The sequence below is a fragment of the Mytilus galloprovincialis genome, chromosome 13 (assembly GCF_965363235.1).
Source record: "Mytilus galloprovincialis chromosome 13, xbMytGall1.hap1.1, whole genome shotgun sequence".
In the NCBI taxonomy this organism is placed as follows: domain Eukaryota; kingdom Metazoa; phylum Mollusca; class Bivalvia; order Mytilida; family Mytilidae; genus Mytilus; species Mytilus galloprovincialis.
The window spans coordinates 16,381,417-16,453,505 of record NC_134850.1 but is presented as its reverse complement, the minus strand read 5'-3'; the positions used below and the strand labels follow the sequence as shown (position 1 = coordinate 16,453,505).

At 32.3% G+C, this 72,089-nt stretch overlaps 2 protein-coding genes across 3 annotated transcripts; one reads left to right on the top strand and one right to left on the bottom strand.

The window, feature by feature from the left end:
* Positions 1 to 46,270: 46,270 nt before the first annotated feature.
* Positions 46,271 to 71,773, bottom strand: LOC143057709 (GMP synthase [glutamine-hydrolyzing]-like). Of its 2 annotated transcripts, XM_076231077.1 has the most exons (17): positions 71,696 to 71,741; positions 66,614 to 66,703; positions 65,240 to 65,331; positions 63,824 to 63,938; positions 63,174 to 63,271; positions 58,306 to 58,409; positions 57,940 to 57,960; positions 57,416 to 57,609; positions 56,669 to 56,834; positions 55,666 to 55,817; positions 55,012 to 55,072; positions 54,271 to 54,489; positions 53,817 to 53,932; positions 49,422 to 49,547; positions 48,025 to 48,140; positions 47,029 to 47,332; positions 46,271 to 46,668 (listed from the first exon to the last, which is right to left on the bottom strand). In XM_076231077.1, the coding sequence occupies exons 2-17, from the start codon at positions 66,695 to 66,697 to the stop codon at positions 46,567 to 46,569; spliced, it is 2,070 nt and encodes a 689-aa protein (XP_076087192.1). In that variant the 5' UTR covers positions 66,698 to 66,703; positions 71,696 to 71,741; the 3' UTR covers positions 46,271 to 46,566. The 2 variants fall into 2 exon arrangements, with proteins under 2 accessions (XP_076087192.1, XP_076087191.1); XM_076231076.1 differs by lacking the exon at positions 57,940 to 57,960 and having other exon boundaries at positions 71,696 to 71,773.
* Positions 51,371 to 53,164, top strand: LOC143057344 (52 kDa repressor of the inhibitor of the protein kinase-like). Its single transcript, XM_076230646.1, has one exon. It carries the CDS (start codon positions 51,371 to 51,373, stop codon positions 53,162 to 53,164), a length of 1,794 nt encoding a protein of 597 aa, XP_076086761.1.
* Positions 71,774 to 72,089: the final 316 nt, after the last annotated feature.

The following is a 72,089-nucleotide window of genomic DNA, read 5'->3' as shown; positions in this document are numbered from 1 at the left end:
TGAATAGCCCAATTAAACAAACAAGTAAAAATAAAATAAGTAAAAAGAATGTGAACCTTTTACTTTATCTGTCATACAAAATAATTCAAAAGAAATAAAAAAAACAAAAGTAACAGAAGACTCGAAACCGATACCATTGTTCCTTATTTCCTCACTTATAATAAGTTAAAAGATCCAACCTACAGAACAAATATGTTGGCAAAACGTACGTGAGAAAAAATATTCATGTCTTAAATGTGACAAGACTTATGTAATATTATCAATTTTGGCATGCTAAACATTTTGTCAGTCCGAGAGAATATCAATGACATAGAAGGAATAATGTAAATTACGTATGAATTACGTGGTTGGAGTTTTATGCATTACTGAGATAATTCAATCATTACCTTGCATAAGGAATTTTTTCCCTTCGGTTTTCAAATTATGGATAAGTTTATTAGATAGTATTCTCATTTGTGTGAAGGGGTACTCTATACATGTTGTTTCACTTATAAACGAATAAGCTATACATTTGACGTGACATTTAAACACTTCTAAAAATGTTCACCTTTTGCAAAGTAATCAGTCTTTCTTTTCAAATATACATAAAGAGGGAAATGACGAGAACCATATACATATTATTTATTGTATTTTCCAATAATTGTCAGAAAAACAACGCTCGAATCACGTTTTCTCGAGTAACGAATGTATTGTCAGTGTGAACTTTCTATTTCAATTGGCTTGCACGTAATAATGCCATTTATCAAGCCTTATAATAAGGCAACATTGTTATGGCCTCTGTCTTATTATTGCTGGCTCTATGGTCTACAAGAAGCCAACATTGGTTTCGAGTATTAAAGGTCGTATCAACTGGTTCGCCATTTCATCTAAATCTCCGCTCCGATAAGTGTAGAAAATATGGGTCCAGTTTAGAGGTCATGTGTTCGATTACAGACTCAGTTAAACTAATTATAATGAGGAAATTACTTCTGTCTTATTATTGCTGACTTTGTGTTCTCATAGAAGCAAATATTGGTTTCGAGTCTTAAAGGTCGTGGAAACTGGTTCGCCATTTCCATCTAAATGTCCGCTCCGATAGTGTACACAATAAGGGTTGACTGTTACCATGTAATCTACAATGCAGTACGTTAAAATCCTCCTTGTAACAGGCAAGATTAACAGCAAATGTTATTAACATGTTCAGGTTCTGAGAATAGTATAAGGGTCTGGATGGAGTATTCAGTTTAGAGGTCGTGTGTTCGATCACAGACAGAGTTAAATCAAAGAATTGAAATTGTATCTTGGTTTCATAGATTTCAATATTGGATTCGAGTATGAGTAGTTGTTCGTTCGATCACAGGCTCAGTCAAAGGATAAACTTGAAAGTTTGTCTTATTATCATTGGCTTGGTGGTTTCTCATACGGACACTCGCTTCGAGATTGGGAGATTGTTGGCTCGATACCAAGTTGAGTTTAACCAAAGGCTTGAAATGTTGTTGTATTATTACTGACTTTGTGGTCTCGTTGTATTCAACTCGTTTTCCAAGTTGTTGATCATGGCTGAGTCTAATCAAAGAATTCAACATTTACATTTATTGCTGCTTTTACGATTGTCGCATGACATATATGGGTCTGAGAAAACTTTGGTTGGCTGTGAGAGTTCTATAGTTAGATCCCAGACTGAGTCAATACGAAAGCTTTTGCTGTGTGTTCTATTGTCAGATGATATTTAGGAGTTTGAGCAGACTGGTCAGAAATAGAGTACCATGTTTACATTCTGATTCTCATATATGAGGGTCTGGATGGGGTTCACAAAGTGCAAAAAGTACAGACAAAAGGGTAAAATAAAATCGTGGGGTGTTGGAATATAATTATGTTTGATTTGTTTTATGATTAACCGCTAGACATCCATATTGCATATTCATTTGTCTATTGTTACAGAATGGGTGTAGTCCGATTCATATACAAATTAGAAGATGTGGTGTGACTGCCAATAAGACAAATATCCATCAAATTTCAAAAGAAGTGGATGTAAGCAATCAAAGGCAAACATACGGCCTTCAACAATGAGAAAATCCATATGGTGGCTATTTGTGTCGTTGGATTGCTGTCTTATTTGCCTGTTTCTTCACATCCCCCTTTAAATGATTTATAAAAAGCCTTTGTAATACAAAGATTAACTACTGAAAGAAAACTTAAAAGCTTGTGTTTTCTTTTTATTAAAATCTACTAAACCTATATTTTTTCTTGGTGATCTAAGGAGATGTATATTTGTAAATGAGAAAACTATGCACAAAGGACTAAATGACGTAGATGTCAACAACTGAAAGGTCACCGTACGGCCATCAACAATTTTATTAACCAAAACATCAGTATTTACACCAGTGTGTAGGTTGAATTGATAAAATGATATTTATTTTGGAATCAAAAAAACGTTCTGGGAATAAAGCACATGAAAATATATGCATATAGATAAGGAAATCGGATTTGATACCAATAAAACATCTACTCAAAACAGTGCGAAACCTATTCCGTTCAGTAAGCTACAGATGATTGACAAAATTGCGAAACAATTTAAAAGAAAAACTTCCTTATATATGATTGCATATAAAAACAAAAGAAATGCTCTGACATATTGCTGCTCATACATATAATACAAACATTTTAAATATTTTGTTATTTCTGTTACAGAAAACTATGGATACAAATATCAGTAGTGCAACGAACGTCACGGATCCTTTTGAAGACCGACCATTGTTGGCCGTGATGGGAATGTTAGCATTCTTCAGTGTTCTTGGGACAGCTGGTAATGCTATGGTGCTGTATGTCTATGTCAGAAAACGTCACAAATTGGCGGCAACTGTATTCATAATTTCTTTAGCAGCGACAGACTTTATGACATGTCTGGTAATTGTTCCATACACGATTGCAGTGGAATACTTAGATTATTTTATCACGTATGACATAATTTGTAAATTATACATGTTTTTCATCACGTCAAATGTACCGTTCGCTGCATTCATCATGGTCGCCATTGCGGTAGACAGATATCTTTGCATTTGCCATCCGTTTTGTCATTTGATGAATGCTCAAAGAGCTAAAAACATAACACTCAGTCTTGCTGGTGTAGCATTTTTGCTTGGAGTCGTTACATCATTAAACTATAGTGTCTATATAATTACTGATATAAACGACTGCAACCCTGACAAGACTCCATTAGTGCAAAATTTATCGGAATCAATACTTCTTAATGCATCTTCATTAACGTCATCAAAAAGTACTAAAAAAATATTTCAAATGGAACAAATGTCTCATGTTTTGAAATCCGAAGCTTCGTATCCGTACAAAAAATGTCTTTATTCAAAAGTGGAGTATTCCGGAAAGTGTCAACCAAGCGAAACGATATTTTCTTCCAGTTTTGTAAACACGTACCAGAATCTATATGCTGCATTATTTCTCTTAGCTTTTATAGCAGTATTTATATTATACGGACTTGTATACAGGTCTGTTTTAATTCGGCGCGCAAAACGCAGACGACAACGACGCTCAACACAAACAGTATCAGTTCGAAAAGAATCATGGTTTTCAGAACATCATCGACCATCTCTCACAAATATTTTTTCAAAAAAATGTTCAGATGCTCACGAAAGGCATCCGGATGTAGAGATAGCAAGGCAATTAACAATACGAGAAAAAGGATTAGTGGCGAACATTAGGACGGCCGCCATGTTGTTTGTAGTAACTGCAGTATTTATAGTTGCATTTTTACCTGCGTGGCTCATGGCTCATACTGTTATACAATATCATATGGTTGTATTTTACACGTACTTTTCTTACAATGTTGCTAATCCGATTATTTATGCTTTTATGAACAAAGCTTTCAGACGTGATCTGAGAGAGGTATTTGATTGTAAGTCAGTATTGAGAGAATTGAACTAAAGTATTATAAATTATGTTAATTTATATATTGATTATATATTCCAATTAAATTTTGATAACATTATATGTTGACATATTTACCATATGCTTCAAAAAAGAAACTGTTTGCCGATTCGCGCCTTTCTAAATGGTGAATGGAAAGTTTAAAGATCATTGCCGAATACATAACATCTCTCAAAATACATGAGCGTTTAGATGTGGTCCTTCATGTTTTATTCTTGAATTTTGTATGGTATATTTCTTGTTATTATTCTTTTATTTTGCCAATTACAATCTTTTCTTTACAATTTAGCACCTACTATTTTCTGCTCTGTACATTTTAGCACTTCATCATTATCTTTTCTTTACATTTAAGCGCGTAACCCTTTATTTTCTATTCTTTAAAATTTAACACCCTATTATTCTCTATTCTTTACAATTTAAAACCTCATTATTCTCTTTTACTTCATTTTAACACCAACTTATTCTTAATTCTTTTATTTTGGTCTGTTTTCTAAGGCTTATTATTCTCTATTCTGTTAATCCCATCTTAAATTTCATAAATATTCGATTAAAATACTGTACATGCAATTCTGAAAGGGAGGTATTGTTTTCAAAACTGTGTATCAATTACGACAGTGAGTAGTTTATACAAATTTCTCTCAAATACTTAATATCGTACTTGTTTGAATAATATAGTTATGGAACCTGCTGTAAAAAGAAAATTTGACATTAGGGTAGTATTTTTGTCTTAACAAAGAAAAATAATGTTAAAATGTGTTTATACTTAACCAAAATTAGTTTATATCTTGCTATACCCCCCCCCTTCCCCCCAAACAAAATGTATTGTTAAACGAGCTTATTTTAAAGCTACATGTTCTGGAACAGATACACACTGTGCAACATGTGTAAGGAGTATACAAGGGGAATACAGTACAAATTTAATGTCTTCGTAAACATCAAAATCTTAAAAGTAAATTACATTCCTATCATATTAATATTGTTTATTTCATTAAAAACCTTGACCGATTGATTTCTGCTATTTAACGATCCAAGATGGCGGAATAACAACAAACAACCTTTCTGAAAAAAATATGTCCAACTGACTCGTCACGAAAACAAAGTCTGGATAAGGAAAACCAATGATTTGCATGTCACTATTATGTCCTTGCTGGATATAATGCTCTTCAAATGTTTTGTTTCTTAAACATTTTTGGCTTTCAAATATTTGACTTTTAACATTCCTGATTAAGGTAAGTCGGGCAAAGTGCTTCGGAAGTATTGTTTTCATTTTTTAAGATGCAAAACTTTTTGATTCTTAAAATTACACGAAATAAAAACCGTTAAATGGAGATCTTGTATATGAATATTAAAATATCACAAACAAACAGACAATAAATATAAATGATGTAGTTATCATGCATGGAATCCATCTACAATGAATAAAAAATACCATTATGTATTTGTTATCTCTGTAATGATGTCAATCAGATCAGATAATATAAACATCACATCATTAGTGAATTTCATATTTGTCATTAACCCATAAAAATCAATGATAATTGTTAAAAAGGAATGTAAATAGAGAAGTATTTTGTTTTTGTTTTTTTCCCGATGAAAAATAATATTGAATTAAAAACCAATTGTTCAGAGAACAATTGAAGGTCTTTCCATCAAAACAATGTATTTTGATATGAAAAGTTGTGAAACTAAGTTTAAAATGTCATTTCAATCGTCAAATGATAGCTCCTAGTAAGCTGATTCCAAAAATATATTGTTTCCATACATTTTTTTTAAATAAGGGAGATAATTTGTTACTTCCGGTTTGAAAAAATGTTACTTCCGATTATATTTGAATATTTACTTGACACTGATTCCAAAAATATCTGGTTCTATATACTTTTATATTAATAAAGTACAAAAAAATAGCTATTTCCGGTTTACAAAAGGTCACTTCCGGTTGTTTTTTACAAGGTTAAATGGTTTGATACCTTTTTCTAAAAGTTGTATATCTTTATCATGTATACATATAGAATAAAAGCAAAGGTCAAAATCTAGAACGTCAAATTAAGCTATGACCTTGAGATCAATTTCAAGGTCATAAACCAAGGACCTCAAATCAAAAGACCATAGGTCTTTATTATATTTAGTTAATGAGTTATATCACCAAACGCGTATTTTTAAATACAAGAGGGGAGAAAACTCCCTTTTACATTCAACGTACGCTTGCAATCAAAATTTACATCTTACGACATGTCGCAACTAACAATTTAGTAAAAATAATTTGTTGATATCTTATACAGTCTTTGGATATAAGTGAAAATAAGCCAAATTCAAATATTAGAATATGACCTTGACCTTTGACCTTGACCTAATTTTCATTTTTTGGGACCAAGGACCTCAAATCAAAAGATCCTAGGTCTCTATCACTTATGATTTATAAGATAGAAATTCATATCACTTATATCAGATGCATAAGGGGAAATAACTCTCATATGGAGCGGTCATATCGCTTCGGTCAAAATAGGACAAATCATGCGAAGGATATAACGAGCAATTTTGTAAAATAAATTTGTCATAATCTTTTACGGTTGCGAAGGAGATGCGCTAACAAGGAAAACAGTGTTTGGGGAGATAACTCCTACAAAGAAAAGTATTCGGTTACGCAGGGTAAATTTCAAAAGCGCATAAACTGTTCGATATCATATACCAAATATCTAAGCGACATATTGCGAAACAAATGTTTATCGCAAGAACAAAATTAGGCGGAAGAAAAAAAAAATAATCAGAAGAAAAACAATAGGTCTTTCCACAGAAAAGTGGAAAGACCTAATTAAATAAACCCATCATAGACACCAGGACTGAAATTTTATATTTACGACAGACGCGCATTTCAGCTACGCGCGAATAAAAAAATGTTAAAAGGCCAAATAAGGTACGAAGTTGAAGAATCTCATCAATGGGTTTTCTGTAATAAGAGACGAAAGCAGTTAATCGATGATTAATCTCATTTACCTATTTTGAATACACAAATTGAGAAGAAGAAAAAAAACCCTGAGAGAATTCATATGAACTACAAACGGATCGAAACCAGATGCTACAAAGGGGTACACGTTTTCTTGCTACATATTCATCACCCGTCATGCAAATCCAGACTCGCTCAAAATGTCATTATACGGAATTGAAACAGTAAAAGATTGGTAAATAAGAGTAATGGCTTCTATGGCTTAGGAATTTAATACTTTCAACTACTATGTCATTAGCTTGTCAGCATTATGGTGGTGAGTTCGAACCCCCTACCGTGGCAGATTCGTTGCAATTCAATCTAAATTGACTAGCAGTGTCAGTCTTCTTGCCGAAGCTTCTCCCATAAATTAAAAAGGGACCACGACAAAATAGCCTAACCAGTGATGGAAGTGGCGTTAAACACAAATTTTCAATACATTTATAGATCTGATTAAACACATTTTCTTATACCAACATCATAACAAAACATGTTTTAATCGTAAATCAAGACACAAACAAATCATTGTAAACACAGGGCCCCTTGTGTAGACTTCCCTGGGTTATACAAGGTAAATTATATTCAGGTGATTTTCAATAAATGTATTTCAAGTCTTAATAAAAAAAAAGAAGACACAAACAAATCGTTTCGGTTAAGGCAGTCATAATTCTGGCTGAACAATTTTGTGTAATCAAAATCAGCTGTGTTAATGAATTCCGTAAATTGAGAACATGCTCATACATCGTATAGTGTCGAGTTGAGGTAGATGAGGTGCATCTAAATCAAAATTCATAGATTTGTATGTGAGAGGTTTAGCTAGCTTTTAAGACAGGTGTTATCCACAATTTTCTACATCAGAAAATGCCTGTACCCAGTCAGTAATATGACAGTTGTTATCCATTCGTTTGATGTGTTTGAGCTTTTTGACTTTGCCATTTCATTAGGGACTTTCCGTGTTGAATTTCCCTCGGAGTTCAGTATTTTGTAATTTTACTTTATAAGACGTATAGTGTCGACTTATGTTTTTCCTCGTAACCTGGTGGAGGTTTTTTTCCCGTAATTATGGCTATGTTAAGGACAACATGCGCATGCGTACCCTAAAATTTGAGATATCTAAATACCATAAATTCTGGTAAATACTATGTATCAAAATAACACATTTGATGAAAGTGCAAACATCAAAGAGATACTTATACCATCTTTTAAAGCAATTTACCAGAAACATTACGTCATTAATCATTTCAACCTGATAAACAATTTTCAAATGAAGTTATTTACGTATTATTTTCGATGTTGCAGTCATTTTTAACTTTGAATCACATCAAGTTTGATGCCAGGCTTATCATTAGGTCTTCAAGTGTACGCTATAAAATAATTTACACAACTGCACCATAAAGGTGCTTTGTAGATTGTAGCGGGGAATCTCTACAGTTTTTGCTATTCAAAATCAATGTCGGCCAAAGCTGTTAACCCAATGTTACAAAACAATATAAATCGGTGAAGAATATTATTGGGATCATATGTCTACATGTAGTTACATGTCAACAAGCTGTAAACATGCATATGCAAACTTTGGAAAGGTCAGTTTGGGGTCATTTTTTTATCGGACTATCGGAGGAAAACAATTAATCCTTCATTAAAGAATACTATTCATTTTATAATGATTTGGTACGCAAAATCATATGAAGTATTGAAAGAGAGTGCAGTTGATCTATTGTTTCCAAACTCAACTTCATGAAATGCACACGGGGTCTCTTTTCCAGCAACCAACTTCTGATCAAGCCTCTACGTTGTTCATTTATTTCTTTTTCTGCTAGTTATATTCCTAATTTTTACCGTATCTGAATCTGTAAACATCAAGGGATATTAAAACATCCTGTATAATTCACCAATTTGCTCTGATGAGAGATATCGATATAGTAGTGATAAACTGTTGATGTCTTTTGTCGTTTAAATCTGTTTTCATTAATCATTTGTTTTTGTTATTTAGATATAAAAATAAGAGGATGGGGTATGGTTGCCTATCTGACGTAGATGTTATAGCTTGAATCCCTAAATAACTGCGTTTTTGTTTAATAGATACATATTATATAACACTCACAATCAGATATTTTCGACACTAATAGAAAATTATTTACCAAAATTTGTACCTTGATACTAATACGAGAATGGGGATGGGGGTTTACAGAATAGAGAAAAATGGGCAAAAATATAAAGAAAAGAGAAAAGTGGGACGAAAATTAAATAATCGAGAATATTGAGGTGTTGTTATATAGAGAATAAAGAATCATGGGTAACAAATAGAAAGATTAGAGGAAAATGGCCTAAAAATTCAAGAATTCAAAAATGAAGGAACTCCCATCTTGTTCTATATTTGCAACAACAAATACAACATGAGAATCTTTATATTGAATAAGACTAAAATTTTCTTTCATATAAATCACTTTATAATACTGTCTTAAAGTTTGAAAGTGCAAATGTCTAAAATAGAATAATATAATATTATTAATTTATGTATTTCTGTGTTCTGAGTGAGCTTGCATTTATTTGTACTGTATTCCTGTCACTAAATGTTGTCATTTTAGTGGTATCTTCAATGTTTCCATATCAGAGGGAGGGTTGGCTAGCCATCAAACCATGTTCAACCAACTTTTCTTATTCTTTAAACGTCCTGTACCAAGTCAGGAATATGGCAGTTGTTATCGAATAGTTTGTTTCTATGTATGTTGCATTGGCGTTTGTTTATTTTGCACTTCAGTATCTGTTGTAACGTTGTTTTCTCTTATAGTTTGTGTGTGTCCCTCGTTTCAATTTGTGACTCGGATTTGTTTTCTCTCAAGCGATCCTGTTGCTTTTATGTAACTTATGCAAATATTCAGTATGATTCAACTTATTGTTCGTTGAGTATGGTAGATATCTCATTATCAACAATGTACAATTGAAAAATATATTTTTTCTCAAACATCTTTTCAGCTTCCATTACGATTCAGCAACCTGCTTTATCTAGTGAATACGAGAGACGATAAATTGGTTTTGCCATCAGGAAATGAATGTCCCTCACTGTAGAATTTGACAAACGACGGTCTGGATGAGTGTACGCAAAATAAAACCATCCTGGACAAAACAGGACAACTGTTACAGAAAAATGGCAAATAACTTAAAAAAGTAAAGGGTTAAGGGGTGTATATATTTGTATAAAGAATAGAGTAAATGCCTTCTAAAACGAGCGCAAGAATGAAGACTACTTATCGACACCATCATGCAATTTTTTTTAAACAAATCTTCATTCTGACACTTTTTACACTGGACTTAATCCGTCAACAGAAAATCAATTAGTCAATCTCATCTATCAAAGATAATTACCTAATTTACAAAATACAAAATAGCAACTATTAAGAAATCATCAATGAAATTTCCAACTTGAGACTTGTAATTGATATGGCATTGAGGCGTTATCTTCTCACTTAACAGCTGCAAAAGGTATTTTCGTGGGTAACAGACAGTAAACAAAAGGATGGTGTTAAATGTATATTGCTCAAGGTCTATGTTGATAGCTAGATGTCTTTTCTTTTGTTATGATGTGTTTTGAGTTGCCATCTTCTTGACGCGAGTACATACATACATCTTATTTAATTCATGTATAACATTATAACTTACATCTATACAAGATATTTTAGTTGGTTGCAAAATTAGTAGATCTATTGACAGATATCAATTAGCCCGGTATAATCTTTCAGGCTAATGTTGACTGCTACATGTCTTTTTTATATCATTTTATTTTATACGCTACCGTCTATCTCATTAAGATGTTTCATAAATCTCATTTAGTTTAGATATGCATATAAACACGTTTTATTTTAAATTTATTTATCATGAATCGATTACATTATTACTAAACCTATATACAAAAAAAAACAAAAAAAACCAAACAGGATTGCATTAACTGCATATTGCTTAAAGTCCATGTTTCGTCCCCGAGGGTATCACCAGTCCAGTAGTCAGCATTTTGTTGTTGACATGAATATCAATTATATGGTAATTTTCATAAATTTACTGTTTGCAAAAGTATGAATTATCTAAAATAGTAAGGAATTCCTTATCCCAAGCATAAATTATCTTAGCCGCATTTAGGACATTTTTTTTGAATTTTGGATCCTCAATGCCCTTCAACTTTATACTTGTTAGGCTTTTTAACTATGCTGACCTGCGCGTCACTGATGAGTTTTATATAGACGAAACGCGCGTCTGGCGTATCAAATCATAAGCCTGGTACCTTGATGACTATTAACAGCTAGATGTCTGTTCTATTGTTAAAATGTGTTCAAAAGTTGACATGGACGCGGAAACATGCATACTTATTCAATCATGTGTTATATATATTCCCACTAACATTCTACATTGTTCTATAAAAGACATTTATATGGATTACTATTTTAAAAAATCAGAAATTAAACATATAAATAAACTATTTACCGGATTTGTAATAACATAAGCAACACAACGGATGACAATGTAGAGCAGAATCTGCTAACCCTATCGGAGCACCTGAGATCATCCCCAGTTTTGTTCGTATTGCTTTGTATTAGTTTTCTATGTTGTGTTTTGTCTACTTTTATTTGTCTGTGTGTCTTTTTCTGTTCTAGCCATGGCGTTGTCAGTTTATTATCGATCTATGAGTTTGACTGTCCCTTTGGTATCTTTCGCCCCTCCTTTAACGTTTACCGTCTATCCTTTAAAGTTGATGTTGACAACTGGATGACTTTTCTAGTGTCATTCTTTTAATAAGCTACAGTGTCATTGAGGTTTCCCATGCATCTTATTCAATATGCTTGGTCTGTACGACATTTTGTGTTTCTTAGTTACATTGTTTATTGTGGTTATTTAGATTATATGACAATGTTGACTGCTCACCCCTGTTTTTGACATTTTTTCCTATGGTGTCATTTTGTTTAGTTCACACATCGTTGTCAATATAATGGAAGTTAATGCGACTGTCATGCAAATTAAAGGTTTAATCCACCATTTTCTGCATACGAAAATACATGTACCAAGTCAGGAATATGACAGTTGTTATTAATTCGTTCGATATAATTTAGCTTTTGATTTTGTTATTTGATTAGGGACTTTATTTTTCTTTATTTTCCTTGGAGTTCAGTATTTTTGTGAATTGGCTTTTTAGTTCATATAAGCTACTATAAATGTGGGTAACATCAATACTAAATCTATAAACGAAAATCAAACAAACAGGATGGCGTTAACTGTATATTGATCAAGGTCTATGTTGAAAATTATATGTCTTTTTTATTGTTAAATTGTGTTAAAGAGTTGATGTCTTTTTGACGCGGGCACATGCATACATCTCATTAATTCATGTGTCATGTATATTTTTACTATTATATCAATATAATTTAACTCATCATAGATAATAAGATGTATCCATTAGTTACTAAGTTAAAAATTAGAAATTAAACGTTAACTGTTCATTCTTCCAGGTCTTATTGACAATTAGAGGTCGTTTTTTTTTTGCTTTAATGTGTGGATGAAAAAAGTAAAATCACAAAAATACTGAATTCAGAGGAAAATCAAATAGGAAAGTCCCTAATCATGGCAAAATCAAACGACAAAACACATCAAAAACGAATGGACAACAACTGCTATATTCCTGACTTGGTACAGGCATTTTCAAATGTAGAAAATGTTTATGAGTAACCGTCTTATGCACGAGGGTACAAGCATACATCTCATTTAATGCATGTGTTTTTTTCTTACTAAACAGCTATAAAAGATATCGTCGTGGTTTACATATTTATAAAAACTAATCACAAAAATTATACCAATAACGAATACTGTCTACGGCTTTATGTCGACAGCTAAATATCGTTTCTAGTGTCAATAAGTTACCGTTTCATTTAGGTGTTCCATATATACATTGTATTTAGTTTATATAGGCATAAACATATGTTTTATTCTTATTGTCATTTATTAAAGAAAGTTCCACCATCTTCTACACAAGAAAATGCCTGTACCAAGTCAGGAATATGACAATAACTGTTGTGTTCAGTTCGTTTAATGTGTTTTGATATTTTAATTTTGCAATTTGATCATGGACGTTCCGTTTCGTGTTTTCCTCGAAGTTCGGAATTTTTGTTTGTTTACTTTTTTCATAGGTTACTAAATTACAAAAAATATGTTTTTTATTTGTTTCGCCCAATATTCTCTATCGATTATCTTAATCAAGACCCTCGGTATATCTCAGTTTCCTCGTACATCATATATACATATTAAGCTTATTGTGTGCTTTAAAGGAAAGGTCAAAACGACTATTTAATTCAGCTTATCAAATTTATAGCGTTTTACTACAATTCGAAGGATTTTTTAATATTTTGCATAATCTGCCATTTAAGGATACAGATAAACCTGACGTAATTGCAAGTGTCACGTTAACTTAATCTTAAATCCTGTTTTAACTTTTTATATTAATGCTTTAATTTGATTAACATGTATATGTTATTGACCCAACATAGTAAATTAAGTAGAAGAAACATGAACCTCATCCCAAAAAACAGTGATGATATCAGGTGCTCCGGAAGGGTAAGCAAATTCAACTCTATATATGTGTGTTGCTTATGTAATACCAGATTTGATGATGTCACGTTGGCGGAAAAAAGGTCGGGTTTGCTGTATCGAAATGGGAAAATGTTCTTCGTCATCTATAAAATGATAGAAATTCTAAGGGTCTCGTGATAACATAGGTAAAATTTTCGAAGAGTGTTTTCAACTTCCTCACTTGAAACTTTTGGTTTTAAAAAGTTTTGATACTTATAGTCGACTCAAATGATTTATTTATGCTTGAGCCGCACAGAATAGAAAATATTTGCCTTAGCTACATTTAGTTCCAATATTAATTAATATAAAATTAAGTGTCTTTCCTCTTTATCAAGGGAGGGTACATGTTTTAATCCAGACACAATCAGTACAAAAATGTATGTGCCTGTCCCTAGTTAGGAGCATGTAGTTCATTGGTTGTCGTTGGTTCATGTCTGCGATATTTGTGTTTTTGTATATTGTTTTGGTATGCATTTAATTGTTTGTTTTATCAATAAAATTATGAAAAAAAATTGTATGTCGGGTCTTCCATAGACGAGTATACTGTTTGGATTCATCTCATTATTGAAGGCCTTATAGTTGCCTGTAGTTGCTGACATTAAATTTATTTGACCTTCATTGACCGATAATTGCTTATATATTTGTCAGTTGAACTCTTATGGATAGTTGTCTCATTGACAATCATACCACATCTCCTTTTTTTTGTAATGAAAGAATAATGACAGACAGTATCGAAAGACAACCACTGAACTACACGTTCCTGAGACCAGAGACAGCCAAAAAAATAATGTGTTGTTGTTAAACTTCTTATATTTTTGTATAGTTGCTAACATCTACGTCATTTGAGCTATGGTGGATAAGTGTCTCATGGGCAATGTTGATATTCATGTTCTAAGGTCTCAATCCGCCCCTTACCTGAATAAGTGTTGTAACAGTATAACATACAAAAACACTGTAAAAACAGTTGGGAATGGTTTGCATTTTCATATTGGCACAAAGCATACAAACAAGACAATATTAATCAAAACCAAGGAGTAAACAAAGACTAAAAAAAAACAAAGGACATTTACATCAACAGTTATAAAAAATAAATAAGAAACAACACGAACTCCACTAAAAACCGGGAGTGAAATCAGGTGCTCCTTAAGGGTAAGCATTTCCTGCACCGTATACGGCACCCGTCGTGTTATTTCTTTGTTCAATTCGGTAATGATGGAAGGTTATTATGACTGAGGAAGAATATCAGATATGATTGCTTACAGACTTTTGTCATAATGGCCGTCTTATATAAAGGCAAAAGGTTGGAAGATTAAATGTACCTATCTAAGAGTACTGGATATTACATAAGACTAGTTTTGGTATTTAACTTAATAAAATAAAATGTCGTTATTATCAAGTCTCTATAGTTCACAGCCATACCGTAAACAGATTTAACTATATTATCGACGAATCGAATTTTTGGTATCATAAACAGGAAATACGACCTATCGTTGACGACAAACGAATGATTTTTTCGGGGAAAAGTCGTGATAATTTCCATATAAATACAATAAGCATCGACAATAAATGATTTTAATGCTCGGTTTGTCAACGCAGCTTTTATGTAAAATCACAAAATCAATAATCAAAAGTAATCTGTCGGAAAATTTCTATTTTGTTGCCGTTTTATTTGTGACCGTTTTATTTTTTGTTGGTTAAGTTCTACGTTATTGAAAATCCATGTAGATTGGACTTGTACATAATCACTTGACCAATGTCAGTTATATATTTGTATAAGACTCTGTCTCCTTTCGTATATGTTTTGCAACAAGTCAACCAATTAGACTCCACCCTAAAAAACACAAAACAAAATGAAAAACCAAATTATGTCCCACAACAAACATATAACTTTAGTTTAAAATCTACACGAGTCACCTAATTTACCATCTCCATTCAGATGGGACATGACTTGGGAGATTACTGTGTTGTACTTTAAGCTAAGCATTCGTAAAACGTATATTGTTGCTGTTGCAAATCTATCAGTAGCAACGTATAATATCGAGGGATTACTTAACGGTGGGTTTATAGAAAGAGAACAAATACTGAACATTATAAATCTCTATCTTAAACTCACGTTGGATGCTAAAGGTTTCACTTATAACAAATCATTTAGGTATTTTTTTGCACAACATAGAAAATATACAAAAAATCTATCTTCACACCGAATGATAATATATAAATGTTTTACCCTTAAAATCCATCTTATTGACCATGAGAAACAAGCTATTTTTTTGTATAAACCTTTGCTCAATATCTTAAAATTTCTTTTGAATGAGCAACAAAATATTGCACCACCTATCAAAAAGGTTTCAATACATTCTTGGTTAACATTAATAAGACTCCATCTTTTGATGTGTTGCTCCATAAGTATTGATCGTTTCGATTTAATTGAAATGAGGGTGGTTTTAATTTGCACATTTTATACAATTTGGCAATTTCGACACTTTTTATGAAGTGACCCATATATTGATTATGTCGAACTGTATTTTTTTTTAAAGATTCAAAATATTTACATGATTGGAGGACGTACTGTTATTGCTAAACCGTTCTTTCGTTTGTTTTTTTATTTTTTTTTAAAGTGACCGTGGACTAATGACCCCAATACCAATGAGCGTCTGGTCTTTTTTTTTTTATCTTAGATCTGTAGAAAATGTGTTCTTATCAGGCAAAATATACTCAATTCATCATTTACTCCCCCTTGCAATAGATTATGCAAGAAAACCCCTATGGTGTGTGATACATAGAAATATACACCATAGAAATGTAAGATAAAATATGAAAATATAGCTCTAATAATATGCTTTCAGATATGAAAAACAAAAAAATGGGAAAATTGGACTCATTCTCTTGCTACATAATAAAAGAGGTAAATTCAAAACATATTCTATGATCAAATGATCTTGTCTGAGAAAGAGGGGCGAAAATATTCTATCAGTTTTTTTTTAATAAAATATAGCCGTAAATATCATAAAATAACTATATTAACACGAGAAGTATAACACATGAATTACATACAACTGTCGAAATATGCACATTTCATTATCTGCTATTTCAAAATCCAAGATGGAGGAAGACACTTCAGCTACTTTAAGTCGTTTTTCCTCATAACCGAGGTGGAACATTTGTTACGGAATAAAGAACTGTTATGTTAATGAAGTGAGTATAATAGGAACATTCACATACGTCGTGTAGTGTCGATTTATGTCGGTCAACCTCATACCCTGGTGGAACATTTCTTTACGGAATTACGTGTTAATGAAAACTGGCGCATTGGTACACTAACATTTGTGATGTCTAAATACCATTAATGCTGGTAAATGATATGTACCAAAATAAAACATTTTATGACAGTACAAACATCAAAGTGATACTATTAACATCTTTTAAAGTAATTTACCCTTCCGGAGCACCTGAGATCACCCCTAGTTTTTGGTGGGGTTCGTGTTGTTTATTCTTTAGTTTTCTATGTTGTGTCATGTGTGCTATTGTTTTTCTGTTTGTCTTTTTCATTTTTAGCCATGGCGTTGTCAGTTTGTGTTAGATTTATGAGTTTGACTGTCCCTTTGCTATCTTTCGTTCCTCTTCTTTTACCATAGACATTACGTCATAAATCTTTTGAACTTGATAAACAATTTTCAAATGAAGTTATTTACGTATTATGTTCGATGTTGCAGTCATCTTTTAACTCAGAATCACATCAAATTTGATGCAAAGCTTATCATTAACTCTTCAAGTTTACGCTATAACATAATTTACCCAACCGCACTATAAAAGTGCTTAGTGGATTGTAGCGGGAAATCTGTGCAGTTTTTACTAATCAAAATCAATTTTCGATGGTAGTCGACTTAGTCATTTTAGAATTGTTACCAAAAATGATAAATCCATGAGAAGTTTAATTTCGTGAAGCTATTTGTATACGCAATTTTTTTATAAGGTCAGATGAAATACACATTGATATACTGAGAATTTGTTTAATAAAACAATTGGTTATCTTTATGTTTTTGGTCTTACTACTTTTCATCTGAAGTAAACAGTTAATCCTTCATTAAAGAATACTATTAATTTCATATTGACTTGGTAAGCAAAAACCACATGAAGTATTGAAAGAACGTCAGTTTTGCAGCTGAATTGTTATGTTTCAATTCCAACCGAAAGTACAGGAAAAGTGCAAAGGATCTCTTATTCCGGCAAACAACTACTGATCAAGCCTCTGCAAATACCAAGAGATATTAAAACAGTTTCCTCCTTTATGATTCAGGAATTCGCTCTAATGAGAGATATCGATATAGTAGTGATAAACTGTTGATGTCTTTTGTCGTTTATATCTGTTTTCATTAATCATTTTTTTTATATTTATATATAAAAATAAGATGTGGTATGATTGCCTATGAAACAGCTCGAAGCCAAAGACAATATGACGTAGATGTTATAGCTTATATCCCTATAAATGGCTTCGTTTTTGTTTTAATGAAATGTATTTTATTTCGTTTGAAATAGGGTTTTTCCCGTTTGCTATTTGTAGTTAATATTTACAGATGGGAACTAGTATAACTAGTTCGGATACTGGTTTTGTAACAGTATGTACTATTTATAAGTTTGATGTTAGGTGCAGGAGGCACGAGGAAAGTTTTGGCGGTTTTTATGGGTGGTGTTTAAAGGTACTATATAACGTTTGGGATTTAAATGTATTAGTATCGAAGGTGCTCGCAGTTACGTCGGATTGAAGTTGGTCACATAGGTATATGTGCAGTTGCTGCTATGTTTATTGTACGTACAGGCGTTGGAGGCATTAGCCGGGGGAAAAGAAACGATGCGAAAGAGGAACAATGTCATATGTCATGTGTTTATATAATGTCACTGTGTCTAAACCACACCGGCAAAATTTGCTCGGACTCGATGGTATCTAACATCCGACACAATGACGGAACACCAATAGACAAAAGAAAGGTAGGTTTCTCCTTATTTTTTTATTTTTTTTATGATATCGAAGAATATATATACATATACAACTATTTTCTATTGTGAGATGCAATATTTTCTACAACCGTTCTTTATTAACGGAGAAATAAGTCAAAATGCATGTCAAAATGACGAATTGAGTGAACCTTGCCTCGAAATTGTTTAATATCTCGTTACATTGTTCACATTGTACGGAAAGAAAGGTACGGGAAGATAGATATTGACACGGAGATTGCAAATTTAGTTATTATGAGCATCTCCATAATTGTATCTCTGTGTATGGAACGAAAGAAATGGGTCATGTCAAAATGGAACTGGCCGGTTTCGTCAATGTATACAACCCGGTTTCGTCATAGATTTCAAAATGGATAACCCGGTTTGGTCAAATAAAAAAAATCATAATCGCATTACATTATAATTGATTATTTAACTTCAGCGTTCAAAAGGAGTTTTGTGGGTCGTTGGAAAACAAATTCGTTCACCGGACAACGGCTTATTATTTATATGAGTCTCAGATTCAAAAAAAATAATAAGCAAAAACTTGAATTACTACTCTTATAGAACACAAATATTTTAATTTACTTTGCATTCCGAAATTTTTTAACAGCATATTGAGATTAAAGCTCTCTAAATATGCGTTTTCTATATGAGTTATGGGAAAATATGTTGAACATGTTTAAACTTGAAATTAAAGTTTACGGTCTTAAAAATCGAAACACACAATTGATATGTGATTTTCTCGCACAATAGGATGGACACCTTTATAAGTAATCTAATCATTCTATGTGTGTAATCTTTTCTACAATCGTTAAAAATAAATCTTAGGATAAACGGTGATAATAAGACAACTGTATATGCATGCATAATCGACATAGAAAATGAATGTAGGATTACAACTACCATGCATTAAAATATGTTTTTTTATCCCTTATTGTAACTATACTGTTATATATGTACAAATTAGTATAATAGTATAATAGTCTCAGGTCATCGACAAAGTTCAATAATAATTATTTTGTTAACATTACTAAAAAAACGAGTCTGTATTGTCGCCGTTGTGTTATGATGATCATACACTGACGTTGGTCAATATATTTTGACAATATATACGGATAGACGGATTCAGTTTATTTCAAAGTGGACGTATTATTCAAAAATGTCTATCAACATGAAAAGTTCATACAAATTCCAAGCGACAACAACCCAACCATAGAGCAGAAAACAGCCGAAGGCAACAATGGGTCTTCAACGAAGCGAGAAACTCCCGCATCCGGTGGCGTCCTTTAGCTGGCCCCTTAATAAATGTTTATACTAGTTCAGTGATAGTCGGGACTTCATAGTAAACTGCGAATACATGTATATTTATTATATTTAAGGGATAATTTTAACTATGATACAAGTTTTGGTACACATCGCGCATTTACTATACAGGCTCTGTCATCGGACGAGTTAAGGTTTTTTCATCATTTTTTATTATTTGTACTTTTTGTTGTACTGTTTGTGTCAGCGACAACACTTTGACTCAGTCCATTCCCGAATCACACGCTTGTAATTCCATGGTTGTCTTTGGTTGCTTTATACCATATGCGTTTTGAACATAAAATAGGCAGGTAGTTTTCTTGTTTGAATTGTTTTACATTTATAATTTAGGGCCCTGTTATAGCTTGCTTTCATGCAGTTTGTGTGTTTTTCTCATTGTTTAAGGCATACGCTGACCTAAACTTGATTAATTCAACATAATTTTTGTGTCTAAAAGAAAGTTGTCTCATTGTCAATGCTTATGGGATAAGTGGTCACCGTCACTTCTTCTTAATAAGACCTAGATATAAATGACGGTCATGTTTTGCAAACCAACTTTTATTCACATTGAAAATACAAAACTTTCAGATATTGTTTTCGAAAGTTATCTTGAAGTTTCAATTGAATTTGAACTGTACAAAAAATGAATTTGAACTGTAAAAAAAAATGTGAAAAACATGCCTATGAAAATAAATGTGCCTACCAGAAATGGGGAGAAAGTTACAAATCTCACTGCTATGTTATGGATGCTTAAGTGTGAAAACTCGCTTTAGTGCGCAAGTAACACAGTATATATAGTACCAGAAAATCTGGCAGGACTGCATGCATGATTAATTTGTGCAGAACAGTATAGACTATAGTCGGTTTGGGACTGTTCGTCAATGATTGAATGCATAAATGTATTAATAATTGATAGTAAATATTGTAAACTAAGTGTATATAATATAGTATAGTAAATTAAAATTATGGCACAATCAAAACACATCCTTTTATTTTTCATCTTTACATACTACTATTATAAACAAAGAAAATATAATAATGTTACAAAATAATTAGATACCAGTGTTTGCTATTCAGTATTTATATTCCATTTAAAATTAGTTTGAAGTTAAGTGAAATAAGGGATACGCCTTTCATTAGGAAAATGTGTATTATCATAATTAACTATGTCCAAAAGTGCCCGTTTAAAATAGATTTTAACACGCCAAGTTTACTTTACAATAAATATATATTTAAATTCTCGAAAGACAATGTTCAGATCCGTGCCACAGTTTCTTTTCATAAATTGTTTGTTAAAAAAAAAAAAAAAAAACCCGGGTGATATATATAGACGAAACCGGGTGATTGTGTAGTAACAACATTGACGAAACCGGTTTATTTTAATTTGACAGGACCCTTTTCTTTCGTTCCATACACAGAAATACAATTATTGAGATGCTCATAATAACTAAATTTGCAATCTCCGTGTCAATATCTATCTTCCCGTACCTTTCTTTCCGTACAATGTGAACAGTTTAACGAGAAATTAAACAATTTCGAGGCAAGGTTCACTCAATTCGTCATTTTGACATGCATTTTGAGTTATTTCTCCGTTAATATAGAACGGTTGTAGAAAATATTGCATCTCACAATAGAAAAAAGTTGTATATGTATATATATTCTTCGATATCATAAAAAAAATAAAAAAATAAGGAGAAACCTACCTTTCTTTTGTCTATTGGTGTTCCGTCATTGTGCCGGATGTTAGATACCATCGAGTCCGAGCAAATTTTGCCGGTGTGGTTTAGACACAGTGAATGTTTCGATTGAAGAAATATGTACAATTCAGTAAAATAAAACATTGTATCACAAGAGAAAATAATATGTTACTGCGAGCAACTAATCCTATATCTGTGTTTGTCTTGTTTATAGCCTATTGAATTAGAGATTAAATACTTTAAATTCGGACGAGCAGGGCGAGGGAGAATTTAATACTTATTATATAACACTCACAACCAGATATGAAACTACTAGAAAATTCTTTGCCAAGATTCATAAATTGATACTAATATGAGGATGTGGATGGCGAAAATGGTCTAAAAAATTAAAGAATTCAGAAATGAAGGACCTTTAATCCAGACCCGCTTAGATGAGAGAAATCAACACTTTTTGCTACATTTGCTTAAACACACAACTTGGGAATCTTTATTTGATGTCATACTAAACTTGGTTTTCTTATAAACAACACGCTGATTATGATTTCACGTTAAGTCTAGTCGTAGATTTTATTAAAAATAACAAAGAAATCAGACTACCTGATTACTGCATTTTTTTTTTAAATTTATCTACTATCGACAGATTTTCAGAGTTTGGCTACCCCTATAGCTAAGATCAGGTTAAACCAACAATTTGTTTTTCTTAAAATGTCCTGTACTAGTTAGGAATGTGGCAGTTGTTATCAAATAGTTCGGTTCTATGTATGTTGCATTGGGGTAACGTTTTGTTGCACTGCAGTGTATCTGTTGTTCCGTTGTTTCTGTTACAGTTTGTGTGTTTCCCTTGTTTTAATTTGTTACTGAGATTTGTTTTCTCTCAAGCAATCGTTGTCTTTTGAACAGCGGTATATTCTACTGATGCTTTTATTTAAATTATTTAAATATTCAGTATGATTCAACTTATTGTTCGTTGAATCCTGTGGATATCTCATTATCAACAATGTACAATTATAGAATATTTTTCTCAAACATCTTTTCAACGTCCATTATGATTTAGCAAACCGCTTTATCTAGCGAATACGAGAGCCCATAAATTGGTTTTGCTATCAGCAAATGAATGTCCCGCAGTGTAAAACATGACAAACGAAGATCTGGATGGTTATACGCAAAAAAAAACAACATCTTGGACGAAACAACAGACTACTGTTACAGAAAAAAGGCAAAAAATAGAGAATTAAAAGGTGTATATATTTATATATAGAATAGAGTAAATGCCTTCTAAAACGAGCTCAAAAATTAAGACTACCTATGATCGACACTATCATGGAATATATTTTGAAACAAATCTTCATTCTGACACTACATGAAATATTTTACACTGGACTTAATCCGTCAACAGAAAACCAATGAGTCAATTTCACCGATCAAAGATAATTACCTAATTTACTAAATACAAAAATAGTAACTATTGAGAAATCATCAATGAAATTTCCAACTTGAGACTTGTACTTGATAAGGCATTGAGGCGGTATATTCTCACATAACAGCTATAAAAGGTATTTTCGTGGGTAGCAAAATTAATTAATCTATATACAGAAAGTAAACAAACAGGATGGTGTTAACTGTATATTGCTCAAGGTCTATGTTGATAGCTAGATGTCTTTATTTTTGTAATGATGTGCTGATGATTTGACGTTTTATTGACGCGGGTACATGCATACATCTAATTTAATTCATGTATTATATTCTTACTTAGGCTTTGTAACTATGCTGGTATGAGCGTCACTGATGAGTCTTATGCAGAGGAAAAGCTCGTCTAGCGTATTAAATTATAAGCCTGGTAACTTGAAAACTATTAACAGCTAGATGTCTTTTCTATTGTTAAAATGTGTTTATGAGTTGACGTCTTATTGACGCGGGAACATGCATACATCTCTTTTAATCCAGGTGTTATGTTCTCATTGACATTTTTACAAGAAATTTTCGTAGGTAACAAAATTACTAGATATTTAAACAAAAATATACAAACATAGTTCAATTGTATGATGACAGCTAGATATATTTTCTATTGTTAAAATGTGTTTAAGAGTGGACGTGGACGCGGGAACATTCATACTTATCAATTCATGTGTCATATATCTTCTCACTTATATCTATAAAAAACATTTCTGTGGATAACTAATTGTAAAAATCAGAAATTAAATTTATAGGTAAACTATTAACCGGATTTGTAATAACATAAGCAACACGACAGGTGCTATATGTGAAACAGTATCTGCTTACCCTTCCGGAACACCTGAGATCGCCCTCTGTTTTTGGTTCGGTTCGAGTTACAAATTATAAAATTATCAAACAGGTTAACGTTAATTGTTCATTCTTCAAGGTCTTTATTGGCCACTAGAGGTAGTTTTTATTGTTATAATGTGTTTATGAGTTACCGTCTTATGGACGAGAGTATATGGATACATTTCATTTAATTCATGTGTTATATTCTTACTTAACAGCTATATCTGCGTGGTTTACATATTTACAAAATCTAATCACAAAAAAACCCAAAGAGGGTATCGAATACTGTCATTTCTGCGGGTTTCTGTCGACAGCTGAATATCTTTTCTAGTTTCAATAAGTTACCGTCTCATTTAGGTGTTCCATAAATGCATTGCATTAGTTTATATAGGCATAAAAAGATTTTTTACTTTCAATTGTCATTTATGAAAGATAGTTCCATCACGTTCTACACAAGAAAATGCCTGTACCAATTCAGGAATATGACAATAACTGATGTGTTCAATGCGTTTAATGTGTTTTGTATTTGGTATTTTCGTTTGTTTACTTTTTTCATAGGTTACTAAATTACAAAAAAATATGAGCGAAACTAAAACAAACAGTTTAACGTTTACAGTTCTTCTTCAAGGTTAATATTGACAGCTAGATGACTTTACTAGTGCGATTGCGTTAATAAGCTACCGTCACACACATCTCATTTAGATTACATATATGCATATATAAACATTTTTTTTCTAAAAAAAATAGTTTCGCAGGTAACAAAATAACAAAATCCTTGAACATAAAAAAAAAACAATCAGAAAAGCATTAACTGTCCATAGTTCAAGGTGTATGTAAACGTTGTCTTTACTAATATTTTGGTGATTATTTAGTTCATATAAGTCATTAATGCATTCTATTCTCACTTTATGTACCTATATGGAGTTATTTCCTTCTTTTAAACGATAGGTCATTGGTTCGAATAATCAACTCGAACGATACCATGTTTCAAAGAAATATGCTCCAAGGCATACAAAAATCACCTGTTTGAGGTCATTATTTTCGTTGATAAAAATGCGAACTATAATTTACTTCAACTTCGTCTGATATAGTTTTTTGTTGCCGATATTAGAATTTATTTTTTAAAGTTCAATCTTTGATTGGTGTAAACAAAATCGTCATTGCCCGCATTTTAATTTCAGAAACAAATACTGTGAAGTTTTATCGCTACAATACAGAGACATTATCATATATGTGAGATGCATTTTAATGTTAAACTTTCATAACACTTTAAAGCCAGATTTAACATATTTATGTGTAAGAATTTGAAAATCTTATTGATTGATTGTCGATATCTTAACGACCAGTGGCAAATTTTTCATGCATGTTCTGGACGATACACACTGAATAGGAAATCATACTGTATCATACATGTTCTGATATTCATTTTTATGTTACATGTACATGTATCACGAGTTTGTGCTCCCTTCCTATTAGTTCTTAACTTTTTAACATTCATGTATACCCTTTACTCTATCAAATGATCAACTAATAGAATATTCTTCTATTTTATAGAATAACATTCACATACCTCACAATAGGATCGGATGGGGGGAGGATCTATAATTATATCCTGATTATCTATTAAAAAATATATTGTTATTCATTCGAAAATCATTTGATTCAATTAAAATTGTCGAACAGATAATAAGTTTTCCGCGATTGAAATTCCATTGCAAATGGGGTGGTGGTGTGTGTGTGTGGTTGGGTTGGGGGGTAGCATTATCCATTTTCCCATAAACTAAGTTGGTACAATAAATTACTTACAAAGCTTATATTTTTCATACACGGTTATCGGATGGTAACAATTCATTTGTGTCTTTCTTCATGCTGTAGCAGTATTATTATTTTTTTTATTGTGTATGGATAATAAATTCTAAGGTTTATATCTAGATTAATTAGTGAGTTTTATTTCCCATTCTAAATGAGCCGTAGGGCGTATTTAAACCTGAACGCATTAGAAAGGAATATTCTACTTGAGTGTGGTCGGTTAAATAGGATACTAAATTTTGCAAATCTTTCTAAATAAAATATTTTAGCTGTATTTGGCAACACTTTTAGGAATTTTGGATTTCAATGCTCTTCAACTTCGTACTTTATTTGGCTTTTTTTTTATAACTTTTTTTTGGATTCGAGCGTCACTGATGAGTCTTTTTAGACGAAACGCGCGTCTGGCGTATATATAACATTTAGGCCTGGTATCTATGATGAGTTTATTTTAAGGTATATAAGTTAGATAATGTATATTTTAAGTTTTTTCCTGTTCTTTAACACACCTTTTGCTGTCAGGATTGACAAAAAAAGTAATCAATCCTGACATCCCTCGGGGTGATCTACGACAAGAAAAAACTTAAAATATGCATTATCTATAACTGAAATCCATAAAAGATATTTCTGTAGATCACACAACTTTAAAAACTTTCCATAGAACATAAACTAAGAAGAGGTTTTTTTTTTTTTCAAGTTTTGTGTTAACAGCTGTATATCTTTAGTGGTGTTATTAATTGTGTTAATCAGGTACCATATCATTGATGCAGGTAAAAAAAAAGGGACGAAATATGCCAGAGGGACAGTCAAACTCATAAATCGAAGATAAACTGACAAAGCCATGGGGACAAACAGGCAAACAATAGTTCACATGACACAACATAGAAAACTAAAGAATAAACAACACGAACCCCACCAAAAACTAGGGGTGATCTCAGGTGCTCCGGGAGGATTTACGAGGAGATGATTTCCACTTCACCATTCATAACTCTTGATTTAATAGCTTCCTTGTGAGCAACAACCCTCAATCAAGAAAATCATGATAGGAAATGCAAGCACGGGAATCTCGTATCCATTGGGAGATATATACACCGTATGCAGGTGCTGCTGGAATGTTGCTACTTAAAATGGAAAGTTCACAATTGGAAAGCTGAAATCATCTCTTTTGTCGTAAAGTTTTGTTTTTAATCGACCCTCATTGTCAATTTCTAGATGTAAGTCAAGAAACGAAGCCGACTGAACTGTATCTGTTGTATCCTTTGTCTCTAGTTCAATGAGACAGATGCGTTCGACATACATTTGTAGTCACCAAATTTTGAAATATTAAGTGAAAGAACATCATCTATATAGCGGAAAGTAGAGTTAAAGGATATTGCTAACTTCTTATTTTTTTCCTAAGAAGTTCCTGTATGAAGTCAGCCTCATAATAATAAAGAAACAAGTCGGAAAGAAGAGGGGCACAATTCGTTCCAATTGGAATGCCGATAGTCTGTTGAAAAACACGTCCTTCGAACGTAACAAATACGTTGTTAATCAAGAAGTTAAGCATCTTGATACTGTCAGTTTCAGCGAATTTTTGAATCAGAGTATTCCTTTACAAAGTAGGATTTATCCCTTCCTAAGACAAGATACTTGTATCTTCGTTAACATTCTTTTTGATGAAACAAATCAATACCAACTCTTTCAATTTGTCAAAAGGTCAAATGTTTTAATACTATTACAAGATGAAAGAGAGTTAGACTGTATGTACTCTAAAAGATCTTTGGGATTTTTAAGTATCCACATCTAATTCACGCCACCTCTAGAATAGGCAGTTTCACAATAACTTTGAAGCCCGTCTTTGATTGCTGATAAAATAGATGTTAATAATTTAGAAAGAGGTTTCGTTGAGCACTTGGAAGACCCAGCAATATACCGTTGTTTGTAAGGACTCTTATGCAGTTTAGGTATCCAATACAGTGATGGAAGATCCAGTTCATCATCTTTGGTTGAAACTCCAAAGGAACATAGAACAGACCTATGATTATCCAGGATTTCCTCTTTGGTAAGTGTCGTGAGGGTATATGTTTGGTTTCCAAGTGCATTGTCAGTACCTAATTCGTTTATCAAGCAGTTGATGTAATGAGTTTGACACACAAAAACGATGTTGTTTGGGTCTTTTAGTACATATCTTATTTTGTTCATTATTTTTTTTCATTGAAAGCTATACAAGATAGTTTCATGGGTTACACAATTACAAAATATAAACACAAAACATACAGAATACGAAAACAGCTTAATGTCTATTCTAGTTGTATTTGTTGTTGTTTTTACATATTATTTGTATTTACCATATACAAGGGTCTGAATGATGGTTCTATCTATTCTCATGATCAATTTTAATTTTTTTTAAATTATTTTTTTTAATTATTCATTTTATGGACTATTGTTCTCTATTCTTTATTTTTCAGTCCCTAATTTTAAATGTTTTTTATTTTTGTTTCTCCCAATATTCTCTATCCAGACCCTCGGTATATCTCCGTTTCCTCGTACATCATATATACATGTACATATTAAGCTTTATTGTGTGCTTTAAAAGAAAGGTCAAAATGACTATTAAATTCACCTTATCAAATTGATTGCGTTTTACCATAATTCGAAGGTTATTTTTATATTTTGCATATATCACCATTTACGGATACAGATGCACCTGACGTTATTGCAAGTGTCACTTTAACTTGATCTTCAACCCTGTTTTACCCGTTTATATAAATGATTAATTTTGATTAACATGTATACATTATTGAAACAATGGTAAAAAATAAACACGTCGATTTTCTTTGATGTATGGAAAACAGTCTACAAAACACAATATAAATTAAGTATAAGGACCACGAACCTCATTGAAAAACTGGGATGTTACCAGGTACTCCGGAGGAACGCTACTCTATATGTTTATTGCTTATGTAATTCCAAATTCGATAATGTTGGAGGAAAAAAGGACGGATTCTTTTGTTACGACAAAGGGAACATATTCGTCGTCAACTATAAAATAGATATTCTGAAAGGGTCTCGTAATAACATAGGTAAACCTTTCGCAGGGATGACTTCATTTTTTTCACTTGGAATTCGAACCTTTGGTTTTCAGGCTAAAACTGATTTATATATGCTTCAGCCGCATAGAACAGAAACAATTTGCCTTTAGAAAAAAATTGCATTTAGTTGCAACATTGATGAATAAACATACGAAAACACTGTAAATACAATTGGGAATGGTTTGCAATAAAACAACTTATATCAAGTCAAAAGGTGCTAAGATTTAATGTACATATCTAAGAGTACTGGCTATTACCTAAAACTAGTTTTGGTATGTAAGTTGATAAAATAAAATGTCGTTATCATTAGGTCCCTATTGTTCACAGAGATATAGTAAAATAGATTTTAACTATATTTTTCAATAAATCGAGGTGACCGTTTATCGATGAATCGGTTTTATTTTGTAATATAAACAGGAAATACGACCTATTGCTGACGACAAACGAATGGTTTTTCGGGAGAAAGGCGTGATAATTTCCATATAAATACAATAGATATCGACAGTAAATGGTTTTAATGCTCGGTTTGTCAACGCAGTTTTTGTGTAAAATCACAAAATTAATCAAAAGTAATCTGCCGGAAAATTTTATTTTATTGCCACTATATTTGTAACTGTTTTATTTTTTGTTGGTTAAGTTTTTCGTTATTGAAAATCCATGTAGATTGGACATGGACTTTTAAAACCTGACCAATATCAGTTATATCTTTGCATAAGACTTTGTCTCCTTTCATATATGTGGTGCAACAAGTCAACCAATTAGACTCCACCCTAAAAAAAAAACACAAAAACAAAAACGAAAACAAATGAAAAACAAAATAATGTCTCAAAACAAACATATAACTTTGGGTTCAAAATCTATACAAGTCATTCAATTGTCTATCTCCTTTTTTGCAGACATGACTTGCGTAGGAGATAACTGTGTAGTTTTTTAAGCTAAGCATTCGTAATACGTATATTTTTGCTGTTGCAAATTGTTCACTAGCAACGTGTAAAATCAAGGGATTACGTTGGCTGCTAACGGTTTCGTTTATAACCATTGTTATAGGTATTTTTCAGTATGGAAAATTTACAGAACCTTCACATCGAATGATAATATATATATGTTTTTACCCTTGAAATCCATCTTATTGGCCAATAAAAACAAGCTTATCAAAATATTGCACCACCTATCAAAAAGATTTCAATATACTCTTGTTTAATATTATTAAGATATCATCTTTTGATGTGTTGCTACATACGTATTGATCGTTTTGATGTACTTGAAGCGAGTGTGGTGTTAATTTGCACCTTTTATACAATTTGGCAATTTCGAAATTTTTTATGAAGTGACCCATGATATATTGGTCCTGTCGAACTGTATTCTTTTTTTTTAAATTTCAAAATATTTGTATGATTGGAAAGATAAATACAAATGTACTGTTATTGTTAAACTATTCTTCCATTTTTTTTTTATTATTTCTTGTTAAAGTGACTGTGGCCAGATGACACCAATACCAATAAGCTTCTGGTCTTTCCTTTATCTTAGATCTGTAGAAAATGTGTTCTTATCAGGCAAAATATACTCGATTCATCATATACACCCCCCCCCACCCAATGCATGGAAAACCCTATGTTGTGTGATACATAGAATTCAACATAATAGAAATGTAAGATAAAATATTAAAATATAGCTCTAATAATATGCTTTCAGATAAAAAAAAAAAAAAAAAAAAAAATATGGGGTCATTGGACTCATTTTCTTGCTACATAATAAAAGAGGTAAATTCAAAATATATTCTATGAACAGATGATCTTGTCTGAAAAAGAGAAGCGAAAAATATTTTGCCAGTTTTTTTTTTATTATAAAGTACAACCGTAAATATGATAAAAAAAAAACTAATTAACTATATTAACATGAGAAGTCTAACACACGAATTACATACAACTGCCAAAAAATGCACATTTCATCATCTGCTATTTCAAAATCAAGATGGAGGGAGACACTACTTAAGTTGTTTCAACTCTTAACCCAGGTGTAATATTTGTTACGTAATTAACAACTGTTATGTTAATGAAGTGATTATAATGCGAACATTAACATACGTCGTATAGTGTCGATTTATGTCGGTCAACCTCATACCCTGGTGGAACATTCCTTTACGGAATTACATAGCAGCTATGTTAATGAAAACATGCTCATATGTAACTTAACATTAGAGATGTCTAAATACCATTGATGCTAGTAAATAATATGTACCAAAATAACACATTTTATGAAAGTGCAAACATCAAAGTGATACTAATAACATCTTTTTAAGTTATTTACCAGAAACATTCTTACGTATTATGTTCGACGGTGCAGTCATCTTTTAACCCAGAATCACATCAAGTTTGATACAAAGCTTATCATTAGGTCTTCAAGTTAACGCTATAAAAGTGCTTTGTGGATTGTAGCGGGAAATCTTTGCAGGTTTTGCTTATCCAAATCAATTTTTGACCGTAGCTGTCTGACTCATTTACCAAATACAATAAATCCGGAAAGAATAATATTGGGTTCATATGTCTACATGTAGTTTAATTTCGTGAAGCTATTTACATGTTTTGATAAGGTCTGTGAAATGCACGTTGATATACTGAGTATTTGTTACAATTTATTACATGTTTTTGGTGTTTTTTTTCGGAGTATCGGAAGGAAACAGTTAATCCTTCATTCAAGAATACTAATAATTTCGTATCGATTTGGTAATCAAAAACAAACGAATAAAATTTAGAATGGAAATGGGGAATTTGACAAAGAGACAATAACCCGACCAAGAGCAGATAACAACCGAAAAGCCACCAATGAAGTATTGAAAGAGAGTCAGTTTTGCAGTTAATCTATTATTTTTGATTTCCAAATAAAACTATTTGAAAAGTGAAAAGGGTCTCGTATTCCAGCAAACAACTTTGGATCAAGCATTTACGTTGTTCATTTCATATTTTATTCATTTATGTTGTTCAATACATATTTTATTCGTTTGTTTTTGATTTGGTAATCAAAAACAAACGAATAAAATTTAGAATGGAAATGGGGAATTTGACAAAGAGACAATAACCCGACCAAGAGCAGATAACAACCGAAAAGCCACCAATGAAGTATTGAAAGAGAGTCAGTTTTGCAGTTAATCTATTATTTTTGATTTCCAAATAAAACTATTTGAAAAGTGAAAAGGGTCTCGTATTCCAGCAAACAACTTTGGATCAAGCATTTACGTTGTTCATTTCATATTTTTTCTGCTGGTTATATTCCTAATTTTACCGTATCTGAATCTGTAAACAACAAGGGATATTAAAACAGTTTCATCCTTTATAATTCAGCAATTCACTCTGATGAGCGATAGACGAAACGCGCGTCTGGCGTACTAAATTATAATTCTGGTACCTTTGATAACTGTTGTAATGAAAAACTGTTTATGTCTTTTTTCGTTTATATATGTTTTCATTAATCATTTGTTATGCTATTCAGATATAGATATAAGAAGATGTGGTTTGATTGCCACCACCACCACAGACAACATGACGTATATGTAATATGCATTTATCCCTAACTGGCTTCTTTTTTTGTTTTAATAAATACTTCTTAATAATATAACATAAAAAATCAGATATGTTCTTTTCGAAACTAATAGTAAAATTTAACCAAGATTCATACATGTACCATGATACTTATATGAGGATGTGGATGGGGGGTTACAGAATAGAGAATGATGGGCAAATTATATAAAGAATAGAGAAAAGTGTGACGAAAATTAAATAATCGAGAATACTGTTGTGTTGATATATAAAGGATAGAGAATCGTGGGTAATAAGAAGAAAGATTAGAGGAAAATGGCCTAAAAATTAAGGAATTCAGAATGAAGAAATACCACTTGAGAATCTTTATATTTAATAAGACTAAACTTTGGTTTCTTATAAATCACTTTATAATGTTTGAAAGTGCAAATGTCCAAAATAGTATAATAATATTATTAATTTATGTATTTCTCTGTCCTGAGTAAGTTTGCATTTATTTGTACTGTATTCCTGTCACGAAATGTTGTCATTTTAGCGATATTTTTAAAGTTTCTATATAAGCGGGAGGTTTTGGCTAGCCATCAAACCATGTTCAACCAACTTAATTTTTCTTTAAACGTCATGCACCAAGTCAGGAATGTGGCAAATGTTATCAAATAGTTCGTTTCTATGTATGTTGCATTGGTGTTTGTTTATTTTGCACTTCAGTATCTGTTGTAACGTTGTTTTCTCTTATAGTTTGTGTGTGTCCCTCGTTTCAATTTGTGACTCGGATTTGTTTTCTCTCAAGCGATCCTGTTGCTTTTATGTAACTTATGCAAGTATTCAGTATGATTCAACTTATTGTTCGTCGTTCAGGCTGGTGGATATCTCATTATCAATAGTGCACAATTGTGGAATATATTTTCTAAAACATTTTTTCAACTTCAAATATGATTTAGCAACCAGGTTTATCTTGTGAATACGAGGGCCATACATTGGTATTACCATCATCCAATTAATGTCTCTCAGTCTAGACTCTGACAAACAAGTCAGTTTTGCAGTTGATCTATTATTTTTCATTTCTAAACGAAACTACATGAAAAGTGCAAGGGGTCTCTTATTCCGTCAAATAACTCCGGATCATGTATCCTCATTCTGATCATTCATGAAATATTTTACACTGGACTTGAAACAGTCAACAGGAAATCAATTAGTGACTCTCATTCATGAAAGATAATTCCTTAATTTACAAAATACAAAAATAGTAACTATTAAGAATTCATCAATGACATTTCCAACTTAAGACTCGTAATTGATATGGTATTGAAGCGTTATATTATCACTAAACAGCTATCAAAGGTATTTTCGTGGGTATCAGCTGAATTGCTTAATCTATATACAGAAAGTAAACAAACAAGATAGAATTAACTACATATTGCTCAAGGTCCTTTTTGACAGCTATACGTCTTTTATAATGTAATGATGTGCTAATGAGTTGACGTCTTATTGATGCGAGAATATGGGTAACACAAACACAATTACTTAATACATAAATAAAAATTAAACAAATAGTTTAACGTTTACTGTCAATTGTTCAAGGTTAATGTTGACGGTTATATATGCTTTTTCTAGTGTTATTGTGTGTTAATAAGTTAACGTGTTATTGACGCGGGTATACATGCAAACATTTCATTAATTCATGTATTATTTCCCGAGGTTATCACCAGCCCAGTAGTCATCACTTATGTGCTGACATGAATAATCATTGATATGGTAATATTTATAAATTAACTGTTAGAATTCGAGCGATACTGATGAGTTTTTGTAACGGTAAATTTTGTCTCTTTTTCTGATATGTTTAATAACGATACATGAATTGAAAAATATTGCACCACTTCTCAAAAAATGTTTCAATATAGTATTGTTATATAGGTTGCATTTCTGTAAATATTGACAATGCAATTACCCATAGGAACTCCTTTTACGACTAAAACTGTACCACTTTTACCATGAAGTTTTGAAAAAAATCTTATCCTAGAATTGAAAGTTCATATGCACTACAATTTTTTTCAACACCTCGAATGAAGGGTTACCACATATTTCAATGTAAACAATGTGCACATGTATATTTACATATTCACAAAAAGCACAACTAGGAACCAGTATATAAACAAAATTAATTTTCTATGCATATTCAAGATCTCCCCAAAAGAGGCGTGGTTTGAGAATCAGCTGTATTTACAAAGCGCAACCTATAACGATTGCATTTTTTTCATATGTTGTTCCATAAATATTAATTGTTTTGATTTGGTTACAGCGAGTGTGTGTTAAATTTGAAACTTTTATTCAATTTGGCAATTTTTACTTTTACTTTCACTTTTACTGAGAAAAAATCTTTTTCAAGAGTTTTAAATACTTGTATGTTTAGAGAGACGAACAAACACATGCTATCATTACTAAATCGTTATTTCATTATGTTTCATATGTCTTGTTAAAGTGAAATTAGTCTTTGGCCTGGTCACCCTCAAACCAATAGGCTGCTGTCCTTCCCTTTATTTAAGATCTGCAGAGGTTGCATACTATTCAAGCAAGGGGTACTCAATTAACAATCACAAAACCATCCCCTTCACCCTGAAAAACACGTTCTGAACTCAACGATTATTCTATAAACCCTAAAATCAATCAATAATTTACTTCCCCTCCCTATTTATTCTATCAGTTAAAGCTAAATTCCAATCAAACAATTCCAGGTATACAAGTTCTATTGCTTGTTAAAATATTGTGTTACTTTAGATAAGACAGTTTTTTTTAGACAAGGATAAACTGTCTTTTTATGATATAAGTTAACTGTTCGATTATGGCGTACTCTGTCATTATATATGAGGACATTGTCTTTAAAATCACAATAGATGTCGTCTTTGAATAGCTTATCGTGCCTGTTATATCCTATTGGTTACTGCCAATTAGCTTTTAGGGAACTATGTCTTTTAAATAACAAAGATACACTCTATTTGGGTTAATAGCCTGCTAAATCCTCAACAAAGCTTGTTAAATCACATAACATAATGGATTTACTTTATAAAAAAATGATTAATCGGTTCACTATTGCGTGTTTTTTTGCTCATTCATTTCATGCTCTCAATAAAGATTCATTAAACACATTTTCGTTGGTTACAACTTTACCTTATTTATAAACATAATACATAAAACAAGAGGCTGTCAAGTGACATTAAACCGTTTTATCCTGCAGATGTCGAATCCAGAACAGTTGAGCCGGTATGGACACAACATTTAAGCTTAAAACCTCTCTGAATTCGGATTGTGATTATATATCAAAAATGGATTATTATCTAAATAATAATGAATATGATATTTGCAAATCTAAATCCCTAACAGGATTATGAAAAAAATATTTATACAACCAACCAACCAACAGCTGTGACATCTACTTTCATAACTCACATGACTTAAAAAATAGTATGTAATCATTACTGGTTAATGGAATAAGTTTGAGTTATTTCACTTTGAACAGAAATGTGATTAAACATGATTTAACATAGCACTCTTACATTAAATATGATGTGACTTACTTGACTTAATCCACTTCGTCCCAAGGGGGACATAGGGCGACTACAGTTTCTCTCCATTTCTTCCTGTCCATGGCTATTCGTTTTGTTTCTTTCCAGGTCATCCCAATTTTACTCAGCTCGGTTGTTAGTCCCCTGCGCCAGGTGTTTTTTGGCCTTCCCCTTTTTCGATGTCCTTGGGGGTTCCACTCTAGGGCTTGCTTGGTAATGTGTGTGTCTTTTTTTCTGAGGGTATGCCCGATCCACTTCCACTTTCTTGCTCTTATTGTCTGGGTTGTTGGCTGTTGTTTGGTTCTTCTCCATAATTCATTGTTGGATATTTTGTTTGGCCATCTGATGTTGAGGATGTTTCTCAAACATTTATTGACAAAAGTCTGGATAGATTTGATGGATGCAGCTGTTTCTCTCCAGGTTTCTGATCCGTATAAGAGTACAGATTTGACATTGGTGGTAAATATCCTTAGCTTTGTGCTAGTTCTTAAAGCATTACTCCTCCAAACAGGTTTAAGCATGGAAAATACCTGTTGAGCTTTCTTTTTTAGTTTTCTGTGCGTTGATGTATAGGCCTGTTTGTTTTGCTACTGTTTCAAGACTTTTGGTCCGATGTTGTGCATCTTGAAAGCGATGGGATAGTGCACAAATGTCATCAGCAAATTCGAGATCTTCAAGACGTGTTGTGAGGGTCCATCCGAGGCCTTTTGGATCTTTGTAGGCTGATTTACCAACCCAGTCAACTACAATTAGGAAAAGGAGAGGAGAGAGAAGACAACCTTGACGTACCCCAGTTGTAACAGGGAATGATTCGGTCATAGTTCCACCATGTATAACTTGACAGGAAAATTGGTCGTAAAGCAGTTTTATCATTTTGATGATCTTTTGCGGGATTCCATAGTGTGCCAGAATGTCCCATAGAACCTGATGGTCAATGCTATCAAAAGCTCTCTGGAAATCCACAACATTTAGGTGTAGTGTCGTCTGCCATTCTATTGTCTGTTCTATAATAATTCTCAATGTGGCTATTTGGTCTACACATGATCTTTCTTGTCTAAAGCCAGCTTGTTCATCTCTGAGTATCTTGTCGACTTCATTTTTCATTCTGCTAAGGATGGTGCTACAGAGCAGTTTACTAGGTATGGACAATAAAATGATACCTCTCCAGTTTTTGCAAAGCGACTTGTTACCTTTCTTAGGGATTTTTACCAAAAGTCCTTTACTCCAATCATCTGGTATTTCTTCTTCTTCCCAGATCTTATTTAGAAGTTGTAACAGGCTAAGGACAGATGTATCATCCAAGACTTTTATAGCTTCTGGTGGTATGTTATCAATGCCGCCTGCTTTTCCATTTTTTAGACTTTTGATAGCTTTGTTAACTTCAGTTTATGTTATTTTGCTGGTTTTGATGTTTAATATTGGACAATTTTGTAATTCAGGTGGATCTGTAGGTCGGGACCGGTTAAGAACCTGCTCGAAATGTTCTTTCCACCTTTCAAGTTGATCTTCCAGTTTAGTGAGGATATTGTTGTCTTTATCTTTGATAGGTGTATTTGAAGTTGGTGGTTTACCGCTTAATTGCTTGGTAATGTTGTATAGGGTATTGGTGTCTTCCTTGCTACAAGCAGCGTCGGCTTCTTTGGCTAGTTTTTCTACGAAGTTTCTTTTATCTTGTTTGCAACTTTTCTTTTCTTTTCTTTTTTTTGCTGTCTAGTTATAGCAGTTAGAACTTTTTCTTTCACTTGTATTCTTTCGTTGACAATTTTCCAGGTATTTTCTGACATCCATTGCTTGCGGTTTTGTTGGAGATAGCCGACAGTTTCTTCACATTCTTGAACAATAGAATCTCTGGTCATTTCCCATGCTGTGTTGATGCTAGTTTCTTCATCATGTAGATTTTCAAGTACACCAAATTTGTTTTGCAGTAGAATGTGGTAGTCTTGAACAACTTTAGGGTCTTTGAATAGATCAACATTAAATTTCTTTCTTCTAGATTTTGCTTTTTCTGTTGAAAGTAGTTTTAGTTGTATCTTTGCAATGATTAGGTGGTGATCTGATGCTATATCTGCTCCTCTCTTGTTTCGCACATCTTGTAGAGATGACCTCCATGTTTGGGATATAGCGATATGGTCTATCTGATTTTCTGTCACTCCATTCGGCGAAACCCAAATAACCTTGTGACAGTTTTTATGGGGGAAGAGTGTACCGCCTATTACTAGACTGTTTACAGCACAAAAATCAGCAAAGATTTCACCGTTCTCGTTCATTTCACCGATTCCATTTGGTCCCATTTCTCTTTCTCTCTCTCTGTCCTGTCCTTACCCACTTTTGCATTGAGGTCTCCTAGTATCATGAGGATGTCTCGTTTTGGCACAGAATTTACAATGGTTTGCAGAGAGTTGTAAAAGTCGTCTTTCTCTTCTTCATCTGCATTATTTGTTGGTGAGTAAACCTGGATTATGGTTGTTTTCTGAAATTTTGTGTCAAACCTGGCAGTGATTATTCTAGAAGACACAGGATTCCATTCTAAGAGAGACAGCTTTGCCTTTGTAGTAAGCATGAATCCAACACCTTTATCATGAGTGTCAGTGGCGTTTTTGTTACCAGAGTAGATGATGGTATGACCAGTGTTTAAAACGTTGGCATGCCAGATGTTTTCCATCTTACTTCACTGAGTCCTAAAATTTCAATACTGTATCTGTCCATTTCTTTGGCTGTCTGCAAGCTCTTTCCACTTTGATACAGTGTTCGTACATTCCAAGTCCCAATTTTAGTTGGATATTTAGGTGAGAACAACTTCATCGGCCTTCGCGTCATATGTTGTCCTCGTGGTTTTGATTTTGTGTTTACCTCTATCTCAAGCCGTTGACGAGTAAGACGGTTTTCTTCTGTAGTCGTTTCTGTAACGTAATATTTTTTACAAGTTAGGGGTGTTGGCCCTAAGCTAAACCTTCTACGTGAAGGGTCGGGTTGTTCTGTAGGGGTTTTCCATCCCTTAGACGATTGCTGTTGCTAACGAGTTCCATCTACCCGGATTTTCTATTTGGATTTACTTCCATAGCCTTTGACTATTCCCAAGTCACCCACAAGGCAGTGGGGCATTTAACCCATAGCTGGGGCAAGGTTGATGAGAGCCAGGGCGTGTCCACTCGCCGATGGGCCTGCACTCTGCATCTCTAAGGCCCTTGCTGCTCTGAGATCCCTTGCAAATTAGCCTGAGATAAATATGATGTAATGACTAAAAATAGTTCTATAAAATTAGATATGATGTACATGTAACACAATGTATATATATTTTCAAATTATAATCAAATATAAATAAAAGTTCCAAATAAGTTTTCTTTCATTTGTCACAAACTAATATAGATCTGCAACCTATCTATCAATATCAACAACTTTAAATGTAATGAAATATATCTTTATATAAAAATATATTATTATCCAATTAAAAATGTTCACCTCAGAAAAACAAATTATATATATATAGCATTTAGAAAACTAGTTTGTAAATATGATGTAATTCAAAAATTTAGTTTGTACAGAATATCAAAGAAAGAAACCGACCACAAAATTCTTCAAACATTTACCAAAAAAATCCAATTAAAAAAAAATGCCATTTATCATTAAAACAATGTCTAATTAAAATCTTTTGAAAGTGAGTTATTTCCCTTTGTACAGAAATGGATTTATTCATCGAACATTGATTTTTTTTTAGCTAAAACTGAACAACGACAAAAGCTAAAATCGTGAAAATTGAATTTGACCTTTGTCACTGAAAACAACATTTCTAAATTTGAAAAAAAAGTCTTAATAGCGTTTACATGTGAATGAACGGACACTGTTTGGCAGACGCCTGCCCGCCCGCCGTACAGCCCCAAATTATTAATCGATTTTTACCTCTAAAATCCGGCTAATAACAGGGTAGAGTTGTTCGCTGTTCTTTGTTGACAGGTAGATGTCTTTTCTAAAGTTATTGTGGTAATGAGTTACCAGAACCATCTAATTAACGCGGGTAACATATATCTTATTTTGTTCTTGTCTTACTTGAAAGCCGTAAAAGATAGTTTCGTTGGTAACAAGATACAGTATTTATTAACATAAAGTTAACAGTTAGAATACGATAACAGCTAGATTCTTTTCCAGTTTTATTTAAATGATAAGTTGTCATTTCATTGATTTTTGCCATAGGCGAACGTCTGTATTTTGGTTCCTCATTTCGTTATTCTATAATTTTGTTTTGTCATTTTGTAATTATTTTTTTTGTTTTTGGCTTTACTTCTCGATCTTTTTCAGTCCCCATTATTCTTTCCTAAATGAGTGTGGCTCTTATTTTTCTTTTCAATAATTGTTTTGCCCAATATCCTCTATTTTGAATCCCTATCAAGACCCTTATTATATCTTAGTTTCCTCTTGCAAATTACTATATTAAGTTAAATGACGTGCTTTGAAAGAAAGGAGAAGACCCGCTAGCATATAGTCAGCTATTAATGGCCCTGAGTTTTTGTTATTTGTTTACTATAAGGTGACAATCGGTAAACGTCGGCTTCAAAACACGGCATTCAATGAGCAGCCATATTTGTTAAATCATAACAGACAGAGAAAAAACAAAATGACGATTATACGATATATTTGCGTATAAAAATGTTAAAAATCTTGCACAGAGGACTAAGTTTATGATAAATACATGCATTGGTTCAAGAATTGGATAAACATTATTTTTCACCACTCACTTATGACTGTAAGTGGTTGTATTTGGTTCATATGTCTGTTATATTTGTAATTCATAAATTGATGTTATAAATTAAATCGTAAGATTTCTCGATTGAATTGATTTACATTTTTCCTGTCGGGATCTTTTATAACCGACTATACGGTATTGGTTTGTTAAAAGCCGTACAATTGCCTATAATTTCTTAAACCCCGATATTTGAACGTTGGTGGAAAGAGGTCTCATTGTCAATCCTAATGCATCTACCTATTTTTATAATGAAAAAAAACATGACTGCGGAAACTACTTTACACCCTCTTGGCTCTAGAAAGCCACATACAGAATTTTTGTATAGTTGCTTTCAGATTGTTAATTTGATATGCGGTGAATAATAGTTATCAAAGGTACCAGGGTTATAATGCGATACGCCAGACGCGCGTTTCGTCTACACAAGACTCATCAGTGACGATCAGATCAAAAAAGTTATAAAGCCAAACAAGTACAAATTTAAACGGAAGAGAACTGAGGACCCAAAATTCAAAAAAAAGTTGTGCCAAGTACGGCTAAGGTAATCCATTCCTGGGATAAGAAAATACTTAGTTTTTCGAAAATTTTAAGTTTTTTCAACAGGAAATGTATTAAAATAACAATATAATGGATATTCATGTCAACACAAAGGGTGGTGATACCCTCGGGGACGAAACGTCCACCAGCAGTGTCATCGACCCAGAGGTGTAAATAGATATTATTAAGTGTCTCATTGGCAGTGTTTATTTTCATGGTGTGAGTGCTCAATTCTCGCCTAACTTGGAACAGTGGTATAACAGCACTGCACACACAATTTGGGTTCAGATTGGCACTAAGCACAGAAACAACTAATATAGACAGAAGATGCAAAGTACAAATCTAAGAGTACTGCCAGTTACTGAAAGATAGTTTTGGTATGTAAGTTAATAAGAGAGTGTGGCGTTATTATTAAATCCCTATAGTTCACAGTCGTATAACTGTTTAACTGTATTATCCAATAAATCGAGTAGACTGTTAATCGACGAATCGAGTTTTGTTTTATCAAAAACAGGAAATACGATCTATGTGACGACAGACGAATGATTTTCGGAGGAAAAGGCGTGATAATTTCTATATAAATAAAATAAGCATCGACATTAAATGATTTTAATGCTCGGTTTGTCAATGCAGTATTTGTGCAAAATCACATAATCCATACGCAAAGGTTATTTGTCGGAAAATTTCCATTTTATTGCGTTGTATTTGTGACCGAGTTTTTGCTTAGTTCTTCGTCTTGAACTTATATATTTATGGAAGGCTTTGTCTCCTTTGATATGCTTTGCACAGGTACAGAAAGTCCCTGGTCTTGCAACAATTTAACATTTCAAAACCTACCAATTAAACCCCCTACATAAAAAATATAGTAATGATTAAGAACAAACAAATTTGTTAAGGTCCAATACCTACAAGAGCCATCAAATCTACCATCTGCATTCCGATAGGACATGTCTTGAAGATACACTGTATTTTAAACTTAGCCTTCGTAAAACTAAGATTTTACTGTCGCAATCCTAGTTTACCTATTGACGCGTAATATCGTGGGATTATTTGTTGGTGGGTTTATAAAAAAAAAGAACATTACGAAGTTTTACCTTAAATTTACGTTGCTAATGGTAACTGTTATAATCTTTGAAAAACAGTTTGTATTTTTCAGTACAACATTGAAAATTGACAAATAATCTATCATCACACCGAATGAAAATATATAGCAGTTTTTACCCTTAATTGCCATGAAAACAAGCTTAAAGCTTTGTCTACACCTTTGTCAAATATCTTTAAATGTCTTATGAACATGGCGACAAAATATTGTACCACCAATCAAAAATGTTTCAATATTTTCTTGTTTTGCATTATCAAGATTTCATCTTTTTATATGGTGTTTCATAAGTACGGTTTGTTTTGATTTGCTTATGTACAGGCTGGTTTTATTTATAACTTTAATTCAATTTTGCGATCTCGAAATTCGACTTTATATTTTAAATAACCCATGTATTGGTCTTGTTGAACTGCAATTTAATTTCAAGTGTCCAAAATAGTATTATACTAGCTATGGTCTGATTGGAATGGCAAATACAACGGTACTATAATTAATGTAAATCCCTCATTCCTTTAGTTTTCTATTTCTTTCTAAGTGACCTTGGCCTTTGGCAGTAAGACCCTAACGCCAATAAGCTTCTGTCTTTCACAGTATCTGAAATCTGTAGAAGAGTTGTTCTAATCAAGCAAGGGTTGTACAAGTAATACAATCTGGAAACATTTTTTTTTTCGGATTCAGAGACGTAATGATTACATGTACCATGTGCACTATTTGCTAAAAAAAAACTCACCTCATTAACATAATACCATTTTGATATTTACTTTTACCTTTATTGCAATCAGTTATATTAGTTAATCGTAATTAGTGACATCCTTGTTTATCTTGCATTGATAATCATATTTACTGTTTTTGGGCATGTTGACTTATTTGTTAATATAATTGTGCTGATTTGTTTTGGCTTTTTAATATTTCTCTCGACCTACATTTCCGCAAAAAATACGCGAATTTGGCACAAATCACCTTTCAAGAGAAATAACTCTTCTGAGGGTCAATTGTCAATTTAAACAGATTGACTTATTGTTGATCGTGTCTTGCTTTACATTTAAATATGTATTGTTGCTCACTATCTCCAAACTACATAAATTGGTTATTCAGGGGCAATTTCTTCAGTATAAGACGTCAGTTGACAATTTCGGCCATTGACAATTATTTGTAGATCTTTTATTGTTCTAGTCATTAAATTTATCAAAATTTTCTAATACTGTTATAAGGACTTCGAAATTTGGAAAACAAAATTATGAAAAATTTCAGCAGATTAAAGAATTTACTTCGTCGCAATGTGTATCTTAAAAGAATATATTGTTTGTCAAATATCTGTGTACCTGTAGGTACATGTAACATAGCCTTTTAAATAAAGATAAACTGTCTTTTTATGGTGTCAATTAGCTTTTTGATAATAGCGTACTCTGCCAGAATGTTTCAGGACACCGACTTGTAAACACAATAAAATGTTGTCTTGAACAGCCTTTTGTGCCTTTATATAAGTGTTTACTGCCAATTAGCTTTTAAGGAATGAGGCCTTTTGAGTGACAAAGACACAATCTCATTAAGTAAATAGCCTGCTAAATATTCAACACAGCTTATTAAATCACATAGAATAATGTATTTAATAGCGTAGTCTTTATAAAACAAGAGTGCACACGCTGAAATGTCTCGCCTTCTTTACTGACCATTGATTTTATGTTGATAGTCATAAGTATAAAGCTTTGCTACAACTATCACATAAACAAAACATGATTCAAGAAAATGTGGTCATTCTCAAATAAACCCAACATGAAACAAGAAAATGTGGTCATTCTCAAATAAACCAAACTGACAATACATGTACACATTACAATCATACCATTCACCAAATATGCTTTAAATAAAGTTGACCTACATTTTGTATTACACACAGTATGTTATAAACAAACTAAGGTAATCAGGTAAATTTATCATTCATCAATGAACTATAAAAATGAGATCACGGTCACATGAGCCCTGCCAGACAGACAGATCTATTGTATATAGTATCTTAGAAACAAATTTAAGCAGGAAAACTTTAGATTGACTAATGAACCATGAAAAGGAGGTCTTGGTCTTGTGATAATTGCCAGACAGACATATCACCTTAAAATCATTCCATTCACCAAATAAAGTTGATCTATTGCCTATAGTATTAGAAAAACAGACCAGAAAAAAACTTAATATTGAACAGTGAACTGTAAAAAATAGTTCACAGTCAAATAATACATGCCAGACTGACAAGTATATCTTAAAATATTTTCATACACCAAATATAGTTGACCTATTAATTGCATTTAGTACTAGAAAAACAGACCAAAAAGACAAAAAAACTTAACTTCAACCACTTAACCATGAATATGAGGTCACCTTACAATAGTTCCTTAGACCAAATATAGTAGACCAACTGCTTGTAGTATCTGAGATATAATTAGAATCGGACTTCTCTTGAACTGAATTTTAATGTGCGTATTGTTATGTGTTTACTTTTCTTCATTGGCTAGAGGTATAGGGGGAGGGTTGAGATCTCACAAACATGTTTAACCCCGCCGCATTTTTGCGCCTGTCCCAAGTCAGGAGCCTCTGGCCTTTGTTAGTCTTGCATTATTTTAATTTTAGTTTCTTGTGTACAATTTTGAAATTAGTAGGGCGTTCATTATCACTGAACTAGTATATATATTTGTTTAGGGGCCAGTTGAAGGACGCCTCCGGGTGCGGGAATTTCTCGCTACATTGAAAACCTGTTGGTGACCTTCTGCTGTTGTTTTTTTCTATGGTCGGGTTGTTGTCTCTTTGGCACATTCCCCATTTCCATTCTCAATTTTTTTTACCACTGTGAATTAAAGACGTTATATATATTTTATCAATATGAATGTTACAAATATAGTTGCATAGGAATACTAATTTTCTGTTTCAAAATCTTAAGGTATAGTTCAGTTTTAATCCAAAATAAAAATAATGGCATATCATTGTTTGAATTTATTTTGTTCTGGATGCTTTTGACTTAATCATAAAATTTTGGTGTACAGTTTTGAAGAATATTACCCACAATGCATTTAAGAAAATCTGCTGATTAAAATATAAACATTTTCATTAAATGAAGTTTTCAACAGATAATTTTATCAAAACTGTTGGCTCTAAAGATAAGTGGTGGGTCCTTAATAAATATACAAGCATCTAAAATATAGAATTTGTGGTGGAAAATTAATAGGATGCCTCTGAACTTGCCATATAATAATAATCAATGATGGCCATTTCTAGACTATATATAATGACCATGAACGACTGTGTCAATGTAAGTGGCAAGTTGTAAATTAATTGCATATTCAGGATAAGAACATGTAAATGTGAGACGATAATGGCTTGCTGGCCTGACAATTTAACTTGCTAGATCAAAAGGTAAGTCTGCAGGTAGACAAATCATAGCTCCTGGACAGGTTATTAACAGACTCTGTTCTGTTAGTATTTGCTCTTTCTCCTATAAAAATATTGTGTGCGAAAAGCAACAAATACCAATTGGCAAATCTTTGATATATGCTTCAGTCAGTGGTTGATTTTTTAAGATATAATATTTGGTAAGAAAAGATTGTAGACAAGGAAAAATCCAGGTTTTCAGTATTTGCAACAATGTATATTCATGTTTTACTACCGCTCACAAATGTCCTGAAAATAATTTGCTCACCAAAATTAGTTGGTTTACAGTACTTATAAGGTAGAGACAATGGAGTAACACAAGTCATCTGTTTAGTTGGAAATGTAAGAAGTCAACAATCTTAATGTGTTTATTGAGACAATTTCTAGTCCAAAAAGAGACTGCTTCTTATCAACAAAAACATTCAATAAGTCAACAGTTTTACGAAACAAGTAACATTAAATTTGTTCTGTAATTGTCAACCCTGGTGTTGCTAGAATAGTACAGCAGAAAGATCATGTGAAAACTAAATATTTCTATTTTTTTTTTAGCATGTACTGGTAACACTGCTCTTATGTTTGTGAATATTGAGGATTCTTTGAAGTTCATGGGTACCAATTTTTTCGATGATCCAGAAAAATTGAAATTTGCATGGATATTGATATCATATATATATAGTTTTGTAAAATTCTATGTGATAGCCTTTAAAAATGTGTACTGAACATTTAAATAAGTGGTTCACCTATGCACACAAAATGCACGAAACTGGTTACCTACAAATAATAATGAATCCACAGTGCTTATAATTTTTGTTTTTGACTTGCATTGTTAACACTCTCCTATATTTATGAGTAACGAATTTATGAGTAATGAATTAACAACCAAAACTGGTTTTCACAATATGTTGCACTTGAAGATAGATACAATTGTATCGTGAAGCATCTAGACAGTCTTTTGATCTGCCTTTCTCAATTTTTTTCAGGTAAAGCTCAGTTTTAGCAATGACAATTTTGGCAAATGTTCTTATTCCCATTCTGTAGTACCAGGAGGCTTGGATGTCAGATCATACATAACTCTTGATAATCCTGGCACTGTTAAAATCTCTGTCACCATTCTATCTAGCACCTGGAAATATAAAACATTATGATTGAATGATATTTGTTGTTTAAATGCCACTTTTAGCACTAATGGCTTTATAATGGGGGTCATAAATAATAATTGACCAAAATGACCAAATCATAAACTAGTAAATTGCTGACGACATTACCGCCATGGAAACAGGACAGTAGAGTCTTGTTTTCTATAATTCATAAAGGTGAGACATTAAAAAAAAAACACCTTTATTTTGAAAGGCATAACTAATTGTACAGGTTTTCAAGCTGAAGAGCCCACTAATGGCTCTTGTTGAACCTCCTCCTTTGCCCTTTCCTTGAAAGAATATTGTCATTTCAATATCACTATACAAGTAAGGTTAAATCAAATTACCTTTGTGTCTATATGCTGTCCAGGTGTCGCTGGTATACCTGTCATGAAATCATTTGTAATGAATGTGCGTATAGCTATTGACCTTTGACACGAGGGAAGATTCAGAGCAGGATCCCGATCAAAATGTAATGGCGTTATAATCACTGGCATTTGACTCAGTTTATGAACACATTTTTCTTCTATTAATACTTTTGTACACAAATAGTCAGCTTGTCTTAAGGTACTTAGCACTCCACTTGTGAGGTATGTTGGTGTTATATCCTCCAATGGGTATTTAACACTACCACCAAAGATATAGACAACCCTGAAAAACAACATGAAAATGAATTCTGTAAATTCAGAAATTTTGTCAATGTTGTGATTATTGCTTAAAATTGCAAGGGAATACATATATCAATTATGTGTTCATGTCTAATTCAAACTGTTGACATCTTAACTCAAATATGCATATAGGATGTATAAAAATTATTTTAATATCAGAAGCAACTTAATTACAAAACACATAATAGAAAAAAAACATACATTGTTTCAATTTATGACACAAAATCAATACATTCACTAGTGTAACCAAAAGCATGCCTCAGATTTTTGTCTTAACCTGATAGACAACTTTCGAGTTTGATGCATATCCGTCAAAAACTTTTGTTTTAGTGAACAGCAGGAGTGCATTTAGGGGCATCGTCACTTCTGTTACTATGTTGAGCAAGTGGTTGAAAAAATATCATGCTATGTTGCACAATTAAATTAAATTCGTATAATTACTCATCAGCACTGCTGTCATTAGAGAATTGTGTTGAAGTACCTACAGAACAAACATTATTTCTAATTAATCCTGCATAATGATGATTACAAAGGGGTTTCATGAACTCTAATAATAGTGCAGGGATAAAGGTGATCCCCTAAATTTCGGTAAATGATATCATAAAGATTTGCAAAATTGACGAATTTATATGTAGAAGGACATAAGTCAAAAGTGGTCTATTGGATTCCATTTACCTGTTTATATTGTGACAGATACGTGGTATAAGCTTGGCAAGATACATAAGACTTGTCCACGGTGGTTTCTCATCTGTTGATAAACCAACAACATAACTGTAGGTTCTACAATCACCCTAAAATAAATAGGTGTAAAGATATAACATCCTAGACTTGATGTCTAGGTTATCTCCCATTAGTTAGAGTTGTCATTCTTGAACAAATAATTCATTTGAACTATAAAACAACAAAATTTTTGCAGTTTCGATAGAAAAATATGTTCTATTTAAAAGATTAGAGTTGATTATCAACAATTTGAATATCATTAACTATGATTGTGAAAACTTTATGAAAATGCCTACAGCACAGAGAAGTTAAATCAGTAAAATCAGAGAATCTGTGTGTTTGCTGGTGATTGAATGGTGAAAACATACTGATTTCTGTGACCTTATGCAAAATAATCATAGAATATACCACAGCCCATAGTGGGCAAGTTGAAATGACAAAGTACATGTGATCTATTGTTTATAGAGTTGTGTATCTGTACTTGATGATAAAAGGTAAGTAAAGGATCATCATGCAGCATATACTGTAAACAGGGAAATTTTCACGGTAGTTTTATTTTCGATATTTTCGCAGTAAGAATTGAAGCGCGAAAATAAAACAGCCACGAAAGTATCAAGGAAAAACTCTTTTTATTACATTTACTTTTACAAGTTGTGACTTGGATAGAGAGTTGCCTCATTGGCACTCATACCTCATCTTCGTATATCTACGTATATGAATAGAATATCTATAGGACTTCTGTATAACACTGATTTTATAAACGACACATATATAACTGAAATCATAACTGTATATCTCTTAATGAAAAGCTTTGTTAGAAGTCATGTCTTTAACTCAAAGCAGTAATCTCAAAAACATGGAAGCAAACATTATGGATATTGTTATGTAAACAACACACATTACAATTATGTTAATGACACCTGTCGATCAGTAATAAAAGTAACTCCTCGTTGATCTACTACAAAGATTAATCAGATCAAAAGATCGATTAATTAGCATTAATCCTGACAGTTTTTTTATTATAATTCATTCCTAATTAGGTCTACTTTTCTATTATTGTGTTTGTGTTTTTACAAGCATTGAAACACGACAAATTTTTAATCTACTTCAACATTAATGAACCAAAAACAAAAGATTTCTGATTGATTCCATCACTTGATTTAAGATATGTATAAAGCTGTTCACTTTCCAAATGATTTATGAAAATATTTATATAGGCCACTGGGAAATCGCAAATTCAAAACAGCGGGAATTTGGATTGTGTTAGTAAATCGCGAAATAAAGATGGCGCGAAAATTTCCCAGTTTACAGTATCCAGTTCTCTTCTCTTTTTTATTTAAAATATATAATACCTGTACACCAACAGTCTTTATGGGCAGTAACGTGGATGTCAAGTTACACTCAGAACTTATTCTTTTTAACTCTTCTCTTTCTTCTTCTGTTGTACTATCTTTTATTCTTGTAATTAGTAAATGAGGCTGAAAATAAAATAAAGTCAAATACATCAAGGAAAATTATGCATGAAGTTAAATGCTATACATTGTACATGTATGACCAGATACTCATTTCAAGTCTTTGAGATGTAACATACTATTTAGTTATTTCAAAATAAACATCTTCTAGCCAATGCTTCAACTAATTAAGATTGCACACAAGTTTTGTATCAGAAATGCAATACAAGTCATTCAATTCAGGGGCGTAGCTGCTGTTAGGCACTATAGGCACGCGCAATTTCTTTTCATTTTAAACCTTTTTTTTACTCTTTACGGCCTTAATAATCTAAGTTTTAGATTCCTTCCCTACCCCTTTCGAGATGCATGCGAAGTCATCACAACTCTTTAATCATTGTGTCAAACGACACTGTATATAAATATCTAGTATATCCTGATTATTGTTGTTGATTGAAGAAGTTTGAAAGAATAATTTATGTGCAGACAGTAACTGAGTTAACCGTATTTAATTTTTAACTATAGAGATCGAGTCAGACATTTACCGGTAATTGAATTCAGTTGTGAAAAATGTCAGAACCCAAAGAAAAACCCAAACTAAAAAATAGAACTATAGACGAAATGTTTAAGAAAATAAGAGAAAGTGAATCTCCAGAAAGTCAAAATGAAACGCTGAAGGTATTAAATCAAATCCCGGAAAGTGACGAAAATGAAGAAACAGTTGTAATGGGTGAGAGCCAGACTGACTTAGGTGAAGCAGTGACAGCTACGTCTGATTTGACGCCTTCTACATGTAGCTCCAGTTCAGATTTCACTCTTAGTCTAATCAGCAAAGTTGAACCTCCATACCCTGACATTGCTAAATTATCTGATATAGATGACTTAATAAAACAAAAACTGTTGTCTACAAAGTGGAATGACTCTCACTTATTTAAATTCCCAAGCAGGTAGGTACATAAATCAGAAAATATATATTTGATAAACTCAATTTGTGTTGAATTTAAGTATGCACGCATCTAGCTTAAATTACATAGATATAGGAAGATGTGGTGTGAGTGGCAATGAGACAACTCTCCATACAAATAACAATTTAAAAAGTAAACCATTATAGGTTAAAGTACGGCCTTCAACACGGAGCCTTAGCTCACACCGAACAACAAGCTATAAAGGGCCCCAAAATTACTAGTGTAAAACCATTCAAACGGGAAAACCAACGGTCTAATCTTTATAAACAAAACGAGAAACGAGAAACACGTATATATACCTATATTGTCCATCAGTTGTCAGAACATTTTTTTTTAATTTGATTTTCCACTACGACTTCTGTTGAGTTGTATGTTGTATATGTGTAGATTTTTGTATTGTTCTTTAACATTTACTTTTATTGCTTCGATTTACAACTTTTGCTCAGAAACTAACATTTTGTCATGCAAGAACCTTTTATATCTAATTATGTGTTTTCGTATTGCTGAAGACCGTACGGTTACCTATAATATCGGTAGATATTATCATCCTCGAGCTTTTAGCTCTGGTGGATATATTTGTCTCATTGGGAACTATCAAACCACATGATCATCTTTAAAACAACTCGTATTTTCAGGGTGTTTGGACAAAAGCAGAGAAAACTTCAAAGTTCCTGGCTTCAAAATCATCCATGGATGCGCTATTCGGTATCAACTGACGCACTTTACTGTGCTTATTGTGCGCTTTTCTCACCAAAAGACAGTAAAGAAAAGTCTTTCTCAAAAACGCCTGTTTCGGATTGGAAGAATCTTCCCTTAATTGTTAAAAGGCATGAGAGCTCAACCCAACACCAAGGATGTGTAGTAAGTAGCCGTGAATATCTCCGTATCATGGAAAATAAAAGTTCCTCAATTGCCAGTATGATATCCACAAGTTATAAAACGAACGTCGCAACAAATAGACATGTATTAGAAAAAATAATTGAAGTTATTTTGTTATGTGGACGGCAGAATATACCTTTGCGGGGCCACGTCGAAGAAAGGAGCAACTTCATGGCAATTTTGCACGAGAAAGCAAAAACAGACAATATATTGTCCGATCATCTAGCATTTAGTGCTGCTTCAAGGGCAAAATATACTTCGCCAGACATTCAAAATGAGTTAGTAGAGTTATGTGGTACAGAGGTTTTAAATCAAGTTATTGGTGCGTGCAAGAGTGCATCCTGCTTTGCCGTTATTGCCGATGAGTGTACAGACAAGGCAACAAAGGAACAAATGTCATTATGCTTGCGTTTTTTGGATGTCGAAAAAAACAACACTGTCATAATCAGAGAGGAATTTGTAGGCTTTCGACATGCCAAGTCTGTAAAGGGGGCTGCCATCTCTGATCTTATTGTTCAATTTCTAGCTGATCTCGAACTTGATATCAACAAAATCCGTGCACAGTGCTATGATGGGGCTGCAAACATGGCAGGCAAGTACAGCGGTGTACAAGCACGTATCCTTCAACTCAATCCTGAGGCAAACTATATTCACTGTAAGGCACATGCATTGAATCTTGCTTTGATTCACAGCAGCAAAGATGTATGTGTACGTAACATGATGTCAACCGTACAAGAAATCGCCTTTTCGTTTGATTATTCTGCAAAACGACTTCTAGCTTTTTCTGAGGAATTATCAGATAATCAAAACGTTAAAGAACAACTAGACAGACGCACAAAGCTACGAACACTTTGCGAAACCAGATGGTCGAGTCGAGCAGATTCTCTGTTTACTTTTCTCAATGCCTTTCCTGTTGTTGTGTCATCATTGGAGGCTTTGAAGGATGACAGAGATGATAAAGCAGCACAATATGTAAACGCAATTTTGAAATTCGATTTTATGATAGCACTGGTGGTAGCTGAACATCTCCTGAGTGCTACAGTTGCACTCACAAATTATTTACAAAAAACTGATATCAACTTGTTAGACGCTGTGCAGGAAGCTCGTATGGTAGTCCAAAGATTAGATAATGAACGGACTGACCCAAATGTATGGACAGCACTTTTTGAGAAAGCAGTTAAAGTTGGAGAGGAATTCGAGATTCCTCCAAGTACTCCGAGGCGCGCTGGACGTCAGATGCACCGACAGAATCATCCAATAAATGACCCTTCGGAATATTGGAGAGTGTCTCTTTACTTGGTTTTTCTTGATCACCTAGTTACAGAAATAACGAGTCGTGTAATAAAGAACGAAGGAAGGTTCTCAGCTGAGTACCTTATTCCTTCAAAGCTCCAAGACTTCACCGATCAGACTACAAACTCAATCTTCAAAACCTTCCATGCAGATCTTGGGGACAGACAAGCATTTAATGACGAGGTTGCTAGATGGAAAGTAAGATGGGACATGGTAGACGGCCAGCGTCCACAGAAACTATTAGAGACACTAAATGCTACAAATAAGGATTTTTATCCTAACATTTATTCAATCCTTACAGTTCTTCTTACAATGCCTGTGTCTTCAGCTTCCAGTGAGCGCTCATTCAGCGCTATGCGCCGTATTAAAAGCTACTTAAGGGCGACTATGGGGGATGAAAGGCTTTCGAACTTGTCTATTTTACATATTCACCGAGCAAGAAGTGTAAATATCACAGACATTATTGACAAATTTTCAGTGAAAAAAAACAGATGCTTTAATTTCGTTTAAACGTTGTGATTTTGTCATGGTTTACCCTGAAAATTGAGTACTTTATTAGTTAATTTTATGTTTGAACTTTTACATTGTCCTCATGTGCATATGATATAAATGTTGAAAACAATTTCTGGACAGTCATTCATCAGTCAGTTGTAATTATTAAATAAATAATTAAACTTAGAACTTTTTTCTTGTATATTTCATGAGAAAAATTGCCAGTAAATTGAATGTTTTCTGTGCAACGAAATCGAAAAGTTTGCATCCAGAAATGCTGAAAACCGTTTTCCGTCCCCCCTACCAGGGCTATGCCCTGGACCCACAGGGGGCCTTAAGCGGCCCCCAAACCGCCTGCCGATTGGTGCCTACACTTCAATTAAAGTCTAGCTACGCCCCTGCAATTGAAAACAATTCACTATATTGTAACAAAATTGTCCAGCTGCCATTGTTAAATCTACATATGCAAATCAATAAACAAAATTCTCTTCATCTATTTTAAAAATTATAAGGACAATAGACTCCATCACCTAAGTTGCACAATATAATATTTATTCACTGTTGACAGTGGAATTTTGAATATCTTAAAAGCTAAAAAAGCCTCATGTTTAAATTTCAAAATTTAAATATATCATTGCAGTGGTAGAATCTAAATATATATTCCACCTACCGTTTTTAATGCATTTTCATAATCCACTATAAATCTGAGTAGTACACTGGTTTCTCCAAAGTCTTTACACATGTATGGATGATCACCACAAATCACACGAATAGCTAAACCAGGACCTAGTAACAAAAAGTAGATTCATGCTTATAATTCTAGCTTTGAAACTTTTTAGGTTGTATAAAAAAATGGTATTTGTACATTGAAAATAAATATTATTCGCTTCTCATGATCAAGATCTCCTTTATGTTCCATTGTTCCATAGTCCTATTCAAACTTTTTTCAAAATCAGCATAACTGGAAATTTTTAATTACATTTTCTGGTACCATTTCATTTTTACAATTCATGATCTTTTTCAAATAACTGTCTCTTTCCTATAATTTAAAATAGACTTAATACATGGGATACAAAATCTGACTTCATGGAAAACAACTAAGAAGTTTGGTGTTCTTGTAATACCTGGGAAAGGATGTCTTTGGACCATCTCATCTGGCAGTCCTAAGTCTTTTCCAATCTGTCGGACCTCATCTTTATGAAAATCTTTCAAAGGTTCAACAACTCTGCCTTGTTTTCTCAATTCCCGTACTAATTCTGTGTCGTTATGATGTGTTTTAATGGCGTCTGCTTTACCACTGGCTAATTCTGATGCACTTTCTATTAGGTCAGGTCGTAATGTACCTAAATAATTTGTCATTAAATGTTAATATAAGATATTGGCACCTATTCCTTGATAACTATGAATCATTAGGGAATTTGTGTTTTTTTATACAATATTTGCTCAGTGTAGGAAAATGTCAAATTTATTTTGTACCCGTTAAGTTTTTCTCCTATTTCTTAGTGAGTTATCTGTACACCTTTGAAAGTATGGTAGAAAGTTACTTTTGGGAATGAAGTGTTGACAGCAGATAGAACTTTCATAATTCCTGTTCAATTTATTATCTACCTTTTAGATTTGGGGGTGATTTAATGCTAATGGTTTACTTTTTTAAAATTGTTATTTGGATAAAGAGTTGTCTCATTGGCACACACACCACATCTTCCTATATCTATTGGCTTAAATTCTAACATATGTCTATCAATGACAACTGCATGTAGACCTTTAGGTGCCTTTTTGTTATTTTTGTTGAGTTGCTGACACTTAAAGGCTTGCATACAAAATTCAAAATCCTTTGAAAAAGTTTCATAGAAAGCAAATTTTACCTTGACCTAAATATACATCTTCTGTCTTGAGGTTTAGCTCTTCAACAAAATCATTAGCTACCTACAAATATAAAAATCTTGTAACTTATTTTACCAAAATACAGTGGATTTATTATTCTTCATGGGATGCAAATTTTCACAAATTTCATGGGTGAAGCTAAACCATAAATTTAAATGTTAAACAAAGAAGAAACAAGAATGTGTCCAAAGTACACTGATGCCCCACTTGCACTATCATTTTACGTGTTCAATGGACCATGAAATTGGGTAAAAAATATAATTTGGCATTTAAATTAGAAAGATCATACCATAGGGAACATGTGTACTAAGTTTCAACTTGATTGGACTTCAGCTTCATCAAAAACTACCTTGACCAAAAACTTTAATCTGCAGCGCGACAGATGGAAAAACGGACGCACATACCAGAAGAAAAAAAAATGTCCCTCTATTATCGTAGGTGGGACACAAAAATGTATGTATGCTTGTTTGCAGAATTTAAAACTTTTCATCTATCTAAAATTAATCCACAGTAGCTATTAAAGTAATTTGTACAAAATGTCGACAAAAAATCGTATGTTAAGTTTGTGGCAGCAGTTATTTATTCTAAGAAGACAAATCAAGTTAACAAACATAAATGAGGGAATCCTAACTGACCTTCATAAAGGTATCCCCAATGATATTTCTTTTTTCCTCAGGATTTTCTGTTGTGTTCAGCGTACTTGTTTTCCGTTTCCGTGAGGTACCATCTGACTGTGTAACAGGCACTGCTGTACTCCCAGTATAAAACGTGTGAGCTGAACGGATCACTGAAATGATAATAAAGTTTAATCATATTGTTACCATAATCAACATGTTTGTTTAAAGTGGTACCTAACACTACAGGGAGATAACTCTGTAATATCAGCTAAATGTTTAATTACGTTGTGTTGTAAAAGGAATATTAACCTTTTCAATGATCAAAATTGATGTTTGTCAAACTGCTATATAACCAGTGTAATTTTTCTGATAAAACGGTTGGTTCAAATATTTTGAAATTTTTATATTTTTGTAAAGGGTCAAAGTAAATACTTTGTCAAAATTTTAAGAAAATTAAACGAGCCAAATCAATTTTAGTGAAAGTGTTGGGTACCACCTTAAGAATTTAATCCTTCATTTTTTAAATTTTATAAGAGTGTAAATGAAGTGATTGAAGTACATTTTGAATGAAGTGCGTAAAATTACAAGAAAAACATTCTCATTTACTTGCTACAACCATTCAATTACAAATTCATTTATTTTCTTTGCATTCTTACTGAGAAAACCTGCATAGTTGTTGCATTTTATACATATGTTAAAACTTAATCATGTGTCTGTCCTAACTCAGTAATTAGTGTGATGTTAGATCTTTCACAATACATTCTCTGTTCAATTTATTCTCTCCTCCAACTTTCCAAGCTGGAATTTTAAGGAACAGTCCAACAAGTCACCCTATCTTACTTAAAGTCTGAGCTCAAAAATAAATGGTCCCTTAATTATTTGGTATAAAGTGACACTTGAGGTCAGGGCTAATCATTTTAATCAGATGTGGTTTTATAAAGGACTTTAATAATCTGTGATGTCTTATTAATTCATAATGGAAATTGGTGCTGGGTTGGGAGTTACGGTATGGTTTTTATACCTTTGACATCAAGACCTATTTCTCTCAAGGACACTTCTACATGGTTACTCTCATTTTTCCTCATAAAACCATTGTCTATGTGTACTGCTATCACTTGGTCATCTTTCAGAGCTTTATGAAGTAATGCTGCACAAACTGTGGAATCAACACCACCACTCAGTAACATCTGAAAGACACAAAATATAAAATCAATTGTTAAATCACTCAGTTATCATGGTTATATTTGAAAAGAAAAGAAAACAAAATTTTTTAGTGATTTTTTTTACAAACAAAACAGACGAATAGAAGGCATATTTTGAGACTCGTTTATACTTTGAAAACATAATCTTATTTCAAAAAGTACCAATATTGAGTGCATATTGTATCATTTTAAAAAAAAAAATATTTACCAAATTTCAAAACTTTGAACAATGACATGACAATACCAAAATTGGGTGCATATTATATAAGTTTTCCGTAAACAAACGCTAACAATTGAAAACACATTTGAAACACAGAAAAGCATACTCGCAAGGTTGAATCCAAACTTCAGAAAGTCGTCAAAAAATGTGTAGACTCTAAGAAAATTGCAACAAGAATTTCTAAATGGTCAGACTCTTAAAAAGGTTTCTTGCCCACAATGTGTTTAATTCTGTAACAGCACATAGACGAACATACTGTAAACACTAACTAAAACTTTATGATCCCCAGCAGTTTCTCTGATGTATTTGACACAAGTTTCCTCCCTAGATTCTATGGTATACTTACTAAAACTTTATGATCCCCAGCAGTTTCTCTGATGTATTTGACACAAGTTTCCTCCCTAGATTCCATGGTATACTTCCCTTCAATCTTGGCTATGTTATGTAAGAAGTTTTTAATCATCTGTCTACCATTGTCTGTTAGATCTACTTCTGGATGAAACTGTACACCATATAAATTCATCTTCTCATTGGCTATTCCTATTGAGAAAAAAATAAGGATAATTATAAAACCTAGATTGACTACAATTACATCTTAAACATTCAATTTTAGGGAAAATTGCACTTCTCCACTAAGAAAAAGACTTTCTACAATATCCTTTTAATCCTTAAGCAACTCAAATTTTAAGGAAACACCACATCAAATATTCAAGCATACATAAATGATTACAACACCCATGTCCAAGAATAAAACGTTCCTTTCTAAACACCAAGTCACACATTCACTCTAAATTGAAAATCTTCACCGACTTTTATATCTTGTGAAAACACTGCATTATTTTCAAAACATGTGCATTCTAGAAACATTACCTATTTTATATCCACAGAAACCTAAATTACAAATGACATTATTTTTATTTTGGAGTAAACCATAGTCCATTGGATTCTGAAACAGCAAACAGCTAGAATTAAATTTATTGGACAATTTTAATTTCATAAAATTACAAAATATTTTCTTTGACCCTTTGACAAATATATAAAAAAAAAATTTTGAACTAAACACTTTTTCAGAAAACTTTCATTAGATATATAGCAGTTTGATGAACACTAATTTTGATTAATGAGAAACTTAATATTTCCTTGACAATAAAAGGTGAATAAAACATTCAGCTGATTTTTAGGAGTTATCTCCCTGTACATAGTGTTATGTACAACTTTAATACTATAGAAACCTACCTGCTACAATATCTCCAGAACTAGCAATTGATTTAAATCCTTTGGCTACTTGGTCTATACTGTCACCATGTGTTAGTAAGACTGACTGCTGCTTGTTTAGACCCCTGAAAACAAAGTATATAAATATTTATAGAATTACAGAGTTCTTGATTTTTTTTATATCTGGGGGTCTCTGAAGAAAAAGTTCTAGTCCTCACTACCATATCTTTTACAAAGTACCAAAATCATGTCGGTCCTTTGCAAATTTTGGTGGTCAAATCCCTCGGACCACCAATTTTCGAGAACTCTGGAATTAAGGAATTGTGGTTATCAATTTCATTGGTCATACAGCAAAATATAATTAATATTACACAATAGCTTTGATATTCTTATATCATATCTTAAGATTGTTTTTGCACCAGTCATGTTTTGGGTTAAGACGGCAGTTAAAGGGATAATTCGCGATTTTTCACTTTTCATCTTATTATGTTCATAATACCATAAAAAACATATTCACCAAGTTTTATTTTGATATGAAATCTAATAAAGAAGAAAATTGGGAATTATTAATTTTATTTTTTGAAACTTCCTGACTTATGTGACGTAGTTTAAGTCTTTGATGCATGCCGGGAGTGAAAATATCTCATTTAAGTCTTGTTCGTTAACCATCTAATAACGCGATTTAAAGCGCATCGACGACTTTTGGTGTAGCTATTAACCAACGAAAAATAAGTGATAGCCATGCAACTTTTAAAATAAGATCGTGTGGATTTTTTAAAACGAATTTTAATAAAAAAAAAAGTAAATCATACAATAGAACATTTTTATGATTTTTTTTCTAAAAATACTTTAAACAAACATACGAAACTGACATGATCGATAGTGTATTAAAAATACATGTTTGTATTCTGACCTTTTTGCTTCATTCCAGCAATCATTTTCACTTGCTTGTACGGTGGAAACAATAAAATGTGTATTGTTTTGTGACACCTAAAGAATGTGGAATGCGTAGTTTAACTCAAGGTAATTAAAAGATTAGCATTATGTAATTCTAATCTTTTGATCCTCATTCAGTGAATTCTAGGCGTCACGGTTCACTGGCATTTCAGGTGTGAACAACATTTCGTATCAATTGTAAACGGGAGTCAGATAAAGTTTCAGACACATGAATGTAAAAAAAAATAATTAAAATTAATTAACGGGAATAATAAGATCGCACAATAACTGGATAGCTGTATATTTTTATATTTTGCATAAGATCACTTTTAATGAATTATGACTTTTGATTACTTTAGTAACGATAAAATACTGAATTATTTTAATTGAAGAATTTATAAATAAAAATAGCCTTCTAAACACGAGTTTATGAACTAAAAATTGTACTATTTCAAATTAGGAACGGCAGCCTTAAATATTTCAAACAGATCATTAACAATTGCAAATATATAATTTAGTCCATCCAAAGTGATCTTTAATTACCTATTTAGGAATTAAACTGCTCATCAAAATATTTTAAATCTCACAACACATGAATACTTCAGATATTTGAAAAAAGATGTTTTAAAAGATTGACAAGAAATTAAAGGATCTAATTGGAATGGAATCAACAAATTACAAACAGATATGCTTTTCAAGTGTGAAAAACATCAACAAAATTTATACATAATCGGGAATGTCCTTCTTAAAATACTCTTTGTCTCACACCGTAACTATATATAATACTTTAGCTATTTGACCAACGATGTATTAAAAAAAAAATGAACGAATTAAATGTCATCTTTCCCTATTTTTTAATGTAATTATAAGTCTGTTTCAACTGGCAAGAATACCACTAAAACGGACAAGCAGTTTATTCTTTGAATTGCTGTCATTGAATATCAAGAGAGAAAATAAATCCCGAAATTGATTTGAAACTTTGATACTCTATAGTTTTTTTTAATGATTATTTGATTATTAAGCCAAATATTTCATGATTATTTGATTACCTAGGACTGTATTTTTAGTTTATGATTATTTGATTACTAAAGATAAGCAAATATTTAATGATTATGTGATTATATTGGCAAAAAAATGGTGATTATGTGATTACTAGGACCCCCCCCCCCCCCCATGAGGGGCCTCCCAAATAAAGTTATATATCGACCTGTATTTAAATCTCTTCTTCTTCTTCTTTTGGTATACTATAGTCTATCGTCATTTGATGATTACATACTGTTGGCATACGTGGACTTGTCATTTTACAAAACTTTTACCCCAATTTACGCAAAATGTATGTTTCTTTCTTATGTTCTATGTATACATGTATATGTTTTAATTTGCTCTATAGGTCCGTAACTTATAATCCAGGCGTATATACGAATGGTCGACAAGTGCGTACATTTTTTTAAATCAATATTTCTGGCCTTCACCATTGACAACGGGTATATATTACATTTTACCAAATTTACCCTTGGAAAAAATACGTATATAGATTTTTATTTCATCAAATCTGTTTGGTTTTTTTTTGGTATTATTTATATTTTTATAAATAATTTTCTTTTCACCAGAAATGTTATTCATAAACAAGCGTATGAGTTTAGTAATATCACTTTCGGACACGCAAGAAAGAGATGTATATTATACACCTAATAGTTCAAAATGGAAAGTTATAAGTTATCGGCCGTGTACACTTATCAATACACTAAGAAGTGAAACGATGCATGAATTTGCAAACTCGACAGGAAATCGCTTGAATACCTGGACGTGTCACCTTACACCCCCTACAATATCTTTGGGAGTAATACCTTTAGCCATGCGGGTGATCAGTGGAGCGAAGATCCTAATTTATTTGAATAAAGTTTATTACATAAAAGAATTATGAACTAATTAGATTTCCGAAAACAATTCAAGTTTCACGGAAGACTTATTTATGATTTGAAATTTTTACTTTTTAACTAATTCCAATATTATCATTATTGTTAAAAATAACAGATCATGGTTATTAAGAAAAAAAAGATAAGAAAATTTTCCGTATCAACTTAGTTAAAGTTAACTAGTCGGATAAAACAACCGTACGATTGACAAGATATCGACACGCAATTACGACTACATCGGGTTACTGTAGTTTTGGTCCTTAGACATATCTTGGGTGCAAATCGGAGAAGGTAACAAAATGGCCGACGGGAGAGAATTGATACTCTAAATTTAAAATCGATGGTGATCTCTTATCTAGCAGAATAAAACTTTAATATTCATGAATTTGAGCATTTTTATACAGAATGAACATAATATCAATTTTTGATTTTTTTGCGAAGTTTCCCTTTAAATCTTCAACATGTTCAATATTCATTTTGGATTTTGTATATAAATACCAGAAAAATGGTCATGTAAGGTAAATTTTGCCTTATTATCTAATAATGAATCCACAGTAGTCCAAGGGAAACCACTCAATATTTCAAACAAGCTTAGATTCTTTGATTGTTTACTATGCTAGAATTAATCAGATGATGAAAGCTTAATTACTAGAACTGACTTTTGCTTGGCTTATTATCAATGATCCCTTATTGTCTCTATTGAGTCAAGTTCAAAATCATAAACCAACAAATTTTCATAAAATCATGGTTTAGAGCTATTTTCCTGACCATGATTGTGTTTAAGGACAAAGGCCTTATTCGTATAGTTCTTGAGTACAACTTGACAAGTATTATTAAATGAAGTTCAAACAATAAAAAGAATGGAGAAATATACTTTTTGGAATTTCTATACATGGTGAAAAGAGGTCTCTTTAAGTAGCACAATACAAAGATTGCATAACTCCAACTCCCAAGTTTAAAAATGCTGTAACTTTCTAAATAATGCTTGAAAATTTATAAAAGTGGTAATTTTGGATAGCAAACAAATTACTCTTTCAAATTAATCCAATGTTAGTATTATGCAACAATTATGTAACCAATTATAATATTAACTGTGTCTAAAATATTTTTCACCATATTTCCACTTTCAAATGAAATTAGCTTCTGCATAGGTATCCCTAGAGGGTTGATTTTATTATATGTTGTTTCTATGGCCATTATCTACAAAAGGGTGTCTCAGATTTCAGATAGAATATATAGAACAAATTTTACACCTAATTCAACATTATCTTCTTTTATGTGGTTAGGAAGTTTACATTAATTAGAGGTTTATGAGAGAATGGAATACCATAGAGACAATTTGAGACACCCTTTTGAAGCCCATGATGTGTTGTTTAAGATTTCGTTAAAATTTTCTGTATAGTTAAAGAGATGATAGAGCTAAATTCATTCAAGTGAACTTACCCAGATTTTGCCACTAATTACATAATAATTGATTACATAATGATTGCATAATAAAAATATTGCATCCATTTACAAGATTAAATCTTTTATCTATCTGTATATACCTCTTTTATTATTTTCTATGCATTCATAAGAAAGTTATAGCATTTCAAAGGTTAATGATTGGAAGTAAAACGATCTTTGTATTGTGCTACCTTAAAGGGATCATATGAAGATATTAAAATTAATTACAAAATATTTATACTCCCCTGATTTATTTATAGAGTTATAAAATATATGTAAATATGATTCAAGTGGAAAGAAACAATACACTGAGAATGACAACTTTAAGTATTATTAAGTATTATGAAAACAGATCTTTTTTATAGCTGACTATGTAGTATTGGGTTTGTTCATCGTTGAAGGCAGTATAGTGACCTATCTTTGTTAATGTTTGTGTCATTTGGTCTCTTGAAGAAAGTTTCTTATTGGCAATCATACCATATCTTCTTTTTTTATACTTATATAACTTTTTCGTATTTACGTTTTTCACTTTGAGTATCAATGTAATATTTATCGCTAGAAATTTAGACAATCAATAACAAAATATCTTACTTAAATAAACTACATTTGGTATCAACGGTGATTGTGAATTGGCCATCTTCCCTGGCCTCTTTCTTTTTCACAGTACCATTAAATTCTTTGTTTAACATCTGAAAAATTTCAATATTGTTAAGATAACATATATGTATAAAAAAAAAATAATCATGCCTCTATCTGTAGATTAAAAATCTCTCATATTTAACAATTTCATACCAGACATTTCTGTAAGTAATGCGAGTAAACTTTGTTTGATGTAATTTGAGTTATGAGTTATTTTCCCTTGGCTACTGTTGTGTATAAATTAAATCCGTGTTTACCAGCTTTCTGTAACAAATTTCCTAAATAGGAACACCAAGCTTTAGAGATGTCAATGGATCACACATCTATAGCTACCTGCATCCCATAACAAATACCCAGGACTAGAAATCCACACCTGAATATGTCTGTAACAATTATCCTTAATAGGAGCACCACACTTGGATCACATAATTGTATCTACATTTACCTGCATCCCTTTATAAATACCCAGTATTTGATGTCCCCACTTAAACATGTCTTAATCATATCTGCATTTACCATTGTTTACCTGCTTTACATAGCAAGTATCCTTAATAGGAACACCATCATTTTAACATGTCTATGGATCACATATCTTTATTTACCTGCATTCCATAACAAATCCCCAGGACTGGAAGTCCACATCTAAATATATCTGGATCATATCTTGGAGCATCTTCAGCATAAACAGAACTAGGCCCACCTGATATTATGATAGCTCTGAAAGTAGAAATTGATGAAATTCTAATTTAATAGAAGAGTAAAACAGAGTTTCTTACCCTTTAGAAGCACCTGAGGTTATCTCTGTTTTTTTATTGGGTTTTTGGTGCTTATATATGTATATAATTAGTCTTTAATACCTTATATGATTTTTTTCGGTAATTTGTTTGTCTTTTTTTGTCATTTTCATTTTTTGCATTTTATAATATTACATCCTTTAAGTTATCACATATGCACTGCTAAAATGGAACCATAGTGTTTCTATACATGTAGCTTCACCCTGTACTTCAGGACCTCTCATCTTTGTACCTTGTCCTGAAAACACGGATATAGTCCATGAAACCCAGGAATATAGTCAGAAGACGTGAAGAAGACGTTCTAAGTTGCAAAACTTGTGTCTAATCCTTGTCAATGTTTTTTTTGGACAATAAAATATGTTTAAACTAAACTACAGTCAAAACACTTAATTCAAAATTTGGAGAACAATATTTGTGCTAGAAACACTGAACCCAGTTTTTTTATTGGTTGATTTCGGAGTCTTAGAATGATAATTGTACCAGAATTTTTTTTTACCACAAGGTCTGCTGCTCAAAAATTTTGCAGTCTTTTTTTAAGTATTGTTAAATAAATGGATTTTTTTTCTCAAAAATAACCACCCTGTATCATAACTGTTTCCACTTAACCAACTCGTTGCTTTTTAAAAGAATAAAATTCCATAACTCCTAGAGTCATAAAAAGTTCTAGAAGTTGTGAGTTGTTGTAGTACAAATGTTCTATAGCCTTTTTTGCCAACTTTGACAAAAAATAGAAATCCAATATCCACGAAAATACATATTTTCCCCAAAAACACAAAAATAAATGAATCCTCATCAGTAACCAAGTGATTTAAAAGAGGCATTAAGGTGGTACCTAACACTACAGGGAGATAACTCTGTAAAGTCAGCTGAACGTTTTAATTACATTGTGTTGTATATATTAATATTAATATTAAGCTTCTCAATGATCAAAATGATAAAAACAGTTGGTTCAAATCTTTTTATATTTTTTAATATTTTTGTTAAAGGGTCAAAGTAAATACTTTGACAAAATTTTATGAAAATTAAACGAGCCAAATTAATTTCAGTGAAAGTGTTGGGTACCACCTTCAACACCAACAATTAATGTCTTTAAATTCATAAATTTGTATGCAGCAATTCCTGGATTAGCAAAAATGAAATCATAATATTGTCAATTTTTCAACATACACAAACAATTAATGCATGCAATATTTCTGAATTTGCAGAAAACATAATAAACAATACCTGTATCCTTTTTCCTTGATTGTAAAAGCAGGAGTATCTAAAGGAAGGACATCTGATTCTATATTCTGTTCTCTCACTCGTCTGTCTATAACCTATAAACAAACAAATAATGTAAAATTGAGAATGGAAATGGGGAATGTGTCAAAGAGACAACAACCCGACCAAATAAAAAACAACAGCAGAGGGTCACCAACAGGTCTTCAATGTAGCGAGAGATTCCCGCACCCGGAGGCGTCCTTCAGCTGGCCCCTAAACAAATATATACTAGTCCAGTGATAATGAACGCCATACTAATTTCCAAATTGTACACAAGAAACTAAAAATTAAAATAATACAAGACTAACAAAGGCCAGAGGCTCCTGACTTGGGACAGGTGCAAAAATGCGGCGGGGTTAAACATGTTTGTGAGATCTCAACCCTCCCCCTATACCTCTAACCAATGTAGTAAAGTAAACGCATAACAATACGCACATTAAAATTCAGTTCAAGAGAAATCCGAGTCTGATGTCAGAAGATGTAACCAAAGAAAATAAACAAAATGACAATAATACATAAATAACAACAGACTACTAGCAGTTAACTGACATGCCAGCTCCAGACTTCAATTAAACTGACTGAAAGATTATGATTTCATCATATGAATATCAAGCACAATCCTTCCCGTTAGGGGTTTAGTATCATACCATCATAACATATATGAGAAGAACATAACCCGTGTCATGCCAACAACTGTTTTTAGAATAAATGTGTTTAGTTCCGATGCAAAGACCTTATCAGTGACTCAATATTAACGCCAAAATATGCAATCTTTAATGACTTGACAACAGTATCGTAATTATATCCCTTCTTAATAAGTCTATTCAAAGGTTTTGTAAGTTTCTGAGGTGAATACTGACACCTTTGTGCTTTATAAAGAATATTACCATAAAAAATTGGATGTGAAATACCTGAACGTATTAGAAGTCTGCATGTTGAGCTATATTAACCAGGGTAGGATATAGTGGGCTAAGAGGGCTATGTTTCTCATGGTTTATATGATAACTTTAGCATGAAATCTTCCAAAAAATTTGTCTATATATATATATGTACTACATTACTTTTCTTTTAATTACACATATGCCAGTTTTTAAAAAAATCTTGGACCTGCCCATGTACAAAATGTTTATCTAACTGTATTTATATATATGTAAATGAATATAAATGATAAGTTAAACATATTAAAACTTTTAAACCATTGTTATTTTTTTAAATACATGCATGCTTTTGGGTTGCTGTCTTATTGAGCTACAGGTTTTCCAGACGATATTCAAATTTTCGATCTATCCAGTCTTGTGGAAAATAAGTATAAAGGGCATCATTCATTACTGTTCTTACCTTTCCATACTGTGCTCCTGCATCTAGAATAACAACTTTGTCTCGGTTTTCTGTCTCTCCATTAACACTGGCAGATCCATTCATTGCACTCTAACAAAAAAAGTAAATTATAGAAATTAACATCTTTAATTCATGTAATTCTAGTATACATAGTATAGTAAATCATATGTTCATGTAAATTGAGAATTCTTTGTTGTTTTATTGTATTGTTGCTTGACTGTTTCATTGTTGTTCTTATTAATCTTTTATCTATACATGTTATATTGATATGTCATGTGTGTAAACATGGTAAAGTATGATTGTTTCATTGTTGTTTTTATACATCTTTAATCTATACATGTTATATTAATATGTCATGTATTTTAAGTATGAGGTTTTATCATATTTATCTAATTTTATAGATTTATTATGTATGCACAACTAATTTTCTGACCTACCATCTTCCATGTACATAGCATACCTTCAGGAAGTGTTGAATGATCATGCCAAATTTTTGAACTTATGCATAGCAGTGGCTAAGCTGAAGCAAGTTTTGACCTGTGTGTCAATTACCTTTTAGTAGTGGTGAATGATTATGCTATTAGTTTCATCCTTGAACTCCAAGTGGTTTTGAAGTTAAAGAGAAGAAATAATTTGTAAACTGCATGAGGATAGTAATGCCCATTACTGTCAGGGTCAAACAGCCTTTTTTGGCTACCGTTAGCTTCAAATTGATTAAAATTTTACCATGATTTGTCAAAATATCCTTATCTTATAATTCTTCAGAGGTCTCAAATAATTATTTTTGGTGTCTAAAAAAAGTGCATATTTTATCACTGTGCATCAAAAATTACTATTAACGTCATTTGGCCAGAATTTTTACTGTTATTCGTCATGAAGGTATCCCATTACCTCCCTCCTGCATGAACATACAATTCAATTACTATAGGAATTCTGCTGATTCAACATTTATGGATTATGGTCATCATGGTCAAAGCTATAGCATGTATAGTCAGCCTGTATCTGATGTGCAAGTTAGTTTGTCAAATTTAAATACCTACATGTATGAACTGTGTCAGATAGAAGTCAACCTTGTGAAATTACACATATTCTATATACATGATATACAGTACATGTACAATACTTAAATTGATTTATATACATGTAGAAAATTCATATATAAATGTATATCATGTATATACATGTATTATTATTATTATACAGGGCTCACGCTACCAGGCGACTTGGGCGAAGAAGTCGCCTTCCCGATCGTCACTTCGCTTTCCCCGACCCCCAAAAGCGAAAACAAGTCGCCCTGTTCTTGACGACAGTCGCTTTCAGTCGCTTCCGTCATCGGGCATTTTCAATTTTTACCAAGTTGATGAAACATCAAATTTTTATTGATAATTAAAGAAATTCAGACATAAACGATTCATTATCTTTTGAAAAGAGGTTGAAGCATTGTCTTCGCAGTGTGTAGCAGGTTATTTGATAAAAATACAACTTTTTATCACTTCGTGCATTTCCGCAAGTACCGGTGCTTGTTACTCGAAAACGTACATCAACCTCAATTTCGGCGGCAAAATAAGTTTGTTACTTCATTTTAACGTGATAAAAGTTGCCTCCAGTAAATTTTAATCCATTTTTTTGCAGTAAAAACGTCATGTTCCTTTCCAAATAACTTGTCAAACATCGTTTATTTTTGTAAATTTTCTTGCATTCGTCCGCCATTGACCGATTTCTAATCTCCGGATTTGAACCGGACCAGCTATGACCGAAATCCGTACTTTTACAATAAGTACTACGGACGCACGGATGGAACAGCTGACAGAAGAATATTGATCCCAAAGGGAAAAATTACGCATTCCACACGCATTAAGAGACTTTTGGTTACATCTAATTGATTGGTGTATATAATTCCTTATATTTTTTATGGATTGTTTCAAACTATTGATTAAAGTTGCTTAACTCTGAGACTATTATACTAATATCAATATATTATGGCCCAGCTTAATAACTTTTATATTTTTGTATGAGAAACACTGAATGTCATACACAAGATAATTTTTAATTAAATTGTAATTGATATATTATAATTTCTTTACATTTTTTTAAATATTTTTTATTTTTTTAGTGCTAGATATTTAGTTGGTAGTTTCTCACAAGCTTAAACAACTTTTAATTTCAAATGTTACTTTAATTGTAATCTTTTTACTCAGATATGAATTGAACAGTATAAAAAGAACATTATTTACATATGGCCCTTTATACTATTGTAAAATCCAAACATTGTATCGCACCGCGCGAATGAGCACTTCTCTTTCAAATCTCACCACTTCTCCCTATCAGTTTCAAAAAGAGAAGTCACTTCTCCCTATAATTCTGAAGTAGTGTGAGCCCGGTGTATATGAATCATGTGAAATGAAAGATACATTTTGGTCTGTTTTGAAGGGTTCTTATCTCAATTTCCAGTTACAGACTTTGCATATATATATATAGCTTTTTCTACTCAAATTTTAAGTTAACAGATGTACTAATACATATTTGCAAAAAATTGATTTCTATCGGACGCAGCTTATTTGTAAGACAACAGCAAAGTTAAGAATCATGGGGTTCGTGTTGTTTATTCTTTAGTCATGTTAGTTTGCTGTGTTATTTCATGTGTACTATTGTCTGTTTGTCCTTTTCATTTTTAGCCATGGCGTTGTCGGTTTATTTTCAATTTATGAGTTTGACTGTCCCTCTGGTATCTTTCATTCCTCTTTTAAGACATGCAACTTAGAATAGAATGTGATATTCAAACGTGAGTTTATTTGTCTGATCACTGCTGATTGGTAATTAAAGATCATTTGACATGCATGAAAAATTATATCTTATAGCATGTTGAATGAATTTTTCATTTCTATGATTACAATACACCTTATCCCTATCTGTCCTCCATTACTAGACATCACAAAGGTTCCCTAAAAATTTTGGTGTCATAATGCAAAATATCTGACGCCACAATGGAAAATTTATTGTTTTATGAATTCAATAGTTCAACCGACACAAATTTCAAAATAGCAATAAGGTGTATATGGATCATACAGTCATGACAGTCAAGTAAAGGGATACATGTCAACTCGTACCTTCGCCAACTCGTAACCTACCAACTCGTACCCATTTTTTACCAACTCGTACTCTCACCAACTCGTAATTTCGCTAACTCGTACCCTTTTTTTTATTATAATTTAATAAATATAATAAAATGAAATAAATATGAATATATGCTGAAACTGGGCGATGGACATTTGCGCTTTTTTACCTGTAACATGAAAGGACGTTTGCGCTTTTTAAAAGTGGACTATTGCGCTTCTTGAAAGTGGACATTTGCGCTTCTTGAAAATGGACGTTTGCGCTTCTAGAATATAACCTGGTTTTTAAAGAATTCCATTGTACTCTTGGATATGAATTTGTCCAATATGAAATATTTAATAAAAGTTTAACCAAAATTAAGAAGAAAAAATAAGGAAATCATAGCAACATCAAAAAGATAAAGCATAGGAATCCGAATTAAAACAATTCTAAGTTAAGTATTGTTTGTAATAGGTTGATGTGTAATAAGGTCTTTCCACTTATTTTGTTTTAATTGGCCATATGCACATTTCTTTAGTTAGATTTAAATTTATATTTGACTATCACTTTAACCCTTAACTCTTTCAGTTTTTTTTCTTGAGGGGTGTTTAAATGGACACGAGAGATGGAATTGAAAATTTCTCATGAATTTAAAATCATAGACTAGAGAAAGCAAGTAAAGTAAAGGGGAAAATGTATATATGTTGATGGATATTTATTTCGACATGATACCCAATTTAAAATGATAAGATTTCATGAAGATGTACAAACAAGAATTGTCATCATTTTAAAAAGCGCAAACGTCCATTTAAATGACTAATACTGCAACCCCCTTAATGCAATAAATAGATGAAAATCACTACAAATCCGAGTTTGTTTCGTTTTAAGAATTTTTGAATTATTTTTTGGGGCATTTTTCTGTCCAATAAAAATTAAAAAATAGGATTAAATATTTAAAAATGTTAATAAATATTGGGTACGAGTTAGCAGAAGTACGAGTTGGTGAGAGTACGAGTTGGTAGAGTTACAAGTTGGTAGGTTACGAGTTGGCAAAGGTACGAGTTGACCTGTACCCAAGTAAAGGATGATTGATTGTTGGTTCATTAACGTCCAGCATCAATTTTTCAAACATTTTCAGGACAATCAAGTAAAGGAAATTTGCTTGTCCATTAAGTCAATTCATATGGTCTACACACCTTTAATTGAAAGGACCTTTCAAGATAAATGAAGCCAGCAGGAAAATGTAGAGCATCTTTGACATTATTTGTCAAATTGAAATTGATTTGCACACAAGAATGTTTACAATCACCTGATTGCAGTGTGATTGATGGAGTATAAGATGTATCCTCTATGTAAAATGCATGCAATGTCAGTTACTTAAACATGCTACACCACTGCGCTGTGATGAGGCCAGCATGAGTGTTCTAAAATCGTCCTATGATCTTGAACAACGTGATATGAGTGTGATTTAGTCATGGTAGAAGTGTGGTTGGGTCACGGTGAGAACTTGATGGTCGTAGTGAGATTGTAGTAATGTCGCTGTTAGATTGTAATGCAGTCTCTACAACTAAAATTACGCTTTCGCTACACTCTCGTTATAATTGAACAGCCACCTTTGCAATGTTATCCAACGTTATTGCGCTCTACGCTATACTTTAACCTGATTTTGGATTGACCGCAACACGATTATTTTCATCGTTTGGAACATGTTCAAAGTTGGTCCTCTCTCATCACAATCATGAAGACCTTGCCACGACCGTAACATGTTCTTAATGCTTGGGCAAGCTGGATCGTCAATAGTGAACGGGGGTATGAGCTGCCAACAAATTATTATGTGTAGTGACTAGTGTGTGTAAAGGTTTTGATTCAGGTCTCTTTTTTCATAAGGCGCATATTCAATATTGCGTCAAACATCTTTAAAAATATGTTTTTAAGACAGTGTTCCTGTTTCTACTGATTATGCTTTTTAGTCACATGGACCCTAAATACCTTGTGATCGACCAATGTGTCTAGCAGAACGAAATTAGGTGCAGTCAATGTGTTTTGTAAATTCGCGGAAAAATAGAACATGCTAAAAGTCTGATTGCATAACCGTACTCGCACCCAAACTTACCTTCCTAAAAGATGATGTTCAAAGCGAAAGATCTTTTTGGGCGACTAAATAATATACCTATTTTTAAAACAGATTTGATTCAGATTTGAATATTTCGCCTAATATAAAAACATACATACATATGCAGTATACAGATGATGTTTTCCAAGCCCAAAATAGATACGTGTACGATCCGCGTAAAATTGTTTAAAAAAATATGTTAATCATCGTTTTTACCTGTACATGGGCTATCAAATTATCAATCAAATGGTGTTTGACTTTCCGACAATG

Bases quoted from the DNA above. Each gene is read 5' to 3' on its own strand.
- LOC143057344 (XM_076230646.1), top strand. From the start codon at position 51,371: ATGGAAAATAAAAGTTCCTCAATTGCCAGTATGATATCCACAAGTTAT.
- LOC143057709 (XM_076231077.1), bottom strand. From the start codon at position 66,697: ATGAATGGATCTGCCAGTGTTAATGGAGAGACAGAAAACCGAGACAAA. The intron at 58,410-63,173 runs GTAAGATATTTT...CTTTGTTTTCAG, and splicing joins ACCAAATGTAGTTTATTTAA to GGGTCTAAACAAGCAGCAGT. The intron at 47,333-48,024 runs GTAAATGGAATC...GTTGTTTTTCAG, and splicing joins ATCTGTCACAATATAAACAG to GGTTGTCTATATCTTTGGTG.